This window comes from Rattus norvegicus, chromosome 4 (assembly GCF_021556685.1).
Source record: "Rattus norvegicus strain SHRSP/BbbUtx chromosome 4, alternate assembly SHRSP_T2T, whole genome shotgun sequence".
Taxonomy (NCBI): Eukaryota; Metazoa; Chordata; class Mammalia; order Rodentia; family Muridae; genus Rattus; species Rattus norvegicus.
The window spans coordinates 54,100,891-54,170,000 of NC_141537.1; the positions used below are offsets into that span (position 1 = coordinate 54,100,891).

The 69,110-nt window shown below is 38.8% G+C and overlaps 2 protein-coding genes across 2 annotated transcripts in view; both read left to right on the top strand.

The window, feature by feature from the left end:
• Window positions 1-15,437: 15,437 nt before the first annotated feature.
• Window positions 15,438-25,598, top strand: Spam1 (sperm adhesion molecule 1). Its single transcript, NM_053967.2, has 4 exons — window positions 15,438-15,572; window positions 20,716-21,857; window positions 22,680-22,769; window positions 24,864-25,598. Exons 2-4 carry the CDS (start codon window positions 20,904-20,906, stop codon window positions 25,356-25,358), a joined length of 1,539 nt encoding a protein of 512 aa, NP_446419.1. The 5' UTR covers window positions 15,438-15,572; window positions 20,716-20,903; the 3' UTR covers window positions 25,359-25,598.
• Window positions 25,599-53,824: 28,226 nt separating this feature from the next.
• Window positions 53,825-69,110, top strand: part of Hyal5 (hyaluronoglucosaminidase 5) — a 29,639-nt gene continuing 14,353 nt past the window's right edge. The window contains exons 1-2 of the mRNA NM_001024321.1: window positions 53,825-53,935; window positions 67,449-68,602. Coding sequence (NP_001019492.1) covers window positions 67,649-68,602 — 954 coding nt within the window. The 5' untranslated portion in view covers window positions 53,825-53,935; window positions 67,449-67,648. The remainder of the gene's footprint in view (window positions 53,936-67,448; window positions 68,603-69,110) is intronic.

The window sequence follows — 69,110 nt, forward strand, 5'->3', positions numbered from 1 at the left end:
ACTTGACCTAGCTGTTCCCTTTCTCGCGCTGGGTAAGAACTGATGCTTCTTCCTTAATACCTCTGGGGTGGTGGGAGAAAACATGAGTAAGAACAAGACCAGTGTATCTTCACTGGATGGTTCCACAGAAGAGGAGGATCAGGGATGGTTCCAAATCAATATCAAGATTCACCAATACCTTTTGACTGATAGTCTCATGGCTTGTCCTCCTCTACCACTGAAAAGGCTTTTTTTTTTTTTTTTTTGATTTTGTATTTCTGGCCCCTGTGCATACCTTTTAACAAAACTTATTGATTCTCGCTTCCAAATTATGAAATGGGCACCTTTGTGAGTGTGTGTGTGTGTGTGTGTGTGTGTGTGTGTGTGTGTTTAATTTCTGAAACAAAACACTGCCAAAATATAATTGAAGGAGAGGAGATTGGGGCAGGGAGTCTATTACAGTTTGGAAGACTTTGTTAGTTTTATCCATAGCAATGAAAGCTCGGCTTGAAAATCTCTACATTTTGACATATAAAGGGGTTTGCAACCCCATATGAAGAATAACAATATCAGCAAACCAGACCCCCCAGAACTCCCATGGATCAAGCCATCATCCCAAGAGAATACAGGGATGGACCTATGACTCCATCCACATATGTAACAGAGGATGGCCTTGTGGGACATCAATGGGAGGAGAGGCCCTTGGTCCTGTGAAGGCTTGATGCCCCAGTGCAGGGAAATGCCGGGGCGGGGAGGTGGGTGTGGGTGGGTGGAAGGGGGAGCACCCCCACAGAAACAGGGGGAGGAGGGCTGGGATGGGGGATTTTGGAGGAGAAGTCAGAAAAGGGGATAACATTTAAAATGTAAATTAAAAACGCAATTAAAAACCCAAACAAACAGAAAAAAACAGACGCTCAAACCCCACATTCAAAAATGACCCAGACGCTCAGACCCCACCCTGCTTGAGGTGGTTTACGTCTTCAAAAGAAGCCAGTTTCAACCATTTTTAAACCTCCCAACACTACAACCAGCTGGGGACCAAGTATCCAGACACATGAGCCCGAGAAGAAAGATTTCACATTTCCTCTGTAAGAGCTATTATACACCAACTGCTCTTATTAATGATGTACTTATCAGTTTCCCCTGGCTAATCTACTGCTTTGTTATACTTAGCATCAGATGGAGCCTGATAAGCGTTCCGAGGTTTTCACACCTGGCCCATGGGCAGTAGTGATCCGAGAGGGCAAGGTTTCTTGGTCCTGCTTCCTGACAGGTGGCAGAGCCCTGGACATTGGAGCAAAGGCATCTCATTCAGCAAGAACTATTGATTTATAGAACCAAGCCATCATGTTGCCTTGTGACTGTTTCAAAGTCCTGAGTTTTAGAGAAGAAAGGTTAGAGTATGTAGGTAGAAAGGCAGAAGTCAGCAGGAGGCTGTCCAGGCCGATCTGTTCTCTTTATGGTTTTCGATATCCCGATGAGTTAGTTATGGAGTTCCATATGAGTGTGATTACGTCTTCTGGTGACTAAAATGCCTCTTTGTAGTTAGACGTCCTTGAAGCTGCAGTTAGAATGTTCCCACTGTATCAGAAATTAGGCTATAGGACTCTCCCATCGACTATTCATGCATTATCAATGAGTATCCTGAGAAGCAGGTGAAGGATTTTAGTGCACGAGAAAAATCAGAAAAAAGGGGATGCCAAGGTGGGGGACGTAACGATGATACCTGAATGGGAAGGGGACTGTGAGAGACTTCTGAGCCTCCTCTAATGCTCTTCTCTGCCTTTAATCAGTCTCTTCAAGAGCCTGGGGGACACTGTCAGGTTGTGTTGCTAAGTAAATTTCTGCCCAAACTGTCTGTATCTTGCTCAATTTTTTTCTTTTGGACTCCTTTTCAGTAGCAACATGACACACAAATGGAAAATTACATACCGGGCCTCATGTATTTAGTCAAATAAATATTGTGTACAGTTATCTTCAACCTATGACTGTCAGGTATACAGGAAAAAATAAATTTAACGTTTTGGTTTGGGTTTCATCCAAGAAATCTCACTGTATGCATACAAATAACAAAACACCTTGCAATATAAAGTAAAATCTAGGAACCAAAACACTTGAGATATAAAAATATATGATATAAATTATAATGTTATAAAAATCTATCAAAGAAGATCAAGAGTTGGAAAAATGGAAAAATAATTGTAATAAATCAGAAATATCAGACTCAGAAAGCAGGATTTAATGAACTGGGATCTAATGGTTATTAGGCCTTGTCTTTGATGTTAGTAGTCCAAATGTAGTAATATAGATTATGTTCAAAGGAATCCTTAAGGCAGACTGTAGACGGGGAAAACAGAATCTAAGTCACCTCAGGAAGGGTAGTCATAGTGTATCAGAACACTTGACACTGAGAAGTAAAAACCAGGCCACAGAAAGGAACTGACATCAGGGTGGGCAGAAGTGTGAGAAGTCATGGGTGGACAGGAACCTAGAAAGAGCAGCACATAAGCTGCGGCTGTCAAAGATTTATGGGAAAGCCACAACATCATTTCTAGGTGAGAAAGTAAGGCACTTGAGGAACTCGCTACTATAAATAGGCCTTTGGAAAGTTTTCTATCATTCCCTAAATTTTTCTAGTGCCAGAATATGGAGGCAGGGGACCTGAGAGGGGGAGCGATCTCTGCTTCGTCTGTAAATATATTCTGTTGAGTCCCAATGGTCATTAGAGTTACAATGGACTGCAAACATTGATGGTATCAGACACCAACATTTCTTGTGGACAGCCTGGCTTTGGTCAAAGATTTTGGTTTTGTTCTTTGTTTGCAGGCTCCCTTTGTCCATTCGATTCCATTCTATCTTTTACTTTGTGCCTTCTGGATTCCTCTTTCCTAGAGCTTTAAACTTTAAAACCCAGTGCTAGCTGAAAACAGTTCTTGTATCATTCAAGACAGCTCATTTGTTTAGATTTTAATAGAGTCCTGTCCTGTGGCCCTACCTGTATTGGAACTCACTATGTACAACAGACTCACTTTTGATTTTCACCCACCCCACTTTCTTTGCTTCCTCAGTACTGGGGTTATAGGTGTGTACCAATTGATTCAAGATGAGCTTTAAGATAGAGCAGATTACTTGAGGGCCCACCTGGCTTGACCCCAATTGGCTTATCTTCCTCACCTGAGATACTGAACTAAGCCCTTTAGAAATGAATTAGTGGAAGAGAAGTCCTTCTGATGTTTGGGGCCAAAGGATGAGACAGATTTGCTTACCCCAAGGTAAAAAGAAGTAAAATGTTTTCTGCAAAATGTAATAACCCTTGTGTCTATTTCATGAGGTATTAGGGTGTACATAACAGTGTATTTTCTGCGATTCATAGGCATTTATTAAGTATAAAACTGCTATTAGATACGACCTTCAGGACACTAGCTGCCCGGCAACTGTATTTACAATTAAGCTTGTGCCTTTTGAAAGTTTTTGTTTGTTTGTTTGTTTGTTTTATACTCTGTGAAACTTCCTCCATACCTCTTTTTATTTTTTTAATGTATTTTATTTTGCTGTGCTTATTTGAAAGCAAAGGACTAGATATTATAAAGCTCTTGTCTCTATTTGATGTTCTTCCAACAGCCTAAACATACCAACATCCCAATAAAATCCCTGGATATTTTCCCAGCCATCTTCCCCAGTCTGTTCAAAGTTTCTTTCTTTCTTCTTTTTTTTTCATCTTTATTAACTTGAATATTTCTTATTTACATTTCAATTGTTATTCCCTTTCCCGGTTTCTGGGCCAACATCCCCCAACCCCTTTCCCTCCCCTTCTCTATGGGTGTTCCCCTCCCCATCTTCCCCCCATTACTACCCTCCCCCGAACAATCACGTTCACTGGGGGTTCAGTCTTAGCAGGACCCAGGGCTTCCCCTTCCACTGGTGCTCTTACTAGGCTATTCATTGCTACCTATGAGGTCAGACCAGAGTCCAGGGTTAGTCCATGTCTAGTCTCACAGTTTCCTTCTTTTCTGTCTTCTGCTTGGTGAGTTTCAGGGACTCTTCTCTGTCATTACCTAGTCAGATTCTCGCCTGTTGATCCCAAGCTTCTTCCTTAGTTCTTCCTTAGTTGATCCCAAGTTCTTTCCTTAGCTTCTGTCTCAGGTGAGAATACCTGGAGGAGGCTCCTGCACTGTCCTCTTCCTGCTGAGAAAGAAACAAAAACCAAAAATAAAGTCTTACCTTGATTTCTCTCTCCTAAGAAACAGGGTCATTCAATTTTTATGCAGTCATGGGCAGAGAGGCAGAGAGAAGTATGGATTTTAAAACATCCTTAGAATGGCATTGTGAGATTGAAGTTGTGCTTCATCTTCCTTTTGGTATAGTACCTGCTGTAAACTTATTCTAGAATGAGTGTGCTGCTTACTGATGATAGCTTATATCTTATACATGTAAAAGATACGTTAATAGACAAAGCACATTCGTTTGGCTTTTTTCTGAAGAGCAATGCTAATGATTGCTTTTATAAATTTTGTTCACTGGTCTCTCTTTCCTTTTGTGAAACACAAGCACAATCAAATGGTAATAATTATGTTTGTCTGTCAGCCTGTCTGTCAATCTGTCTGTCTTTTGACCAAATACTCTACAAGAAAAAAAAATTAGGGATGAAGCACTTATTTTATTTACAATTTGAGATATACTCTATTATGGTAGGGAGGCCTTGTGACTGTTACAATCACATTGTATTCAGAGTCAGGAGAATGTGAAGAATGCTGGCCTAAGCTGATTTTCTCTCTTTCTCTTTATAAATTCAATCAAGTATCACAACATATAGAATGGTACTGCCCAACTTCAGGATGAGTCTTTCCATTGCAATCAACCCAATCTAGGAACTACCTCATCACATGACTAGAGCTTTATCCCCCAGATGTTTCTAGAAACTGTCATGGTTACAATAACTGTTAGCCATCACAAACCTACCCTTTATCAACTTGACACTTTTAAATCATAACCTTCCCCCTCTTGTCTCCATAAGGACTTCACTATCAACCAATGCAAAATACATTCAATATAACAGTTGAAGACCACCCCTCTCCCCAACTTTTAACAATGCTGTACAAAAGCTCATAGTTTTAAACAAAACTCAAAATTCAAAGTCTCTTATGCAGGTCAAGCAATCTTTTTGCTGTAAGCCCAATTATTTCAGCTAATACACTACAACACAGAGTTAAATATTCCCATCCCAAAAGGAAGGAATATGCACATAGCAAGAGAATATTGGATCAAAACAAGACCAAAATACAGTAGAAAAATACCAAATTTCACAACTCTGTCTAGGAGCTTATGATAGAATCATCTGGACTCTAATGGCTTAGATCAGTCCATTTTCCTAGATATGCCCTTGCTTTACCTATAGCCTTTCTCTGTATGGTTTAATCCAATGCCCTTATGTTTACTCTATGATAATCCCATAGTCTTTGAGTCTTTGATATTCCAGCATGTCCATTCTATCTAACACAGACTTTGTCTACATAGCTACATACAGTGCAATCTCAGGTCAACTTTGTAGTGATTCTATTTTGGCATACACTCCTTGGTCTTAGTGGCCTTTAGGAACCTTGGCACAAACTTCCACATTGCATCTTTCATGCTTGTAAAACCAAGTTCTACTGACTGCTTGATATAAGTAGCCTCGAAACATAATCACAACTGTACCAGTCTTTGGTAGTGATCCTAGGAACATACTTCCCTAGGGGGTTATTTTTGAGCATCCAATCACATAGGCATAATTTTCAAATTATTTGTTTGCTTGTAAATGCTTTCTGTTTTTTCGAAATAGAGCTTTTAAAGGGTATGGATCCTTCAAAGCATCTTTTCTATTTTTTTCAATGCAGAACAAGGTGATTTTTTTTATCAGTTTTTTTTAAATTTAAATTTCAAATGTTATTCCCTTTCCTGGTTTCCCATCCATAAACCTCCTATCCCATCTCCCCTTCCCCTTCTTCTATGAGGATTTTACCCCATCCAACCACCTACCCCTTCTTGCATCTCCTGACATTCCCCTACACTGGGGCATTGAGCCTTGGCAGGACTAAAGGCTTCTCCTTCCATCGGTGTCCAACAAGGCCATCCTCTGCTACATATGCAGCTGGAGCCATGGATCTTTGGATAGTGGTTTAGTCTCCGGGAGCTCTGGTTGGTTGGTATTGCTCTTATGGGGTGGCAAACACTTTTAGTTCCTTCAGTCCTTTCTCTAACACCTCTGATGGGGACCCTGTTCTCAGTTCAATGGTTGACTGTGAGCATTTGCCTCTGTATTTGTCACGCTCTGACAGCCTCTCAGGAGACAGCTATATCAGGCTCCTGTCAGCATGTACCTCTTGGCATCAGCAATATCATCTGCGTTTAGTGGCTGTATGTATAGGTAGGGGCTGGATCCCCAGGTGGGGCAAGCTCTGAATGGTCTTTCCTTCAGTCTCTGCTCCAAACTTTGTCTCTGTATCTCCTATGAATATGTTTATTCCTCCTTCTATGAAGGAGTGAAGCATCTACACTTTGGTCATCCTTCTTCTTGAGCTTCATGTGGTCTGTGGATTGAATATTGGGTAACCTGAGCTTTTGGGCTAATAATCACTTATCAGTGAGTGCATACCATGTGTGTTTTCTTTTTGTGACAGGGTTACCTCACTCAGGATGACATTTTCTAGTTCCATCCATTTCCCTATGAATTTTATGAAGTCATTGTTTTTAATAGCTGAGTAACATGTATAACATGTGTAACACATTTTATGTGTCCATTCCTCTGTTGAAGGACATCTGGGTTCTTTCCAGCTCCTGGCTACTATAAATAAGGCTGCTATGAACATGGTAGAGTATGTGTCCTTGTTATATGTTGGAGCATCTGTTGGGCATATGCCCAGGAGTGGTATAGTTGGGTCCTCAGTTAGTACTACGTCCAATTTTCTGAGGAACTTCAGACTGATTTCCAGAGTGGTTGTACCAGCTTGCAATCCCACCAACAATGGAGGAGTGTTCCTCTTTCTCCCCATGTTTGCCAGCATCTGTTGTCATGTGAATTTCTGAACTTTTCCATCTTGACTGGTGTGAGGTTGAATTTCAGGGTTGTTTTGATTTGCATTTCTCTGATAACTAAGGATGTTGAACATTTCTTGAGGTATTTCTCAGCCATTAAATATTCCTCAGCTAAGAATTCTTTGTTTAGTTCTGTATCCTGCTTTTTAATAGGGTTATTTGATTCTCTGGAGTCTAACTTCTTCAGTTCTTTGTATATATTGGATATTAGCCCTCTATCAGATGTAAGATTGGTGAAGATCTTTTCCCAATCTGTCGGTTGCTGTTTTGTTCTAATGACAGTGTACTTTGCCTTACAGAAGCTTTGAAGTTTTATGAGGTCCCATTTGTCGATTCTTGATCTTAGAGCATAAGCCATTGGTGTTCTATTCAAAAAAATTTCCCCAGTGCCCGTGTATTCCAGGGTCTTCCCCAACTTTTCTTCTATTAGTTTAAGTGTATCTGGTCTTATGTGGAGGTCCATGGTCCAATTACATTTGAGTTTTGTACATGGTGATGAGAATGGATCAAGTTGCATTTGTCTACATGCTGACTGCCAGTTGAACCAGCATAATTTGTTGAAAATGCTATCTTTTTCACTCTGGATGGTTTAGGCACCTTTGTCATAGATCAAGTGACCATAGGTATGTGGGTTCATTTCTGGGTCTTCAATTCTATTCCATTGATCTACCTGCCTGTCTATGTACTGATACCATACAATTTTATCACTATTGCTTTGTAATACTGCTTGAAGTCAGGGATTGTGTTTCCCCCACTTCTTTTATTGTTGAGGATAGTTTTTGCTATCCTGGGTTTTTTATTATTCCAAATGAATTTGCAAATTGTTCTTTCTAACTCTATGAAGAATTGGATTGGAATTTTGATGGGGATTGCATTGAATCAGTAGATTGCTTTTGGCAAAATGGCCATTTTTACTATAATATTCCTGTCAATCCATGAGCATGAGAGGTCTTTTCATCTTCTGAGATCTTTTTCGATTCTTTCTTCAGAGACTTGAAGTTCTTGTCATACAGATCTTTCACTTGCTTGGTTAGAGTCACACTGAGGTATTTGATGTTACTTGCGACTATTGTCAGAAGTGTTACTTCCATAATTTCTTTCTCAGCCTATTTTTCCTTTGAGTAGAGAAAGGCTACTGATTTGTTTGAGTTAATTTTATACACAACCACTTTGCTGAGGTTGTTTATCAGGTTAAGTAGTTTTCAGGCGGAACTTTTGGGGTAACTTAAGTAGACTATCCTATCATCCGTAAATAATGATATTTTGACTTCTTCCTTTCCAGTTTGTATTCCTTTGAGATCATTTTGTTGTCTGATTGCTCTGACTAAGACCTTGAGTACTATATTGAATAGGTAAAGAGAGTGGGCAGCCTTGTCCAGTCCCTGGTTTTAGTGGGATTGCTTCAAGTTACTCTCCATTAGCTTGATGTTGGCTACTGGTTTGCTGTATATTGCTTTTGTATAGTTCTTTTTGTTTCTACTTGGTTGATTTCAGCCCTGAGTTTGATTCTTTCCTGCCTTCTACTCCTCCAGGGTGTATTTTCTTCTTTTTGTTCTAGAGCTTTTAGGTGTGCTGTCAAGCTGCTGACATATGCTCTTTCCTGTTTCTTTCTGCAGGCACTCAGCGCTATGAGTTTTCCTCTTAGCACAGCTTTCATTGTGTCCCATAAGTTTGCGTATGTTGTGCCTTCATTTTCATTAAATTTTAAAAAGTCTTTAATTTCTTTCTTTCTTTATTCTTTGACCAAGTTATCATTGAGTAGAGTTTCCAAGTGCTTGTGGGCTTACTGTCACTTTTGCTGTTATTGAAGACCAGCCTTGTTCCCTGGTGATCTGATAAAATGGTTGGTATTATTTCAATTTTTTTGTATCTGTTTAGGCCTGTTTTGTGACCAATTATGTGGTCAGTTTTGGAGAAGGTACCATGAGAAGGCGCTGAGAAGAGGGTATATCTTTTGTTTCAGGATGAAATATTCTGTAGATATCTGTTATATCCATTTGGTTCATAACTTCTGTTAGTTTCTCTGTTTTGTTTCTATTTCTATGATCTGTCCATTGATGAGTGTGGGGTATTGAAGTCTCCCACTATTATTGTGAGAAGTGTAATGTGTGCTTTGAGCTTTAGCAAGGTTTCTTTTATGAATGTATGTGCCCATGGATTAGGAGCATAGATATTCTGCATTGAGAGTTCATCTTGGTGGATTTTTCCTTTGATGAATATGAAGTGTCCTGCCTTATGTTTTTTTGGTAACTTTTGGTTGAAAGTTGATTTTATTCACTATTAGAATGGCTACTCCAGTTTTTTCTTGGGACCATTTCCTTGGAAAATTGTTTTCCAGCCTTTTACTCTGAGGTAGTGTCTGTCTTTGTCACTGAGGTGTGTTTCTTCTATGCAGTAAAATGCTGGGTCCTCTTTACATATCTAGTCTGTTAGTCTATGTCTTTTTCTTGGGGAATTGAGTCCATTGATGTTAAGAAATATTAAGGAATATTGATTGTTGTTTTCTTTTATTTTTGTTGTTAGAGCCGTGGAATTATGTTTTTTGCGGCTCTTTTCTTTTTTTTTTACATTTTATTATTTTTTTTATTAACTTGAGTAGTTCTTATATACATTTCGAGTGTTATTCCCTTTCCCGGTATCCGGGCAAACATCCCCCTCCCCCCTCCCCTTCCTTATGGGTGTTCCCCTCCCAACCCTCCCTCCATTGCCGCCCTCCCCCCACCAGTCTAGTTCACTGGGGGTTCAGTCTTAGCAGGACCCAGGGCTTCCCCTTCCACTGGTGCTCTTACTAGGATATTCATTGCTACCTATGAGGTCAGAGTCCAGGGTCAGTCCATGTATAGTCTTTAGGTAGTGGCTTAGTCCCTGGAAGCTCTGGTTGCTTGGCATTGTTGTACATATGGGGTCTCGAGCCCCTTCAAGCTCTTCCAGTTCTTTCTCTGATTCCTTCAACGGGGGTCCTATTCTCAGTTCAGTGGTTTGCTGCTGGCATTCGCCTCTGTATTTGCTGTATTCTGGCTGTGTCTCTCAGGAGCGATCTACATCCGGCTCCTGTCGGTCTGCACTTCTTTGCTTCATCCATCTTGTCTAATTGGGTGACTGTATATGTATGGGCCACATGTGGGGCAGGCTCTGAATGGGTGTTCCTTCAGTCTCTGTTTTAATCTTTGTTTGCGGCTCTTTTCTTTTGGGTTTGTTGCAAGATTACTTTCTTGATTTTTCTAGGGTGTAGTTTCCCTCCTTGTGTTGGAGTTTTCCATGTATTATCATTTGTAGGGCTGGATTTGCGGAAAGATATTGTGTAAATTTGGTTTTGTCCTGGAATATTTTGGTTTCTCCATCTATGTTAATTGAGAGTTTTACTGGTTATAGTAGCCTGGGCTGGCATTTGCATTCTGTTAGTGTCTGTATAACATCTGTCCAGGATTTTTTGGCTTTCACAGTCTCTGGCGAGAAGACTGGTGTAATTCTGATAGATCTGCCTTTATATGTTACTTGACCTTTTTCCCTTGCTGCTTTTAATATTCTTTCTTTGTTTTGTGCATTTGTTTTTTTGACTATTATGTGATAGGAGGAATTTCTTTTCTTGTCCAATATATTTGGAATTCTGTAGGCTTCTTGAATGTTTATGGACATCTCTTCCCATAGGTTAGGGAAGTTTTCTTCTATGAGTTTATTGAAGATATTACTGGTCCTTTAAGTTGGGAATCTTCATTCTCTTCTATACCCATTATCCTTATATTTGATTTTCTCATTGTGTCATGGATTTCCTGGATGTTTTGGGTTAGGAGTTTTTTATGTTTTACATTATCTTTGACTGTTGTGTTGATATTTTCTATGGTATGTTCTGCCCCTGAGATTCTCTCTTCTATCTCTTGTATTCTGTTGATGATGCCACATCTATGGCTCCTTATCTCTTTCCTAGATTTTCTATCTCCAGGATTATCTCCCTTTTTGATTTCTTTATTGTTTCTATTTCCACTTTTTAGGTCCTCAACGGTTTTGTTCAATTCCTTCACCTGTTTGGTTATGTTTTCCTATAAGTTTTTTTTTTTTAACGGATTTTTGTGTTTCCTCTTTAAGGGCTTCTACCTGTTTATCTGTGGTATCCTGTATTTCTTTAAGGGAGTTATTTATGTCCTTCTTAAAGCCCTTTATTATAATCATGAGATGTGATTTTTAAATCCAAATCTTGCTTTTTTTGGTGTGCTACGATATCCAGTATTTGTTTTGGTGGGAGAACTGGGCTCTGATGATGCCAAGTAGTCTTGGTTTCTGTTGTTTAGTTTCCTGAACTTGCCTCTAGCCAACTGGTTATCTCTGGTGCTAGCTGTTCTTGCTCTCACTGATAGTTGCTTGACCACCTGTATGCCTATGTGTCAGCACTCCTGGAGACTGGTTTTCTCCCAGTGGTATCTGGGTATAGAGAACTGTGGACTGGGTCAATTCTGGTTGCAGGCAGAAACTGGTAGAATCCTGTCCCAGTCTACCCCTAGACTGTGTCCTGAAGGCTCCTAGGGGATTTTCTTGGGCCAGGAATGTGAGCAGTAGTGGTGGTCTCCCTGGTGTTTCAGGATTGTCTATAATTCTGAGATTCCAGCTTTCTCCCCAGTAGGATCTGCGTACAGAGAGCTGTGGAATCAGGTCAGCTCCAGGAGCAGGTGGAAACTAGAAGGATCCTGTTCCATACTGCTCCTGGGTTCTTGTGTCCTGAGGTTTCCAGGTGGGTCCCTGGGAGCAGAAGTGGTTGTCTTACCTCTGCTCTCAGGTGTGTTAGTGCTCTTGGACTTTCTGCTCCGGGCACAGGTGGAGACAGGAAGGATCCTGTCCCTGACTGTTCCTAAGTTCCTGTGTCCAGAGGGCTCCAGGCAGGTTCCTCTTGGCCAGAAATGTGGGCAAAAGTGGTTTCTCTCCTATGCTCTCAGAATTGTCTGCACTTTTCAAAGTCCAGCTCTCTCTCTCACAGGAACTGGGTACAGAGAGCTGTAGGACTGGGTTAAACTCCTGGTAATTCTTTTAATAGTAGTAATCTATTCAAAACCTACTACTATTTTTTTCAATATTCACTTTGTAACTTTAAACTCTTAGCTTGTTCCATTCAACTGAGATGTTTATTAATTTTTCTGGTCTACTTTTTTCTCTTCTCTCTGTAGGCTCATAGATACATAAGCACTAGCTATGACAGATCCTGGATATACTTTGTTTTGAGATTTCAAAGCAAACAAGATAATCCTTTGTTTTTTTTTTAACTCAGTCACACTCAAATTCTCAGGCCATCTCCAGAATACTGTCACAGTCTCAACCAGAATTCAGGAAGAAGACTTCTAGTCAAGTCCCTGATTGAGTGTTGTTTATTTTCTGAAACCCTCTGACCTATAGCTTTCTTACTATACCTGTCTTCTAGGATCTGACTAGAATGGACCACTAAGCTCTGCTACATTATATTAGGATGTCACTAGCCAGTACCATGTAACAAAGCAACAGTGATCCAATTCTTGGTACTAATTTTATGTATTTGTTACTTTAATTATTTCTGTGATAAAACCTCTGACATGTGCAACTTAAGAAGAATTCTGTTCGCTTTACAGTTTGAGGGTAGAGTCCTTTGTGGGGGAAGGCATGGCAGTGGGAGCATGAGACTCCTGAAGTACTGGGTCTGCATGAGGAAATCAGAGCAATGGAAGCTGCTGTACAGGCTGTTCTCTACCCAGTCTCCAACTCTGCCCCACCAATTGGTGCCACTCAAATCTGTTGTGGGTCTTTCCACCTCTGTTAGTTCACTCTAGAACCTCCCTCACAAACAAGCCCAGAGACTTCTCTACTAAGTGACTCCAGATATTGTAATTTGGATAGTTCATATTATATCATGCCCGTGTTTGGTAAGGCTAATATAAAAACACCCAATATTATAAAACAAAAACCTTTGGATTCTACATCCAAAATACTTTGCTACTATTTGCCTTAAATGTTATTTATTTGAATTTACGTATTCTATCAATCCACTTAGAAGAACAGATTTTTTTAAAAAGAAGTTACATCTTAAAGAACAGAAGGCCATTGAGGGAAGACTACCTAAAGCCCAACCTTGAAGAGGTTCCCTCTTATGTTCCCTCTCAAAGTTGCCGAGTAGCCAAATGAATGCAATCCATACAAAGGTTGAGTCAGTCTGATGTGTTGAACAAGTCCTGATCCATTATATCTTCCTCATAAGGTTGCCTCTGAGGACCACAAAGTATGGTTCTCAGAACCATGATTAGGGCTCAACCTCATCAGATCTCAGAACCATGAGTAGGGCCTAGCCTCATCAGATCTGTTCTCCTGTGGCATACATTTCCTGAAATGTTAATTTCTAGCAAAACAAACTCTTAATGGATTAAGTTCAAAGATTAACTTATAAAACATTCCTGAGTAGGCTTTACTTTTTTAAAATTAATTTATTATTTAACTATATTTATTTATTTTTATTAAAAAATAGTTCTTTTTACATAGTGTATTCTGCTGTCACTTCCCCCTCCAACTCCTCCCAGATCTTTCTCACATACCTAACTTCATACTGTCTCTTTTTCTTCCTCTCTTTAAAAAACAGAAGAGTGAAAAACCTTCAAACTAACAACAACAACAACAACAACAACAACAACAACACACACACATAAAGAAGAAACAAAACAAAAAAACCCGGAGCCCACTAAAACCAAAATCAAAATATATAAGCAAAAGATCAATAATATAAAAAAATGTCCAAATAAAGGAATTTGAGACTCAAAGTCTACAAAAATTGTTTGAAATTTGTTTAGTGTTGGGTATCTATTGCTGGTCATGGGGCCTACCTTGAAGTGGGTTGGATATACCTAGTGAGACTGCATTGGCGAAAACTAAGCCTTCCTCATGTTAATTGGAGATAGCTTCTCAGTTAGGGGTGGGAGCCCATTTCTACTCCTCTTTCTTAGTACTTGGACCCTATCTGGCTTGAACATGTACAAGCCCTATGCGATGCTCCCATAGTCTTTATGGATTCCTATATTTGTCTGTCCTGTTGTATCTGGAAGACACTATTTCCTTGGAGTCATCTCATCCCCTCTGGCTCTTATAATCTTTCCATCGCTTCTTACACGCAGCTCTTTTACCCTTGAGGGGAAGGATTTTTGATGGAGACGTCCCATTAAGACTGAGTGTTCCATAAATCTCTATGGGTCTTCCTGTCTACTACAAGAAGAACCTTCTCTGATGAGCAAGGCAGAGATCCTCCACTGGATGTGCAATGGGTAAAGATCTTTTCCCATTCTGTGTCCTGCCACTTTGTGATAATGTCCTTTGTTATACAGAAGAGGAAGTTTTATTTTTCATTCATGGTACTGTCTTATATATAGAAGATGGTAGGGGCAAGGGACACTCTTACTAACAATATAATGATTTATTGTTTTATTAGATTTATTATTGTTTATTAGATTTATTCAGCACTTTCTATGTGTCAGTTATAAGAGAGGAGAAATAAGTATAATTTTATACCTGTTTAAGGTTCTACATCTAGGAATTGAATGGAAAGAAGGCAGATTAATAGAAGAAAAATAGGTAAGGCAAGTTACCTCTCTGGCCAACTCCAGAACTTTGATCTTTTAATGTATGTATTTTAGTATTAGGCAGCCTAGTCAGTAGGATAGCTAAATTATTTCGTGTTATATGAGTTGCATGATGTATCTGTATGTTTAGTCAAGACATACTAAGTACACTTTAGAAGAACTTGGGTCTTAATCAAGAATTTGAAGTGTAGCCCGTGAAACAATCATAGGGTTTTAATTGCATTAGTGTCCTGCTTTGTGAACTAGAAAAGTCAAGTCTACATTCCATAAAAGCAAAACATAATCTTCCACTGTCATCTTATGAACAGGAAACAGATATGTTTCACTGGAGATTTTTCTAGGCATGAAGGTTTCAACAGGAGGAAAGGTAGCAGAATGCTACTCTCTGATCACAAATGCTATCCAGTTTCAACCAACCCTTTAACAGTAGTTCTACTAGATGCTCGCTGTATCTAGTACGAATTGTAGGGATGAAAGCTAATTACATAATGCTTCATGCTACCTACATGCTGCAATTTCTATCAGAGGGATTAGTTTATATGACATGGGCTTGGGTTGTGTGGTTTTTGTGATTGATTCAGAGAACAATACAGTTAGAAGGAGAGTCATATGTTTGAAAGCTGACTAAATTGAGAAAAGTAGTTATCAGTCAGACTTCATAGGAAAGGAGAGAACCTTAAAACTTTTGTTAGGAAGGGATAATTGAAGGAAGTGGGGAAAGGGGTGGTCTGTGAACTTGGGAGAATCAATTCACTTTGTGATGTCATCTGCTTCTAGAACCTTGGAATTTGCATGACATCCAACCTATAAAGTCCTCTGTAGACCTTGCCTTGGTCTAGGTCGCTTGAGTAGATTTAGGTTGACCATGACTCACATGAATTAAGATTTTCTTTTGTTATGATGGAGATGCAGATGGTAGGCAAGTGATTCTAAGTTTCCAGCAAGGTAATAGTATACGTGCTTTATTATAAATTTCTTGATATTCATTTTTTTAGGTGAAAGTGATGAAAATTGTCACTTAATGGAAGGTATATTTTTCTAACTGATGATATTACCCTACTGTGTTTCAGTTCTCATAATTTGCAAGTGGTAGTGTCAAATTATCCATTTAAATCCCTTAAAAATTCGTTTAACTCAGGAACTCAAAATTCAAAGATGCTGTTAATTAAAAGATTTCTTTAAATCTATTCTAGAAAATTTTTATTTATGCCTCATAATTGAAATTCAGAGTTTTATAAGGATCAATGTAATCAATCCCCTAGATCATCTAAGTACAACTAACTGAGTTTTTAATATAAGCTTATTTCTATATTTAAGATATTATGTTCTATTTGTCACAATTCTTGACATTGTTATAGGACAGAAAACTAATATGAATATCACAGATGATTTTGGTACAAGTGTTTTATACATGGCAAAAGTGAGTTCTTTAGACAAATTCAATCCATAAACAATGTCAAAGTAAGGAATGATATCAATTTCTAAAATATTTCACTGACATAATGGAAGCATGGTTATCTGAATTTATATTTATTCCATCTATCAAACATCCAGACAGCAAACAAAGAGTAGGAATTGCCAAGGATAGAAGATAAGTCTATAAAATCAAGTAGTGTGTCTTTACAGCACTGGGAGAATTGGGGATTCTCTCAGGTGCGTTGATTACAAGAAATGTAGTGATATTCATAAATGATGAATAGTGAAGAAATTTGGTCCCAGTGTGAATGCTAGGGTAGAATCAATTGCCTTTTATACCTTAGCCTACCATGGTTTGAAACATCATAGCAATTTAATGTCCATGTGTGATTGGAATGTCAGAAGAGATTAGAAATTCATAGGTTTCTAGGTGCTAATACCAACATGACAGACTCTAAAAGTGCAGATGAGATAGAACAAGGGGAGAGGGTTCCTCTTCAGCAAGTAAGCCCCCTCCAGTAACAACTTTGCTTTAGTTGTCCATACTCTACAGGCAGAGCTCTGGGAGGCTGATGTAGTAATAGCATCTTGCCTTTTGCTGACTCTGTGTCTCCAAGTGTTACCTGTAACTTGTGGAGTAAGCAGTCTGTCTTAGGCAGTGGTAACTCATTTTGTTAGACCCAAAGCAAAAGAAAGAAGCTTTATCTTGTCTCTGAAATTCTGTATATGTGGGTCATGATAACTTGATTTACTGACAGGTAAATAGGAGGAAGTCTAAACATTCCTCAGTATTTTTCACATACATAGGAAACTCTATAAAAAAAAACCCTGTAAAGCAGTGGTTCTCATCTTTCTTAATGCTACAGCCCTTCAATTCAGTTTCTCATGTTATGGGGACTTGCAACCCTAAAAAATATTTTTGTTGCTATTTAATAACTATAAGTTTGCTACTATTATGAACGATAATGGTTTATTTTTTTGAGATAAAGGTTTGCTAAAATACTTGAGAGACTCTGCTCTAATATCTAATATCTAATATCTAATGGGGGGAGGATGGGGAGGGGATCACCCATAGAGAAGGGGAGGGGGAGGGGTTAGGGGGATGTTGGCCCAGAAACCAGGAAAGAGAATAACAATGGAAATGTAAAGAAGAAATACCCAAGTTAATAAAGATGAAAAAAAAAAGAAATATCTACAACCAAGATCCTAATAGGTTTTTAAAGAAAGATTCATTATGAAGAACAAATGAAACCAGTGAAAATTTCTAAAGGAAGGAATGTGTGGCATATGACCAGAAGGCATATGTAGAAACTATTTGACAATAAAGGACATGAAGTATGTTTGTTAGTACTGGTTCACTTTAACAGTCACCCAGTCTCAACTTATGAGACATATTCTTAGTACAAAGAAGATAGCCTCATTATGATAGATATTTTGTTTTGGGATAGATCAGAAAGCTCTTTTCACATGCATTCAATCAATTTTCATTAGCTTAAAATGCCATATCATTATGTTTTAGGGTGTTGTATTATGAATTTCTTTAAAACTATTACCCCAAGAGGTTTATATATATTCTTATAATATCATAAGGGACCTTATATATAGTTTTTTGTAATCCATATATATATTTATATATAGATTATATGTAATCCATATATATAGTTCTTTATAATTCATATATTATATATACATATAATATATGAATATATATTATATGGATAATCCATGTATAGTAGATTATAAAAACTATAGGTTTATAGATATATTATATATGGATTATATATATAATGTGGTTTTTATGTATTTTATGTACTTATATATTTTATATATTATTTAGTTTTTATATATTTTACATATAATATATAGTATATGTAAAGTATGGTTTTTCAAGATAGGGTTTCTCTGTGTAGCCCTAGTTGTCTTGGAACATGCTCTGTGAAGCTGGCCTTGAACTCACAGAGATCTGCTGGCCTCTGGCTCCCAAGTGCTGAGCTTAAAGGTGTGTGCCACCACTGCTCACCTGTATAAGCTATATATTGTAGTTAAATATGTAAAGGAAAACATGTAAAATGCAGCAAGGTTGCAAATTTTGAGTAAGCTGACTGAGAATTGAGTCTAACTGTATGCCTCTTGGTTCTACCTAGAAAATTCAATTGCTTTGTGCAGTATGGGTATTACAGATATTAGTTAAAGAATACTCAGATAAGAGTTTCTGGTTGCTAAAGAGATTAAGTTGAAGACAATAAATAACCTGCCTGTGCACAATTAATTAGAGTGGCTTTTTATTTTAGGATGCACATTAAAATGTTTCAAGTTCCAAAAATATTGTCTATCGAACTGGTTTATACTGTACATACATATACATTCACTTGTAGTCAGTATAAACAAAATAATATATAACTATGACATTGTTGTATATAAATTGTGTCATATATTCCAAGAATTCCCCTTCTTTGATAGAGAAAGATAAGACTTTTTTCCAAAGCTGTTGTTCCATACCAACTATGATGAGATTGAGTTCCACCAAGAGATAAAGGAGAGTATCAGTTTATAGGCAATTATTAGCTCTTTTTTTGGTCTAATCTCATTTTAAATAGATATCAATGCTTCCACCATGCCTATGCCATAAAGTCACTATCAAACTTTGATAGAATTTGGGGATTCTCAGGTCATAGAGGACCTTGTGAAGATTCTTGAATGGAGGTTCACTTGGGAAAGTATGAAGCTTTGACCAGCTTCTCTTACCGATTGATCCTATGTATCTCCCTACTCTTGTACTTTGAAGCATCACTTATGACAATCTGCTAAATCTGTTCCCTGAAGTTCTGTGTTTAAGGAAAGTAAGAAAGCCCAGAGAGAGAGCTGTGGGAAACTTAATGTTTTACCGAGTTGGTCAAAATCACCTGCATTCTGTGGCTGCCTCTTGATGGGGAAAAGAAATTCTGTACTGAGCTATTAGCACAGAAGCTCTGCGTCTGAGGATCTACAGGGTCAGAGTTACATTGGGTTTGAGAATACCTAATTGTTGTCTGTCTTAGAACTCATTGTTTGTAGGTAAAGAGAGACCTTCACACTTTTTAAGGTCACAGAAGTCTTCTGTGTTGGATGTGACATGAGAGTGGGAGTTAATGGATTCTTTGTTTTCCTAACACAGGATCACTGAAAGTGCCCATATGATTACAGCCTCATTATTTATCCACCGCACTGGTGCTTGGCACTCTATCCCATTCTGTCCTAACTTATCCTCACTCTACTTAAATCTACTTCTGTTATTCATTTTTCCTCATGTGCTCATTAAGAGCTATGAAAATGAATTTTGGTAGGAACATGACATATAGTTGTGACTTTCAATTTTGAAAAAGTACAAAGGGTGGGACTTACTATTACTTTCGTATGTATGTATGTATGTATGTATGTATGTATGTATGTATGTATGTAATGGTTTTCTAGTTAGATTCATCCAGAAGGGTTCTCAGGTTCAGGAGCTGATTAAGCACTCCTGCCAAAGAGGTTACTTCATTGTTCCATTCTTTGTCCACATGAAACATATGATCTTTGTTGAGGTTAAGACAAAACAAAGTAATAGTCTCTTGTGGGCAAGATTAAGGGATAATTTAACTAATGTAGAACCTCCCTCTGTTTTAATCTCTGATTCTTACCTCAGACCATTTCATTGCTGTCACACTTCAGTGTCATCCATCAGAATGACAACACAGTCTTGCTTTCTGAAACAGTATTTAAAGATCAGAATTCCTCTCATATTTTTATTTAACAAGTTTAGAGTCAATCAAGAGTCATTTGTTAATTTTAACAGCGAGAGGACATCTTTGTAAGATTTGATTTGGCAGTATCCTAAGGGGATAATAAACTTATATTCAATTATTATATTACTTGTGGGGAAAAATGACTTTTCCTCTCTCTTGTACTGTCCCCGACAGAAGAGTAATAATAAAGTGGGAAGAAAGAACAAGCATTAGAAACAGTGATGGTTGAGGTCCACATCATAAAAAAAAATAAAAGAAAGAAAAAAAGAAAAAAAGAAACAGGGATGGTGGTAGACAAATAATCCCAGGGATTTGAGAGGCTGAGGTACAAGGATTATGAGTTCCAGGATATCCAGGGAACTTAACAATACCATGACCTAATAAATGAGTCAATGGATGATCAAACAAACAAATTACTGGAAATCTAACTCATTTGAATGTTTTCCTAGCATATGCAAGGACTTAGGCTCATTTCCCAATACCACCCTCACATTTACATACACAGTCATAAAAGAACTATAAAAAAGTATTTTTCTTCAAATTCTGTGAAAGGTTGTTTTAAAAAATTGGCAGATCACGACAGAGTGGTTTTTCACAAACAGTAAATACAAATTTACATCCCTTTAACTGGTATTTTCTAAAATATTGATAGATAACATACCCTATATATCTGGAAATGAAGTAAGAAAAATAAATACATTCAGTTTTCTGTGGGATCAGGAATGATTTTGGCAGATAAGTGTTGACTATTACAGTTTATCATTACAAGGGAAAAAACTTATTGCTTTAAATACTTCAAATAAAGTCTTCTACCTTTTGAAATTAATTTAAACTCCTTGCATAAATTGGAATTGCTAAAGCTCTCACGTGACTACAGAGAATTTCATATTTGTCTTTTTTTTTTTCAGTTCTGGATGTTTTAACTTGCCGCAAGATATTCCTGAAACGTAACACAAGAAGAAGAATCTTCTGTGTAAATTAGTCACATACTTTATTCTCCCACATGTCACAATCCTTCTAATCTATTGCATCAAATTCTGGACAGACTGAAGTATATAAGAAGAAATAAGTGCTTACATAGTAATTATTCTCCGTAATGGGAGAGTTGCAATTTAAGTGGCTCTTTTGGAGGAGCTTTGCTGAGTCTGGGGGCACATTCCAAACAGTGTTAATCTTTCTTTTCATTCCATATTCCTTGACTGTGGATTATAGGGCAACACCAGTTCTGTCAGATACAACTTTCGTTTGGGTCTGGAATGTTCCAACTGAAGCTTGTGTAGAAAACGTTACTGAACCAATAGATCTGAGCTTCTTCTCTTTAATTGGAAGCCCCCGGAAAACTGCCATAGGGCAGCCTGTCACATTATTTTATGTTGATCGACTTGGTAACTATCCTCACATAGATGCACAGCAAACAGAACATCATGGAGGAATACCTCAGAAGGGGGATTTGACAACTCATTTGGTGAAAGCTAAGGAAGACGTAGAGCGTTACATACCAACAGACAAACTGGGTTTAGCTATCATTGACTGGGAAGAATGGAGGCCTACCTGGATGAGAAACTGGACACCTAAGGATATTTACAGGAATAAGTCTATTGAATTGGTCCAGGCAGCTGATCCAGCAATTAATATCACAGAAGCTACTGTGAGAGCCAAAGCACAATTTGAAGGGGCAGCTAAAGAGTTTATGGAAGGGACTTTAAAATTGGGGAAACATATTCGACCAAAGCACTTATGGGGTTTTTATCTATTTCCTGATTGTTATAACAATAAATTTCAAGTCGATAACTATGATGGCCAATGCCCTGATGTGGAAAAGAAACGAAACGATGATCTTGACTGGCTATGGAAAGAAAGCACGGGCCTTTACCCATCTGTCTATTTGAAGAAAGATTTGAAGTCGAGTCGAAAAGCAACCCTTTATGTCCGCTACCGAGTTTTAGAATCTATCAGAGTGTCCAAAGTTTCAGATGAATCGAATCCAGTTCCAATTTTTGTCTATATCCGTCTTGTTTTCACTGATCATGTCTCTGAATACCTTCTAGAGGTAAACAAATGATTCTTGATGTATTTATACATGATGTTTACTGGAAATTAATGTTTTTAAAGGACATATAGTTCAGAATGTAATCAGTATGGTCTCCAAAAGAGGTAGAATTACTACATTTTTAGTGCTTATTGTAATTATATGACCTGTTAGAGACCATGGAGAATCATAAAATATAGACATTTTAACTTTTGTTTTTATTTCATGGATATTGCCAGTAGAAGTAATTATGATAATAGCCTTTTTTTCCCTTTAAAATAGTAAAGAAAGCCCAAAGAGTCAGATCCACCAACTCAAGAACATATAGGGCTGGACCTAGGTCTCTCCATATATATATATATATATATATATATATATATATATATATATATATATATATATATATATATATATATAGCAGATGTGCAGCTTGGTCTTCATGTAGGTCCCAAACAACTGGAACAGGAGCTATCCTAAAAGGTGTTGCCTGTACGTGGGATATGTTCTTCTAGCTGGGCTGCCTTGTCTGATCTCAGTGGGAGAGGAAGAACCTAGCCTGGCAGAGACTTGAAGTACTATGGTGTGTGGAGGGCCACACCTGCTCAGAATATAAGGAGAAGAGGGAATGGGGGAAGGGTAGGAGGAGGTGACCAGGAGGTGGTGACCAGGAGGGAACAGTCAGCGGGATGTAAAGTGAATAAGTTAAAAAATATTAAAAACAGATTTAAAGGGTGCAAAAATATTTAAAGTATTATTGTTGGATTAACATGCTTGCTTTGTTGATGTTGTCCTGTGTAAATGATTCCATTGTTACTTCCTGCTAACTCTTATAACCTTTGCCAGGATGATCTTGTGAATACAATTGGTGAAATTGTTGCTCAGGGTACCTCTGGAATTATAATATGGGATGCTATGTCTTTAGCACAACGTTCGGTAAGTTGAATTGGTTGGAAGTAGATGAAATAATTTTATCCTTTGGAGATGGTGTTAAGAGAAGTATTCTGTTAAGTACTGTCTATGTTAAGTACTCTCGTGGGCAAACAGTAGATGCTCAGAATTTGCCAAATCGAGTTGTGCTGCATCTCTTATTATGAAGTAGAAAATGTATTTGTCTTCCAGTGGTGAGAAATAGCCAGCCTTATCTTATATAAAACTTGAATATTTAATATTCAGGAATTTTTGTGAGTCATCATTATTAAAATTAATGAATAAAAAGTCACAATAAGGGGTTGGGGATTTAGCTCAGTGATAGAGCGCTTGCCTAGCAAGCGCAAGGCCCTGGGTTCGGTCCCCAGCTCTGGAAAAAAAAAAAAGAAAAAAAAGAATGAAAAAAAAGTCACAATAAGATACATTGTGTTAAAACCCAAAATAACTAATGCTCAAAATATGCCAGCTGTTTTACTTCATGTGTACCTTAATGCCTGAGGTTGTATATATCTGTTGTATCTGCACGGGTTGAACACTCTAGAATAGATGCTACTCACTTTATATGCTTATGCTATAAAGCAGGAGTGTTCTCAGTTCCTAACTCTGCATTTAGTATAATTGCTTGGTAACGTTGTAGGTATAATTATATAGTAGTTTTTAGATTGAAAGTGTATATCTTTCCATAATGTACATATAAAACTATCATCAAATCATCTTTCTCTAGTATGCCTTTTGTTTAACTCTTGTCTTTTTGTTTGCCTGACTGATGATGGTTGACTGAGGGTCATTTCTGTCTTCTAGAGGTCTTGGGCTTTTTAAGGTTCTGGATCTTCTGTTATAGAGTTAGTAGTAGTGATTCATTTTTTATTTACTTATATATTTTAGATTATATATATACACAAAATCTATATAGATATAGAAAAGTATATAGATTTCTTAGATTGTTATAATTCTATTTCAACCTTCCCTTTTCTCCCTGCAAAACTTCCCAAATACCCTTTCCCATTCATTAATATTAATCTATTTTTCCAATTAATTGTTGACACACACATATTTCTAAATATAACCCACTTAGTCTACATAATGTTCCTTCTATGTATGTTTTCATAGTTTTATGTAGCATATGTTGGTTGGCCATTATTTGCTATGTTGCTGAGGTTGATCTTGAACTCCTGATAGAAGGTTCTCTAGGGACTAGAGGGCAGATATATTTGCCAGGAAAATACTGACTAACAATAGAATGTCAGATCAAGGAAAATAGCAAATGTAGATTCAAATCAGAGCTGCCAGGATTCTCTATCAGTTTTTTGGCAATGTGCTACCACAGTCAGCCCATTTAGTAGAACTTTTCATTGTGAGAGACTAGGACTGTCTTCTATTTATTTTAAAGGCTAATATTCAAGTTTTAGAACACAGTACTGTTAAGATGGATTACTTCTGCTTCTTATCACTGTAATCTACAGTTTGTCAAAGAATTGTCTTTATACATGCTTGACTCTATATCATTTTAGTCATCAGTCTTGGAGCTATATATAATGATATATAAATTCATCTGACAAGAGTTTTTGTTTCAACTCTCTATGACTGAGAGTTAACTGAGGATGTGGTAGATACTATACCTATTTATAATTTATCTTCACAATAACTCTGTGAGGCAGGTTTCAAAATCATCACTAATTTACAAGTGATGGAACCAAATAACTAGTTTTTCTGAAGTGATCCAGAGAACAAACTAAGATTTAGAAAGGTTGTGAGATACCCTAGGTTGGCAGATATGGTCATTAATGAAGGTGGTACTATTATCGGACAAGTTAACCTCAAAGCCCATAGTCTTAACAGCTATAACACTCTATTCCTTTGATTAATTTATGAATTATTGGGGAAAATGAAGGCTAGGATAACTTAAACCTCAACTAATCAATTCTTCAGTAGCCCAATAAACTTACACATTACAAACTAGTTGCTTGTTAAAGAGAAGAAGTATGTCCTATCACTTGGTAAGTCAAATGTTTCATTCGTCCTTAAGAGTTACTTACTATATTATATCTGTTCATAGAAGAACTTGTGCCTTATTATGCTGACTGTCTTATTATTTTACAGGCAGGTTGCCCAATCCTACGTCAATACATGAAGACAACCCTGAATCCATACATAGTCAATGTCACCCTAGCAGCCAAAATGTGCAGTCAAACACTTTGTAAGGAGAAAGGCATGTGTTCGAGAAAAACAGAAAGTTCAGATGCATATCTTCACTTGGATCCAAGTAGTTTTTCTATTAATGTAACAGAAGCTGGAAAGTATGAAGTTCTTGGCAAGCCCGAGGTTAAAGACTTGGAATACTTTTCTGAACATTTTAAATGCAGCTGTTTTAGCAAAATGACATGTGAGGAGACATCTGATATGCGAAGTATACAAGATGTGAATGTGTGCATGGGTGACAATGTTTGTATAAAAGCCACGCTAGGACCCAACTCAGCATTCCACCTCCTACCTGGCAAAGGCCTCCTCCTTATGACAACACTTGCTCACATCTTGCACCATCTACCACATGATATTTTTGTTTTTCCGTGGAAGATGCTAGTCAGTACTCCTTAGTTTTCTCTATCCAGAGCATTTGCTATATTATTTTTTTGCAGGCCTCGGTAATTTGGGATTATGAATGTGATTCTATTTTGCAAAAGCAATTCAATTTTAATAATCAAGATTCTATTTTTGAGTTTCAAAGACAAATTATATACTCTTCCACCAAAGACTGATTGCAAGCAAGGCTACTGAACTTAGAGATTATTTTTTGTTTAAAGAGAATGAAAACTGAATAAAATAACTAACTATAAATTGGTGTACTCTCAATAGTCTGTCATTGCTTTAAATATAACTAAATAAATATGAAGATAAAAAAACTTCTGTGCTTTTTTAAGAAATGGAATGCCTCAAGTCTATTCGTTTACTTATAGTACTATGGTTTTCAGTTACTTCATTTTGAAAATTTTTTATAACTGTTTTACAGATAGCTCAGTCCAAAATGATAATTCTATTTTTGTATATGATTTAATATTTTCAGTATTTAGCTTTATAAAGTACTCTAATTTTCTTGTCATTCTTGTCAAGTTTAATTTCTGTGTCTGAAAATGCTTATTACATCAATCCTTTGCCTGTCTTATAATATTTAAGGAACATTATCATCCAGGTGTGCTGGGAAGATCAGTGAATTAACTCTGAAACATTTTGTTCCAATTAATGATTGCAATGGTAGTGAATGGGAAGTGTTCCCTTACCACCTGGGCTTTCTCAAACTCTGCAGTCTCTGTCATCTGGGAGCAGAAATCTAATAGCTGGAATGGCACCTCATGTCTTATCATCTCCTTCCTCAAACACAAATTCAGTTTTCATATTCAGTATTACTGAGTCCAGGTGATGTAGTGTATTCTTAACTATCAGTGAGTTTGCTATACATCTGAAGATGAAAGAAATAAACGTTGGAAAGATGACATAATGTGTTTTCTATGCTATGACAAAGGGCTCCAATGTGCAAAGAAGAATTTGGTGTTGTCAGAGATTCCTGAAGGACATGATGTCAAAGTTATTTTAAAAGATTAGTAGTTACTAGGCCATAGAAAAAGAGTACATGGAATATACTAATAAATGTAGTGTTAAGCAAATATCTGAACAACGTAACTTTTGTGACCCACACTGAAAATTTGGGACTTTATGGTGAAGATAATTCTACTTCTTTGGGTGTTCTCCATTTCCTGAACTCACACACAACATTATGTATCTATTTCTCCCCACCCCACTACTGTCCATGAGGACATGGATATTATCTAATTATTACACTTATATTTATATTGTGATAAGCAGTACCTGATACTTCACACTAGTCTGTTGAATGTTTATTGACTGAATAAAAGCTAATGGGAACTTAGCACAAGACTATGAATTTGGGAATGATTGGGGCCAACTTACATGACTGGAAGCTTAGCTTCCACTGCTCTTACAATTCTATTTTTAAACCAATGAATACATCAGTTAAACAGTTTTTGGTAATGACTGGGAGAGGACAGGATATATAGATTGGTTTATCAGAATGTGAGGTAGAATGGAGCTAGAAAAGCAAAATGTATGATCCAAATTTTATATTCTTAAGCTTTTTTTATTATTACAAATAGTTTCTCTCATAAAATACATCCCAACTACAGTTTCTCTTCCCTCTGCTGTAGAAGTCTGGTCTGGTTGTACCTCCCAGACTCATGCTCCTAAAACTAAGGCTCAAAATATATTTACAAATACATTGGCCATATAGCTAGTCTCTTCTCTGACTAGATCATAACTTTTAAAATAACCCATTTATTTTAATCTACACTTTGCTGTGTGCTTGGTTACCTGTGGCTAGGCAACATGCATCTGTCTCATCACATCTTCTAGGGTGAATCTCCCACCTGGCACTATCCCAGAATCCTTTCTGCCTTCCAGATGTTCCACCCCCTATTTCCTGCCTAAGTCATAGGCCATCAGTTTCATTATTTACAGGTACCATATCCATATAGACATAAGAGATTCTCCCTACAGATATATGGACAGGTTTATCGAAATGTAAAGTAGGATGGAGTTGCAATATGAATGATCCAAATTATGTTCTTAAGCTTTTTATTATTAAAAACAGAACCTCTCACAATATACATCCCAGCTGTAGTTACTACTCCTTCTATTCCTCTTCACTTCCCTCCCTATGCCCTCCCCACTAGATCCAACATCCTTCCATTTACTCTCCAGAAAAGAGTAGGCCTCCAAGAGAAGAGATAAAAAGGACAAAACAAGATACAATAAGACAAGGCAGAAGCTGTCATATAGAGGCTGGACAAGGCAAACCAATAGGAGGGAAAGAGTCTCAAGAGCAGGTAAAGGAGTTACAGATACATGAGTTACCACTGTTAGGAGTCTCACAGAAACATCAAGCTAACAGTTATAACATATATGCATCAAGCAGACTCCATGCTTGCCATTCAGTCTCTGTGAGTCCATGTGAGCCCTGCTTAGCTGATTCAATGGGTCATGTCTCCATCCCTTATGACTCCTACAGACATTCCTCTCTTCTCCAATAGGGTTTCCCCAGTTTCTGAGGGAAGGGACCTGGTGGAGACTTTCAATTAAGACTTTCTCTTCACATAATGTCTGATAGTCTTCCTGTCTCTGTACTTCCTTCCATCTGTTGTCTGAGGAAGCCGCTCTGGCGATGATTGGAAAAGTAACTGATCTATGAGTATAGCAGAATATTATTAAGAATCTGTTCATTAAAATTTTTTCTAGCTGTGTTTGATTCTACCATATTTCTCCAGGGTATCCAGCTGTCAGGGTGGCCAGCCAGCCAGTGTCGGGTGGTGGGCTCCTTCTCATAGTGTGGGCCTCTAGTTTGATCAAATATTGGTTGGCCACTCCCACAGGTTCTGTGCCACTAATGCCCCAGTATATCTTGCAGGCAGAAAAGATTGTAGACAGAGGGTTATGGGACTTCGTTGGTTTCCAGGTTTCTCTTTCCATAGCCTTCAGAGTAACATTTCACACCAAAGAGACTAGAATGTCGGGGTGAAGGCTCCGTGTACACATCCAATGGACCACTCTACATTCAGTGAGCTGAGCACAATGGAGCCCCACTGATAGTTTTCAGGGAGCAAACTTCCAACCTAGCATCTGCCTAGATTGTTTATGGATCTTCATGGGACTTCCTTGGTTAAGAACTGAACCAAATCTAACCCAATCTCACTACTGGAAGCCTTGCCTCGCTACAAAAGATGGCCAGTTCAGACTTTGTACTCTCCACCACTAGGAATTCTCACTAGGATCCACTGTACTAGGTTCCCATCCCCAATGCCCCCCAATTCCAGCTGTCTCCTCCTATACACTCTCCTCTATTCCCTTCACATGATCCCTTCTGTTCTTGTCTCAACATAAGATTTATTTTCTAATTCCAACCAAATTTTCAAATTTCATGAGGTGATTTTATTTGGTAATCAGGCCAGTTTCACTACGTTAATTTTATTGATCAATGAGCAGGGGAGATCTTCTCCAATTTGTTTCTTCAAAGACTTGAAGTTCTTGTCATAGAGGTCTTCCATTTGCTTTATTAGAGTTACTCCAAGATATTTTATATTGCTTGTGGCTACGTGAAAGGTGGTGTTTCCCTGATTTCTTTCTCAGAAATTTATCATTTGTATGTAGGGGGGGATACCGATCCTTTTTCAGGTAATTTTGTACCCAGTCACTTTGCTGAAGCAACTACTCAGTAGGGGTTGCTTATGTATACTATCAAATCATCTGCAAATAATGATACTTTGATTTCTTCCTTTCCAATTTATATCCCCGTTATATCATTCAGTTGTCTTTTTCTTCCTACTAGAACTTCAAGTACAAACCTGAATAGATATGGAGAAAGTGGAACAGTTTGTCTTGTTCTTAATTTTAGTGGAAATGCTTTTAGTTTCTTGTCATTTAATTTGATTTCATCATAGGCTTGCTATAAATTACCCTAATTATGTTTAGGTGGGTCTCTTGAATCCTTAATCTCTCCAATTATTTATCATTAAGGGACACTGGAATTTGTTCTTAAGCTTTTAAGCATCAACATCCTTTCATAATTTATATGTCCAAAATAATTTTAATCTGTATAAATAAATCGATGCTCTTTATAATATAATACAATACAGAGTAGAAGCCAATGTCTCCTTCCCTCCATATACCAGTGATAATTCCAGGTTGGTTTTATATGCATACTTTGAGATATTTTTAAGAATATAGATGCATATATTTATAATATATTGAGCTATTCTGTGTACAACTTTCTAGATCCCCCTTTCCAATCTAAGTGTATATCTGAATGCCCATTATGGTACATCTTATAATGACCACATCATCCTCTAGTATAGTACTATATGACAATTAAAAAAAATCCTGTTGACAAAAATGCTCTTTCCTGGGTATTTTTTTCTTTTATGGGAGTAAAAATCTTGTAGTTAGTACTGTAGACACCGATATCTTCACATGCTGTATGATGAAATAGAAGTACTGATGTAGGTGGTATATGACTATGGGTAGATACCAGTGAATTTACATCCAAACATTCTGTTCCATTTAATAATTGCAATACTAGTGTTCCTGTGCTTACTGGACATTCTCAACTTCTGCAGTGGCTATTTCTTTTTTTGATAGCAGAAATGCCACTGTTAATATGATAGCTGAAATGAAAATAAAGACCTCTCCTGACACATTGACTTTCCCTCAATATTAATTAACTGCAGCATTTGCTACAGAAATAATCCATTAATAAAAGCCTTAAAATAAGACACAAATGGGAAGTCCCACACCGGCGGATCCCGGACCGCAGCAGCTCTCTGCTCCCAAACCCCGTGGGAGAGAGACCTCACCGCCTGATCAGGTGGGCACTCCTGAGGCTGCAGAGCGGAGGAGACCACCAACACTGCCCACCCCTGCCCACATCCCTGGCCCAAGAGGCAACTGTATAAGGCCTCTGGGTTCCCGTAGGGGAGGGCCCGGGAGCGGCAGGACCCCTGCGCCTGAGACACTGCTGGAACCTGAAGGAAACAGACCGGATAAACAGTTCTCTGCACCCAAATCCCGAGGGAGGGAGAGCTGAACCTTCAGAGAGGCGGACACGCCTGGGAAACCAGAAGAGACTGCACTCTGTGCACATCCAGGCGCCAGAGGAAAACACCAAACGTCATCTGAAACCCTGGTGCACGGAGGCTCCCGGAAGGAGCGGCACAGATTTTCCCGGTTGCTGCCACAGCAGAGAGGACTCAGGCAGTACCCCACGAGCAAACTTGAGCCTTGGAACCACAGGTAGGACCAATTTTTCCCCTGCAAGAAACCTGCCTGGTGAACTCAAGACACAGGCCCACAGGAACAGCTGAAGACCTGTAGAGAGGAAAAACTACACGCCCGAAAGCAGAACACTCTGTCCCCATAACTGGCTGAAAGAAAACAGGAAAACAGGTCTACAGCACTCCTGACACACAGGTTATAGGACAGTCTAGCCACAGTCAGAAATAGCAGAACAAAGTAACACTAGAGATAATCTGATGGCGAGAGGCAAGCACAGGAACCCAAGCAACAGAAACCAAGACTACATGGCATCATCGGAGCCCAATTCTCCCACCAAAGCAAACATGGAATATCCAAACACACCAGAAAAGCAAGACCTAGTTTCAAAATCATATTTGATCATGATGCTGGAGGACTTCAAGAAAGACATAAAGAACTCCCTTAGAGAACAAGTAGAAGCCTACAGAGAGGAATCACAAAAATCCCTGAAAGAATTCCAGGAAAACACAATCAAACAGTTGAAGGAATTAAAAATGGAAATAGAAGCAATCAAGAAAGAACACATGGAAACAACCCTGGACATAGAAAATCAAAAGAAAAGACAAGGAGCTGTAGATACAAGCTTCACCAACAGAATTCAAGAGATGGAAGAGAGAATCTCGGGAGCAGAAGATTCCATAGAAATCATTGACTCAACTGTCAAAGATAATGTAAAGCGGAAAAAGCTACTGGTCCAAAACATACAGGAAATCCAGGACTCAATGAGAAGATCAAACCTAAGGATAATAGGTATAGAAGAGAGTGAAGACTCCCAGCTCAAAGGACCAGTAAATATCTTCAACAAAATCATAGAAGAAAACTTCCCTAACCTAAAAAAAGAGATACCCATAGGCATACAAGAAGCCTACAGAACTCCAAATAGATTGGACCAGAAAAGAAACACCTCCCGTCACATAATTGTCAAAACACCAAACGCACAAAATAAAGAAAGAATATTAAAAGCAGTAAGGGAAAAAGGTCAAGTAACATATAAAGGGAGACCTATCAGAATCACACCAGACTTTTCGCCAGAAACTATGAAGGCCAGAAGATCCTGGACAGATGTCATACAGACCCTAAGAGAACACAAATGCCAGCCCAGGTTACTGTATCCTGCAAAACTCTCAATTAACATAGATGGAGAAACCAAGATATTCCATGACAAAACCAAATTTACACAATATGTTTCTACAAATCCAGCACTACAAAGGATAATAAAGGGTAAAGCCCAACATAAGGAGGCAAGCTATACCCTAGAAGCAAGAAACTAATCATCTTGGCAACAAAACAAAGAGAATGAAAGCACACAATCATAACCTCACTTCCAAATATGAATATAACGGGAAGCAATAATCACTATTCCTTAATATCTCTCAATATCAATGGCCTCAACTCCCCAATAAAAAGACATAGATTAACAAACTGGATACGCAACGAGGACCCTGCATTCTGCTGCCTACAGGAAACACACCTCAGAGACAAAGACAGACATTACCTCAGAGTGAAAGGCTGGAAAACAATTTTCCAAGCAAATGGTCTGAAGAAGAAAGCTGGAGTAGCCATTCTAATATCAAATAAAATCAATTTTCAACTAAAAGTCATCAAAAAAGATAAGGAAGGACACTTCATATTCATCAAAGAAAAAATCCACCAAGATGAAGTCTCAATCCTAAATATATATGCCCCAAATACAAGGGCACCTACATATGTAAAAGAAACCTTACTAAAGCTCAAAACACACATTGCACCTCACACAATAATAGTGGGAGATTTCAACACCCCACTCTCATCAATGGGCAGATCATGGAAACAGAAATTAAACAGAGATGTAGACAGACTAAGAGAAGTCATGAGCCAAATGGACTTAACAGATATTTATAGAACATTCTATCCTAAAGCAAAAGGATATACCTTCTTCTCAGCTCCTCATGGTACTTTCTCCAAAATTGACCATATAATTGGTCAAAAAACGGGCCTCAACAGGTACAGAAAGATAGAAATAATCCCATGCATGCTATCGGACCACCACGGCCTAAAACTGGTCTTCAATAACAATAAGGGAAGAATGCCCACATATACGTGGAAATTGAACAATGCTCTACTCAATGATAACCTGGTCAAGGAAGAAATAAAGAAAGAAATTAAAAACTTTTTAGAATTTAATGAAAATGAAGGTACAACATACCCAAACTTATGGGACACAATGAAAGCTGTGCTAAGAGGAAAACTCATAGCGCTGAGTGCCTGCAGAAAGAAACAGGAAAGAGCATATGTCAGCAGCTTGACAGCACACCTAAAAGCTCTAGAACAAAAAGAAGCAAATACACCCAGGAGGAGTAGAAGGCAGGAAATAATCAAACTCAGAGCTGAAATCAACCAAGTAGAAACAAAAAGGACCATAGAAAGAATCAACAGAACCAAAAGTTGGTTCTTTGAGAAAATCAACAAGATAGATAAACCCTTAGCCAGACTAACGAGAGGACACAGAGAGTGTGTCCAAATTAACAAAATCAGAAATGAAAAGGGAGACATAACTACAGATTCAGAGGAAATTCAAAAAATCATCAGATCTTACTATAAAAACCTATATTCAACAAAACTTGAAAATCTTCAGGAAATGGACAATTTCCTAGACAGATACCAGGTATCGAAGTTAAATCAGGAACAGATAAACCAGTTAAACAACCCCATAACTCCTAAGGAAATAGAAGCAGTCATTAAAGGTCTCCCAACCAAAAAGAGCCCAGGTCCAGACGGGTTTAGTGCAGAATTCTATCAAACCTTCATAGAAGACCTTATACCAATATTATCCAAACTATTCCACAAAATTGAAACAGATGGAGCCCTACCGAATTCCTTCTATGAAGCCACAATTACTCTTATACCTAAACCACACAAAGACCCAACAAAGAAAGAGAACTTCAGACCAATTTCCCTTATGAATATCGACGCAAAAATACTCAATAAAATTCTGGCAAACCGAATTCAAGAGCACATCAAAACAATCATCCACCATGATCAAGTAGGCTTCATCCCAGGCATGCAGGGATGGTTTAATATAAGGAAAACCATCAACGTGATCCATCATATAAACAAACTGAAAGAACAGAACCACATGATCATTTCATTAGATGCTGAGAAAGCATTTGACAAAATTCAACACCCCTTCATGATAAAAGTCCTGGAAAGAATAGGTATTCAAGGCCCATACCTAAACATAGTAAAAGCCATATACAGCAAACCAGTTGCTAACATTAAACTAAATGGAGAGAAACTTGAAGCAATCCCACTAAAATCAGGGACTAGACAAGGCTGCCCACTCTCTCCCTAATATTCAATATAGTTCTTGAAGTTCTAGCCAGAGCAATCAGACAACAAAAGGAGATCAAGGGGATACAGATCGGAAAAGAAGAGGTCAAAATATCACTATTTGCAGACGACATGATAGTATATTTAAGTGATCCCAAAAGTTCCACCAGAGAACTACTAAAGCTGATAAACAACTTCAGCAAAGTGGCTGGGTATAAAATTAACTCAAATAAATCAGTTGCCTTCCTCTATACAAAAGAGAAACAAGCCGAGAAAGAAATTAGGGAAACGACACCCTTCATAATAGACCCAAATAATATAAAGTACCTCGGTGTGACTTTAACCAAGCAAGTAAAAGATCTGTACAATAAGAACTTCAAGACACTGAGGAAAGAAATTGAAGAAGACCTCAGAAGATGGAAAGATCTCCCATGCTCATGGATTGGCAGGATTAATATAGTAAAAATGGCCATTTTACCAAAAGCAATCTACCGATTCAATGCAATCCCCATCAAAATACCAATCCAATTCTTCAAAGAGTTAGACAGAACAATTTGCAAATTCATCTGGAATAACAAAAAACCCAGGATAGCTAAAGCTATCCTCAACAATAAGAGGACTTCAGGGGGAATCACTATCCCTGAACTCAAGCAGTATTACAGAGCAATAGTGATAAAAACTGCATGGTATTGGTACAGAGACAGACAGATAGACCAATGGAATAGAATTGAAGACCCAGAAATGAACCCACACACCTATGGTCACTTGATTTTTGACAAAGGAGCCAAAACCATCCAATGGAAAAAAGATAGCATTTTCAGCAAATGGTGCTGGTTCAACTGGAGGGCAACATGTAGAAGAATGCAGATTGATCCATGCTTATCACCCTGTACAAAGCTTAAGTCCAAGTGGATCAAGGACCTCCACATCAAACCAGACACACTCAAACTAATAGAAGAAAAACTAGGGAAGCATCTGGAACACATGGGCACTGGAAAAAATTTCCTGAACAAAACACCAATGGCTTATGCTCTAAGATCAAGAATCGACAAATGGGATCTCATAAAACTGCAAAGCTTCTGTAAGGCAAAGGACACTGTGGTTAGGACAAAACGGCAACCAACAGATTGGGAAAAGATCTTTACCAATCCTATAACAGATAGAGGCCTTATATCCAAAATATACAAAGAACTCAAGAAGTTAGACCGCAGGGAAACAAATAACCCTATTAAAAAATGGGGTTCAGAGCTAAACAAAGAATTCACAGCTGAGGAATGCCGAATGGCTGAGAAACACCTAAAGAAATGTTCAACATCTTTAGTCATAAGGGAAATGCAAATCAAAACAACCCTGAGATTTCACCTCACACCAGTGAGAATGGCTAAGATCAAAAACTCAGGTGACAGCAGATGCTGGCGAGGATGTGGAGAAAGAGGAACACTCCTCCATTGTTGGTGGGATTGCAGACTGGTAAAACCATTCTGGAAATCAGTCTGGAGGTTCCTCAGAAAATTAGACATTGAACTGCCTGAGGATCCAGCCATACGTCTCTTGGGCATATACCCAAAAGATGCCTCAACATATAAAAGAGACACGTGCTCCACTATGTTCATCGCAGCCTTATTTATAATAGCCAGAAACTGGAAAGAACCCAGATGCCCTTCAACAGAGGAATGGATACAGAAAATGTGGTACATCTACACAATGGAATATTACTCAGCTATCAAAAACAACGAGTTTATGAAATTCGTAGGCAAATGGTTGGAACTGGATAATATCATCCTGAGTGAGCTAACCCACTCACAGAAAGACATACATGGTATGCACTCATTGATAAGTGGCTATTAGCCCAAATGCTTGAATTACCCTAGATCCCTAGAACAAAGGAAACTCAAGACGGATGATCAAAATGTGAATGCTTCACTCCTTCTTTAAATGAGGAAAAAGAATACCCTTGGCAGGGAAGGGAGAGGCAAAGATTAAAACAGAGACTGAAGGAACACCCATTCAGAGCCTGCCCCACAGGTGGCCCATACATATACAGCCACCCAATTAGACAAGATGGATGAAGCAAAGAAGTGCAGACCGACAGGAGCCGGATGTAGATCGCTCCTGAGAGACACAGCCAGAATACAGCAAACACAGAGGCGAATGCCAGCAGCAAACCACTGAACTGAGAATAGGTCCCCCGTTGAAGGAATCAGAGAAAGAACTGGAAGAGCTTGAAGGTGCTCGAGACCCCAAAAGTACAACAATGTCAAGCAACCAGAGCTTCCAGGGACTAAGCCACTACCTAAAGACTATACATGGACTGACCCTGGACTCTGTCCCCATAGGTAGCAATGAATATCCTAGTAAGAGCACCAGTGGAAGGGGATGCCCTGGGTCCTGCTAAGACTGAACCCCCAGTGAACTAGACTATGCGGGGAGGGTGGCAATGGGGGGAGGTTTGGGAGGGGAACACCCATAAGGAAGGGGAGGGGGGAGGGTGATGTTTGTCCGGAAACCGGGAAAGGGAATAACACTTGAAATGTATATAAGAAATACTCAAGTTAATAAAAAAAATATGATCATCTAAAAAAAAATATAAGACACAAATGTAAATATTGATCGGAATTCCTGTTACCAGTAGCAGGAGTCAAGGAGAAAGCCAATTTAATCTTAGTCCAACCGTTGGTAAACTGTTGACTTGGGATAAGTTATTCTGCTCCTTTAAGTGTTTAATCAACTACAAAAGATCAGGTGTTGACTAGATAAGAGAAGATCAGCCAAAGTCAGCTGGCACATTAGGCACTCAGGAGTCAACCAAGAAGCATTAGCAGTATAGAAAGCCTGATCTGCTTCCTCATATTTTTCTTATAGATGAGCTGAGGTTTGCACTGTATAATGACTATTACTGGTTGTCAACTTGACTATATCAGGAATGAACACAATCCAGAATTGGAGGGTTCACCTGTGATGCAGATCTTGAGTCTGATAGATACAAATTTCTGACCTGGATCTTGGCATGGAGATATTGGGGCATAGTAGCTATGAAAAGCTTAGGTCCAGGCAAGGTAGTGCATGCTTTTAATCCGAGGAAACTGAGGCAAGATGATCTCTGAATTCAAGGTTAGCCTGGAACAAAGCAAGGCCCAGATCCAGGTATAGTGGTATGCACCTTTAATCTGGGTCACACCTTCTGCTGGAGACCTACATAAGGACATTGGAAGAAGGAAGATAAACTCTTCTTCGCTTGCTTGCATTTACTTTGCCAGCACATCTGTTGGAACCTATCTATACAGAAGAGCAGCTGAAACCACTAGTCCCATGGGACTGAGCAACTACTAGACTCTTGGACTTCCCATCCCCAGCTGCCCATTGTTGGGTTAGTTAGACTATAGACCATACATCATCACAATAAATTTCCTCAATTTAGACATTCCATATGTTCTGTGACTCTAGAGAACTCTGACTAATACATGCTGGAAATACAAAATTCACTTCATTATTTCATTTAGAGGGGTAGGATACTTAGTGAAACATGCATTTATATTGTGCTTACTTTGACTAAAGTGATAAATTAACATTAGCAGTGTGCTATTATATTGATATATCACATGTCTGTATTAGTTATCTGCAAAAAGTTAGCTGCTTGCAGAAGCCTAATGACTGATGTGCACATTTGGGATCGAACTGTATAGGAGTTAAATATCATGGCCAATTTGATTATTTATTTGATCTATGATCACTTCAATATTATATGTAATAACAAAGTAGAACATAAACATGTTATAAATGAATTATTCTATCCCAATAATGAAATACAAGTTACTAGAGTCACATAACACGTATAGGGACAAGATAGGGCTTGGACCAATATACACAAGTGGTTTTTAAGGTGTAAAACTTTGCAAAGAATTTTACTTTTTTCACTAGGTTTTGGTTAAGTATGGAAAGAAAAAAAAAGACTTCTGGGTTTAAATTTATGCTCTGAGGAACCCTGGTCTAATAATTTTACTAGCACTGTCAAAACATCTGACAGAAATTAAGGGAGGGACATATTCTATCTCAGGATTTCAGTGGATGCTGTCATCACGAGTGGCAACTACAAAGAGTTTGTTATGTGAGGTGAGCATGTGGCTGATGTGTGCTCACATAGGCCAGGCAGGATAATAAACTTTGAAAGGTTCACTCCAAGTTATCTCTCTTTTCTAAGTTGCCTCTAACAATCAGGTATCAAAAATGATGGGGAGACAAGGTCTTGGGAGATGCCAGTGGATTCTCTCCTGAGTTTCCAAGAGCCACTGTTTTAACATCTATAATATAATTTAATTGAAGAGTAATCTGAAGCCCTATATGTTTTATGAACAAGGTCAGCAATAGGATATGAGAAATGTGGAGAAATACCTATTTCATTTATGCTTCCGGTAGGACCTTTCTCCAAGGATCTCCAGGGCTGTTGGAACACCAGCCAGCTCTATACACAATGCTTCTGTTCACGCCTGTTCACTTGGATTGTTCAGTTCTCTTCCCATTGTGGCTTCCCCGCCACTCCCCCTTTCCCTTCCTTCTCTTATTGCTACTCGCAGGGTAATTTTGTTCTGCCAAATCCATTTATTTACATTAGTGGCTTGAGCCTTGTGTTTTAAGAATCTGGATGACCAAGATGATATGCTGAAAAATAGAATTTTTTATTGTTGCAACATAATGATTCAACTTTTTCTATGTTACAAAATTCAACAAATGCATCAGCACACCAAGAAGTCTCAACAGCCTGCCCTACTTTTTGTCAAAGGGTCATTAAATGCACATCCAGATGCTAAGCGCAAAGAATGAAAGTCTAATAGAGAAAAAAATGTTCTTCCCATTGAGAGATTAAGTTCAAATGGGTCTCCCCAGAGTATGACATGCAACTCAGGGATATCAAACAAAAGTTTTTATAGATTATTTGGCAAGGCAAATGGGAGGGCATAGATGGTATTTGAGCCTACAGTGGGCTCAAATCTAATACGAAGATACCAATATCACCAGAGGTTGAATTCTCTGCATAGCTTCCAGCTAAGCTCAAAGGGAAATTAGAGGACCATGGTACATATTTAAAACATAGTGGCTCAGTGGGGTAGAACAATTGCCTCACATGCACCAGACTCTGGGTCCATCCCCACACTACAAAAAAAAAAGTATTGGTGATTTCTGTGGGCTTGTTCTAGAAAATGAAAGTTGTTCTAACAAAGTGGCTTGTGCTCCCTAGTGTTATGAATAAAGTGCTCATTTCCTCTTAGACTGAGCCGATTATCTTAGGGTACAGTTTACGTCACTGCATACCTTTTCCAAAGGCAGTATAGGTCATTGCCCAGTTTTTTCACCATCAACTACTAGAGATCAGCATTGCCTGAACAGTTCTTCTGCTACTATACCTCTTAAAGCCTGTTGCGGTTGTGGTGTCATGGGTGTGTCATCAGGCCTCTTATTGTGTTCCTAAACACATGTAAATGAGTTGGGAATATGATCTTAGCAGAAATACGGCTTCAATCAAGCTTATACAGAAACACCGAACATCAGATACGATGAACAAGCTTGCAAGCCTGTGTTGGCTTGGCAGCCATCTTCCAGCTCACTCTTTCTCTCCCAAAACCCTCTCTGTTGCTCTAGTTGAAGTGACAGCTTTCAAATTCAACTGCTACAAATATCTGTGAAGTCTTGAGCAGCATTTAGAGTCAGAAGACCAGATTCAAACCCAGAGTCTGATGGTCTGACAACCTTTAAAATGCTGCCACCTGCTGGGAATCAAATGCTAAGACCTATGAGTCTGTGGGGCTATTTTACATTCAAACCCAAACACCCATCCGGAGTCTAATATGCCATACATAGAATTGTATGAAAACTGAGCAACAAAAGGTGTCCTTTTTGTACCCCTTAGACAGCTTGAGTCTGAAATAGCCAAAATAAACTTCAGTGTGCAGTAATATTAATGAGGTATTGCTCCTGTGAGATTCTGGAATCAGCTGGGCTGAAATTAAAAACACACTTTATTGTTTCTCAAAAATTATTTTTTGTCTTATTCAACACTTGCAATGTTTTACATGCAAATTCTCATTAAACATGTTTTTCCTAATAAAGAACTGTAGCCTTAAACTAAGTGATTTGCTTCTGATCACACAGCGAATACATCCAAAATCCACAAAGATCTGGATAAGTGAGTTTGACTCCAAAGTCCATACATTTCACCAGTACAAAAATACTGCCCCCATTAGCTTTAGCAAAATACAATCATGGTTCAATCAAGTGTTACCCCCTTTTTTTCTCCAGACATATCTAAGGTCTGTCTACCAAGAAACTTTCCAAGTACTAGACCATCGGAGGTACAGTTGTTTGTGGGGAAACTATGTCTACATATACGTTCAATGAGAGCATGCACATGCACGCGCGTGCGCGCGTACGCACACACACACATACACAAATAAACGAATGCACAAACACACAGACACACACACACACAGAGCAGGGAGGCTCTGCATACAATGATTTTTGAATTGCAAGCAAAAGTTGGATTTCCAAGACAAGAATTTGTTCTAAAAAGAGTTGTCCATTCTATCGAGTAATGCAAATAAACTTGTAATTACTTCTTAATCAGGATTAAAATTGTAAGGTTTATATTTTAAGTCTATAGGGAGATAAGGTTGCAAGAAGAAATTGGATGTTTAAGGCTGGAGGTAGAAGCCAGGTGCTTTGAGGTTGGTCATTAGGCAGTCTTGAACTACAGAAGTACTGGGGGTGGAAACAAAGGACAGACTTAGGAGTGTGGGCTCAAGGAAGAGCAAGGCTTGTGATCTCAGACAAGTGTGATATCTATTATGAGAAAGGAACATGTGTTGGGGGGCAGATTAGGAAAGATCTGTGTTCAAGTGCCTAATGAGTATTGTATTGGGCAGTTTCCTTAAAAGCCATAGGATTATTCTTCATGAGTCCCCCAATTAGCTCAGGTTAGTAGATTCTCTGGGTTTTCTTGTGTTGTCCTTGACTCCTCTAGCTGCTTTAATCATTTCTCCACCTTTTCAACAGGATTCCAAGTTCCACTTAATTTTTGGCTGTTGGTCTTTGCATCAGTTTCCATAGTTTCTGAGTGAAGCCTCTCTGATGACAGCTATGCTAGACTCCTGTCTGTAAATATAGCGAAGTATCATTAGTGTCCAGGGTGGACTCCCTCTCACGGCATGGATCTCCAGGTGGGTCAACCATTGGTCTGCCTTTCCCTCGTATTCTGCCCCATCTTTTACCCCCTGCACTTCTTGTAGGCAGGATAAATTGGGAGTCTGAGGTATGGCAGCCGGGTTGGTGAAGAACAGGATAGAGTTTGAACTAGGCTGTTTTGAGACTACCTTTGTCAACACTATTAATCTACATCTCTTTAACTTTGGCAGCCAGGAGGAGGCTCTCTTCTCCATTGGGCACAGCTTAAGCGTTAGGAGATCTTAACCCCCCCCCCGCCCCTCCCACCAGTGACACTCAAACAAGGCCATACCTCATAATAACACCACTGTCTATGGGCCAAGCATATTCAAACCACCTGAGTTCTATGAAACACCTAGCTAAACAGTCATAATATATAGACAAAGACCTGGGGCAGACCCATGAAGGCCCTGTGCTTGTCATTTCAGTTTCTGTGAGCCCATGTGAGCCCTGCTTAGTTGATGTGGTAGGCCATGTTCTCTGATGTCCTCCATCCCCTTTGAGCCCTACAGACTTTCCTCTCCCTATTCCATAGGGCTTCTTGATCTCCTACAAGAGGGACCTGATGGAGATCTTCAATATAGACTTTCCTCATAATGTCTGGCTACTCCTATCTGATGCTGGAGGAAGTCTCTCTGATGATGACTGGACAAGTACCAATCTAGGAGTGTATATATATATATATATATATATATATATATATATATATATATATATATATATATATATATATGTGTGTGTGTGTGTGTGTGTGTGTGTGTGTGTGTGTGTGTGTGTGTGTAGAACACTTAAGTTCTATCTATCCTGTTGGTAAATCTCAAGCATTTGATAAATTTTGTTACACTCACAGTGCTTAGATTTCTTGGTTTAACTCACCTTCCACGACTGAAACTTTGTACCGTTTAACCAATATCTTTCCATTTTTCTTACCACTCAGCCACAGGTCTCAGCAACTGTCTTTTTCCTCCTGATGTCAATGGACTTTACTGTTTCAAATATTATTCATAATGGAGATCAGGCAGCATGTATGTTTATGGGTCAGACTTACTGCACATAGCAGCTTGTCCTTCAGGTTCTTCTCATGCTGCTAAAGAAGGCAGGATTTCTCTCCTTTTCTCTCCATCCCTTTGCCACTGCTCACTTAGCTGTTTTCATAATTGGCTGTTGTGAATAATTAATGATCTGCACATGGGAGGAAGGGTTTCTGATACTGATTTCGTACCATGTTCTAAATCCGGAGGCTCCATTCTACCAGAAAATGGGTTGTTTATTGAATAATGGTTTAAGAGGTCTCCTGTCTCTTTTTCTTCTTAACTTTCTGATAAACTAAAATAGAACATTGCACTGTTTAGTCTGTTTTGAACTACTATAACAAAATGCTATCACTGGGTACCTGTTAAACAATAGAAAAGCATTTCTCCATATCTCTGGAGAGTGGAAACTCTAAGATCAGTGGAACAGCAGATTCACTCTCTGGGTCCACTTTCTGCTCACAGAAACATCTGTGTTTTAACATGTTAAGACAGACCGTCCTCATAACACTAATGCCAATCTTGAAGATTCAGCCCTCACGACCTAATCATATAAAAGCTTTTGATTGTACAATTCTCTGGATTAGGATCATAGATAGGAAATGTATGGAAGCATAAAAACTCAGATATTCCATAGGAAAAATGAGACATTTAGAAGTTCCACAGTCTGTTAGATATCTGACCTACTGTGCATTTTTATGACTGGTGCAAACTACATAGTATAACGTCCAGTGAAATCTTTAATATAGGAAATCAGGAAAACCAAAAAAAAAAAAAAAAAAAAAAACAGAATAAGAACTCCAGAGGGAAAGTTGCACTCAGCTTGGGATTAGTTTTTCTTGAGACAAGTTTAATGAAAGAGAAGCAGTAAGACAGACCAGGCACAAAGTGCAGCTGCCCAGCAGGAGGGAGAGCACCAAAGGACTCTAGTGTACTGAAGTGACCAGCTGGAACCAGTCTCCCTGTTCAGCCACATGAGGAAACAGCTGTGCTTTTACCAGGTCCAGTCTGACTGGCTGGGTAACGCCAAGTTTGAGATCTAGAAGGATGGACCTCTTCAGCATCATTACAAACTTCTTATAAAGCTGCTCCTGCTGTGTTACTTGCAGGCTGGGATGAGACGAACACTGCCTGGGGACAAAGGACTCTGCTTTCCACTCTGTCAGTGCAGTGGGACTGCAGCTTCCAGGGACGGACTTGTCACTTGCAGAAATCACTCTTACCTGGAGTCCCTGACAGGTGACAGTGGCAAGAGCCCATTATTCTTTGACAAGAGGCAATGTTTTCACCATGAGATGGTGACCTTCTGGAACTGTTTGAAGTTCTATCTGGAACAAGCAGTTCAAGATAGAGAAATGAGGAATGTCTTTGTGTGTCTTACCAGTAGACATGGGTTCAGTTCATTTCTAGCTCTGTCAGAAGATGCTGCAAGCCATGTGCAATCCTATTCTCTCAGGGCCCATTTAGAAACACTGCACAGCAACGGAAAAACGTTCTAGACCATATTGTCAACTTGAAGTGCAACCTTGATGAGGCCTTTCCTTAAGGCAGCAAGAGAATTTACATCTTCCTTTTTTGAACTATTGTGAAAAATTGTTAGATTGTTAAAGTAAAGAACACATGGCTGTCTTTATGACCAAAGGCATGACGGTTAACCACGTGGAGTGGTATGGGCTATAAGTCAGCACTTGGGAGGCCGAATAGGGAGATTTCAATAAGGTTGACACCACACTAGGTTACCTAAGGAGTATCAGGCCAGTCAGATCTATGTGGCATCTCCCGCCCCCACCCGCACAGGCACACCCATATGAGGAAGTTGGCTGAGCTTCAGCAGTCATTGGTCGTTGCTTCCTGAGTATGGTTGCACTATAACTAGCTGCCTTGCATGCCTTCCCCATCCTAGTGGTATTTCCTTTAACTTCGAGCCAAAGTAAACCCTTCACTAAGACTTGGATACAAGGAAACTCATTTAGATTTGCCTCCCTTCAATCCGGTCTGCATATGAAAATTAGGTGCATTTTTTTCTCTTGTCTTTTTCCTCCCCTCTCTCCTGACTTGAGTTACATAAGCTAGCCCTACCATTTCAACAAACAAGCTATCCTCTGGCACAGTCTCCCGGGTCTTTTATACCTGCTTTACTCACTGCTTTCTGAGACCCTACGGTCCAGCAGCTCTGCATGGCAGAACTGCACAATGGCTGATGGTAGCGAGGGATCCACAGGGAATTTGATTGAGGTCTTTCTCGATAGCAAAGGTGGATGAGGTCTGCTTCCACAAGAGAAAGGTCACCATGTTGTTAACAAAACCTACTCTCAGTTTTCTGAATGGAATGCAGATTTTTATCTCCTTCATTGAGGACACACCCCTGATGAATGTTCCCGGTTCTCTTAGTTCTCAGCTCTGTGTATGAGGACCTCTGTGCCCCCAACAGGTTTTGTCCAGAAGTGAGGATGACATCTATGCTTCATGGCTTAGTCTGCTCCTATATGCACACTTGGGTCACCATTTCAATTCAGTTTATCCAGTTCATTTCTAGTTTTACTTCCTACTGACACCTTCCCAAAGGCAAGGAAATAAAATGTCATTGTGTAGGAATAAGCTTTCCTTTGAATTCATTGAAAGAATTCCCAGATTATTATAGTAACCCCTCTGTCATGACCACATTGAGCAGAGAATGTAGCAAATCCTTTATTTACAGTCGTTTTATCTAAATGTCTATCACCAAAACATCTCAGTTTCTGTGGAGCTTCCACGAAAAATAGTGATAATGTTTGATTCTCCCTGCAGTCTGGAGGAGAGGTGCAGCTCTACATATATGCTCTTAGTTGATTCTTCCTTATGACTAGAGCTTCTATTTATTTGCCATTTTTTTTTTTTTGGTTCTTTTTTTCGGAGCTGGGGACCGAACCCAGGGCCTTGCGCTTCCTAGGTAAGCGCTCTACCACTGAGCTAAATCCCCAGCCCCTTTTCTTAAAAATTAAAGAAAAGGTTGTGACTGTAAAGCACAGGTAAATTTTTCTGCAACCCATACCAACCGAATTTCTATGAATCTAGTGAGGTATAAGTCTAAGAAGCACCATTGTTTTAAATAACATATGAAGAACACCAACGACAAATGCTCTCACCTAAACTATATGTAAGATACATAATAAAAAACCACTGGGCAATAGTGAAAATGATGCAGCCAAACTTACTTTGAATATATATACTCACTCAAGAACTATATTCCTTATGTAATATGAAGCTTGGAGACTGGAGTGCTGTATAATTTAAACAATCTTATTTCTTGGTCTCAACCAATTTACTGCCTAGGTTTCCTATGCAAACATCCTCCAAACCTCTAACTTATCTGCAAATTTTAGATTTTAGTTACTCTTCTATATGATGATTATTATTGTTTTGATACACACACATCCCTCGGGAACCCCTAAGATGCTAAATTTCAATGGTAGCACCAATAATGCTTGACTACTGGGACCTCCAGCAAATATCTTCCTCCAGAGATTTGATGTTTCCTGGATGGAAGCTAGTATTGCCAAAGCTTTGACTTTCATGGAAGGGAATCTACACAGTCACTGTTTTCCTTGATATTTTTACTATTTATTTCACTGCTCTTTCCTCCTCAGGAAATATCCTTAATCTAGGTTCTTTCCTCAGTTTGGCTCCAAGGAATAAAAAAAGTGATTATTCTACCTATAATTACAAATGTTTTAATTTTGGCTATAAATTACAAATAGATCACCATAGATCCTGACACAGCATTTACAGCATTTTCTCTCTCTCTTTCCTTCCCCCTTCTTTATTTCTTTTTCCCTTTTTATTTGGAGGAGCTCCATTACAAAAGCATACCATTGAATACCTGTTTTTGAGAGGTTGGATATAAAGAATGAGAACTGTAAAACTAGCACCCAGAATGTTGAGGCAGGAGGATTTTTATATAACTCTGTCCCTGAAAGATTTTGGAATTGAATTTTTTTGAGGAAAAAGAGTTATAGTAGGTGTATAGGCAGACAAAATCAGGGGGTATTGTATGAATCTACCCTCTTTACACATAGGAACACCCTGAAGGGTAGTTGGGGAGTTATGCATGAGGCAACCAGGGAAATAGCTGTTTTATAGCAGCTGTGTGTCTAGATCAGTGTTTCTCAATGCGTTGAGTTCCTGACCCTCTTTGGATGTCACATCTTATATCTGCATATCAGATACTTCAATTTTGATTCATAACAGTAGCAAAATTATAGTTATGAAGTAGCAACAAATAATTCTATGGCTAAAGGGTCACAAAAGTATGAGGAACTGTATGAAAATGCCACCACATTAGGAAGGTTGACAACTATTGTTCTATTTGGTATAAATGCCTTTTGTAGTTAGATGTCCTTGAAGGAACCGTTCGATTGTTCATACTACATTAGAAACTTAGAATCCGATTTCTCTGATCCTGGCCCACAGCTCCCTGCTCCCAAATCCAATGGGAGAGAGAGCTGAACACCCAGGAGTGAGGGCACTCCTGAGACTGCAGGGTAGGACAGGCTGCCACTTCTGCCCACCTTTGCCCACATCCCTGGCCCAAGAGGAAACTGTATAGTGCCTCTGGACATAGGAATATAGGTGCAGTCATCTGCAGGAGCTCCGTGGTCCAGATCTGTGCCCAGATCTGTACTGAACCAGTTAAACAGCTCCCTGCAACCAAATCCCATAGGGGGGCTAGAACCTCAGAGGTGCAGACACTCCTGTGAAACCAGAGGAGACTACTCTCTGCCCACATTCATCACTCAAGAGGAAAACGCTTAGTGCCATCTGTGCCCCCAGTGTAGAGGGACCTATGAGCAGTAGGGGCAGGACCCTTCCTGTTGCTGCCCTCACAGAGAGCTGAAAGCCAGCTGCCAGGAGCAACTACATGCCTGAGAACAGAACACTCTCTTCCCATAACTTGCTGAAAGAAAACAGGAAAACAGGTCTACAGGAGTGCTGACACACATGCCCAAAGGAGGGTCAAGCCACCATCAGAAACAGCAAGATAAGCTAACACTAGAGATAACCTGATGGTGAGAGGCAAGCGCAGGAACCCAAGCAACAGAAACCAGATAAGAGTGATGAAGCTAAGAAGTGCCTGCTGATAGGGAACTAGCTTTGGATCTCTCCTGAGAGACATGTTAAATACAGAGGGGAATACTAGCAGCAAACCACTGAACTGAGAGCAGGTCCCGTCCTGTTGGAGGAATTAAAGAAAGGATTGAAAGAGCTGAAGGACCTTGCAACCCTCTAAGAACAACAATGCCAACCAACCAGAGCTTCCAGGGACTAAACCACTACCCAAAGACTATACATGGGCTGACCCATGGCTCCAACTGCATATGTCCTTGTTGGGCACCAATAGAAGGAGAAGCCCTTGGTTCTGCCAAGGTTGGACCTCCAGTGTAAGGGAATGTCGGGTGGGGAGTGTTAAGGGTGGTGGGTGGGGAGGGGAACACCTTTATGTAAGAAGTGGGAGGGGAGGGGATAGGGGACTTATGGACAGGAAACTGGGAAAGCGAATAACATTTGAAATGCAAATAAAGAAATATCCAATAAAAATAAAGCATTTTGATATTCATAAAAATGTGGAAGGAGCATAACCTGGGGAGAAAGGGAAAGAAGGGAAAGGAAGAGGAGAAAGAGGAGCAAAGAGGAAATGTTGAAACTTAGTGATTATCCAACAGATTTTAGAATGACTACTGATGCCATTTGCACTGTTTCCTCATTGTATTTTATAAGACAAAATGTATAAAGTATTTTAGTTTTTTGTTAGTCTCCTTTTTTTTGAAACAAAGTTTTTCTGTGTATCCCTGCCTGTCCAGAATCTTTTACTATAGACCAGGCTGGCTTTGAACTCAGAGATCTGCTTCCTCTGCCTCCTGAGTGCTGGGATTAAGGCATGCAACACCATCTAGTGCAGTATTTTAATTATTCATCATCAATTTCTCTGATAAATTATAGAACAAGTGTGACCTACTATACTTTATCCATCAGTCCATTGGCTACAATAACTAGATAACCAGGAAATAAGATATCACTGTTAATAAATAAAATTTACCTTTTCTTTGTCTCTCTCTACCTCCCCGTGTAGGTGTGTGTGTGTGTGTGTGTGTGTGTGTGTGTGTGTGTGTGTGTGTGTGTGTTTTCATGTGTCTAAGTGTGGGTGTCTGGGTACACAGGCGTGGTTAGGAGGCATATATAGGGGACACAGATTGGCATCCAGTTATCTTATTCTATATCTCAGTGTTTAAGGGAACATCTCCCTTGAACCCTGAACACTCCATTTTATCTAGACTCCCAGGATTTTCTTGTCTCCATCTCCCAGTTCTGGAATTAGAAGTGTGCACTATTAAACCTGTCCTTTAAGCTAGTGTTTGTGGTCGATACTCAAGTCTTCACATTCATGTACCAAACAGTTTTTTACCCACTGACCCATTTACCCAACCTTGAAATTTACATTTGATTATATAAAATATTGGTCTCAATATAAAGGTCTTGTTCTGATTTTTGAGCCCAACTGAAGGAAAGGTTTGTGTGCATGAATGTAGACTTCTATTTTTCTGATCATAAGTGGGTGACTTAAACCACAAAATATTATGTGATTGTCTCACTCAGACCTCTTATTATATAGCTAGTAGAAACATATTGTTGAATAGAAATTGAAAGAGCTCCACATTGAAGTCTAACTAAATTGATATCTTTGTAGATATCTAGACTATGGGCTTAAGTCTTCTCCCCTGTCCCCTGCCCAAGCAAGTGAGACGCTAACCCCAAAGTTTTTTGATTATTTGTACCAGTGACAAGATTTCCGTTATCTACATTTTGTACAAGACAAACCATTTAGTCTGAAACATCTTATGTTGGTTTCAATTTGTTATGTTTGTAACTACATTAACTCAAAGAGGTGGCCAGACCTGGATTTCCTAGTTGGATTGGGAGGAAAAATACTGAAGTTTTATCTAATGTTTATTTTCTCACTTGGAAAAATGATTTCAATAATCATTTTAGCCTACTTTTGCTGAAAATTCTTAGATGGTTTTATAGCACATATAGAAAATCTGTTTTTAGAGATTCGATAGAATTACACTTTTGTTAGTAATATTTCAATAAAATAGTATTGAAAGAATTCCTGTATTAATATTTACAACTAAATAACAATATCTGTTCTGTCAACCATAACATTAATCAAATAGCCAAAGTACTAACTAGAGGCAACTTCCAGGGAATTGCCTGCCTTATAATTCTGTTTACTATGGAGTCTGTTCCCTTTGAAGTTTCTTTTTAAACCTTTAGAGTTATCAATCTCTCTGCTTTGCGATATTTTTCCATATTTTATAACTTCACTATATTTGTTTTTTTGAGCAAAGAGTAGGTCTTATGAAGGCCTTTTCTCCAGCCCCCAATCTCATTCTTGGTGTAAACTCATCAAACATTCAAAAGCAGAACAATGCTCAATCCCAGAAATATTCACAGGTTGTTTTGCAGCTGTTTTCTCAGATTCAATGTTCTCCCGCCCCACCCCCCCCTGTGCTTGAGACTCCTCTGATCATTCCTTACCCAGATTCTTGTTTCCTTTTGCTCTAGCAACAAGTCTCTGCTTTGTCTCAGGTGAGACTCCTGACAGTGTTCTACTTTTCCTTGGCTTTGGTGATGAGACAAACTCTGCTGCCTGGACTCCCCATCCATAAATGTTTGCAGAGAGAATCTGCTGTTACGTATTTCTAGTGGCATTGTGGGTGGAAGTTTTAGTGCATTTTCCTTTTGTAGAGTATCTGCCACACATTTCCACTCTATCCTGCAATAGTATGTATTGACGATTGCTCATATCTTATAGATACAAGAAACACACCAATAGCCCAAAGAGATGGCCTGCAGTTAGCACTGATGAGTAATCCTATATCATTGCTTTGATTTTTGACAACTACACTTCCGATTTTGTGAAAAAGAAGCACAATCATCTTGTTTGGCTAAAGTATGTGGATTATATATATATATATATATATATATATATATTTTTATTAACTTGAGTATTTCTTATTTACATTTCGAGTGTTATTCCCTTTCCCGGTTTCCGGGCAAACATCCCCCTAACCCCCCCCTTCTTTATGGGTGTTCCCCTCCCCATCCTCCCCCCATTGCCGCCCTCCCCCCAACAATCTAGTTCACTGGGGGTTCAGTCTTAGCAGGACCCAGGGCTTCCCCTTCCACTGGTGCTCTTACTAGGCTATTCATTGCTACCTATGAGGTCAGAGTCCAGGGTCAGTCCATGTATACTCTTGAAAGACCCCCGGAGTGGGGAGACCCTCACTCAAGTCTCGGGATGACGTGACCCCCCAAGAACTCACACAAGATCGTCCTTGTTGTAATCACATGAGGTTTATCAATAGTAACCAGTGCACTGGTGTCGAGACTCGTATCCCACGCAGGGACAGTGGAGTTCGACCCCGAGAGGCTGGGAGAAGAGGTATTTAAAGGGAGAAACCACAACCCGAGGGGGCAGGGATGGCGTCATAGAATAACAGTGAAAAATCACAAGGAAGGACTCTCTGTCTCCCAAGATTGCTTTCTAGGAGAAGCTGTCTCCTACTTCTCAGATTGTTTAACTTCATGGTCCGCTAGTTCCTAGGAGAAGTTGTTTCCTGCTTCTCAAGATTGTTCTCTAAGATTTATGGTCAGCTAGTTAGTTTCTGGGAGAAAGCTGTTGAGCTGGCCAATGTAATTATCCATTCTATAGCCCTAGGAGAGGCTTTTTGGAACATACAATTCTGGGGCCTAACCTATTTTTTTTTCTGCTCTAAACTTTGTGTCTAGAGGGGCAACTTTAAAACTTTTATCTTTCAGTCTTTAGGTAGTGGCTTAGTCCCTGGAAGCTCTGGTTGCTTGGCATTGTTGTTCATAAGGGGTCTCGAGCCCCTTCAAGCTCTTCCAGTTCTTTCTCTGATTCCTTCAACGGGGGTCCTATTCTCAGTTCAGTGGTTTACTGCTGGCATTTGCCTCTGTATTTGCTGTATTCTGGCTGTGTCTCTCAGGAGCGATCTACATCCGGCTCCTGTCGGTCTGCACTTCTTTGCTTCATCCATCTTGTCTAACTGGGTGGCTGTATATGTATGGGCCACATGTGGGGCAGGCTCTGAATGGGTGTTCCTTCAGTCTCTGTTTTAATCTTTGCCTCTCTCTTCCCTGCCAAGGGTATTCTTGTTCCCCTTTTAGAGAAGGAGTGAAGCATTCACATTTTGATCATCCGTCTTGAGTTTCATTTGTTCTAGGCATCTAGGGTAATTCAAGCATTTGGGCTAATAGCCACTTATCAATGAGTGCATACCATGTGTGTTTTTCTGTGATTGGGTTACCTCACTCAGGATGATATTTTCCAGTTCCAACCATTTGCCTACGAATTTCATAAAGTCATTGTTTTTGATAGCTGAGTAATATTCCATTGTGTAGATGTACCACATTTTCTGTATCCATGTGGATTCTATATTAATCATATGTTTTGTTACTATTTCATTTAAATGCTACTTACTTGCATATAACTTATTCTAGTAACCTAATTCAAAGGATTGTTTGATAGATTGCATTTCTCTGGTCAGAATACTATTATTATTGGAGAGCAGGATTCTGATTGATAATATTGGATTAAAGGGAGGCAACTTAAAGGCTGATCTTAAATAGGATGTTTTCTTTCCTGCTCTCTCTTAGTAGTTAAGTGGAAGCAAAAGAATGCAGTTCACAGAGAGGCTGAGTCAGCCTGATGTACCTTTTTTGCAGGTCATCTTTCTGGATCACAAAGTTTGGTTCCTGCGACTCTTCTTTAAAGTAGAAAGCATCATCAGACTTGTTCTCTTGTATCATGAATTTCCCAGAGAGTTCCACAGTTTAGAACTGAAAATACAAAGGGAAATGGGAGTTTTAGCTTGTAGAATATAGGACTTTTTGAGAAAGTAAAATGTATAGTGGAAATGAAAGAAAGCATGAGAGTCAGATTGCTAGGCTTGTTTAACTGATCCATTTTAGTCAATGCTTCAAGTGTCAAGTCTCTTCTCTGTCTCTCAGGAATGTTCTTCCATATGGGAGGAATTTGGTTTGTCGGGGAGTCCTTCCCACATTTATTGTTCCTTTGTCATCACATCATTAGCTCAAAATACCTGTGATGGCTGTTCTGGCCTATCATTTTGACTAGATCTGGAATGAACTACAATCTAGATATGGAACACACATCTGTGATTCAGATCTTGAGGCATAGTGGCCATGAAGAACATAGACCCAGGCAAGGATATTACATGCCTTTATTCCCGGAGACAGAGGCAAGCAGATCTATGAGTTCAAGTGGTGCAAGTTCCTAACCCAGGTGTGGTGGTACACACCTTTAATCTGGTTCATATCTTCTGTTGGAGGCCTCCAAATGGACAATGGGAAAAGGAAGTGTTTGATCCTCTTAGCCTGCTTGCACTTACTTGCCAGCACATCTGTTAGAACCTACTTCAGAATTCTGGCTTATGCTACTGAGGACCAGCTGAAACATCCAGCCTCATGGGACTGAGCATGATTCTTGGACTTTCCAATCACCGTTGCCCAGTGTTAGGTTAGTTAGATGACAGATTATAAGTCATTCTAATAATTTCCCTTAATATATATATAGACATTCCATAAGTTCTGTGACTCTAGAGAATCCTGACTCATACAATGCCTAATACACCGAAACGGCATAATCTGTGGTGAAGTGTTCTAAAGCCCTTCATTTCCTCTAAAACTTTAGTGTAAGTTCTCTTAAAGGTAAAGCCGAATTAATGCCAGGCAAAAAGAATCTGTTTACAGTAGTAAGAGCTATGCAAAGGGAAGGGTGGACATTAGGAGAAAGTGCACTGAAAAAAGGCAAATGTAAGCACACTGGCCAAATTCAATAAATTTATCTTCCAACCTTTTGAGTATGTCAGCCCAATAAAATGTTTGTATCTCAATTGTCAGATGGATAGTGCTAGCGTCTTCCATTCACATGTATAAAATAGATACTTCATGTCCTATATTCCAGAGTAAAACAGTGTTTTGATACAGTGACTTGTACATGTTCTTCTGTGTTAAGTAGTTATATCTGCCAGGTGACAAATTTGGACCATAAGCAAGAAACATTCTATAAGATCTTCCTGTCTGGTCATAGATACCATCCCTTCATCCATCTGCTTCCATGAGTTCACTTGGTGATCATATTGGTAGGGACTACTGTAGTTCAGCTTTTTGATACCAGCTAGATTGGACTGATCATGTAACATAACAAAAGTCTAGACGACTGTTGTATGGCAGAATAAAAATTGTGCTTCCCTTAAGACAACTGTCAGGCTGATGGGAAAACTAAGTTTGAAACAAAGCCGATCCAAGATCAGAAGTTGAGCAGAATAGATTAAGGGGAGAGGAAGAAAGGAGATGATTTGTCTTAGAAAAACATTTTCTTTCTCAAGGAAGGCCGAGTCTAAAAGAGACAAAATAGAGAAGGAAGTAGTTTCTTGATGTGTTGTCTTAGAAAAATCTGTCTACTTTGTGATGTCATATGCTTCCAGGACCTTGAGCTGATTCTGAAATCCTTTCTATGAGGTCACCTGTGGAGATGGCATTCCATCTGGTCTGGGTATGCCGGAGACTCTAGCTAGGCCATGGTTCACATGAACGTAGGAGGAGTATCTTTTACTATAATGAAAGGGCAGGTGGTGAGGAGTTCTGCATAAGGTCCTTTCCAGCAAGGTAACAGTGCACGGTATTTCCTAAGCTCCTTCATATCTGCTTGACTTCTTGGTTGAAAGTGATGGAAAGTATATACTTTATTCACATATCATATGCCCCAAATACACTAACTAGTTCCTATATAGCGCAAATCTTGGCATCTAATTGTTCACTCAAATGCCTGGGAAGTCTGTTCAATCTGGGATGGAAGATTTGGAGATGCTGCTAAGTGTAAAGTCCCCCAGACTATTTCTGCTTCGTAACAGAAGTTTTCATTTTCATAAAGGCCCATTTTGGTTAAGTCCACTTCATGACTGGAATTCTTCCCCATAAGCATTCTTAAATTTTTATGTTTATGATTATTAAGGATGTTATCAGTTGTTGAAAATTTTAATCCAGAACTGAGGTTTCTACCTTTCCTTTGACCATTTAGTTTCTGGATAAAAAGCATACACAGCCCTTATATTTACAATAAACCTTAAAGAGCACAAGCACTGGCCAGATATCTACCCTCTATGCTATTGGATTCTACTTTCCTATTGATAACCTCAAGTTATTTCATACTATGTTTCTTCTGGGCTGCTTTTAACTCCAACTGGCAGCCCCCAGGGCCACATTTTAATGACTCACCTAACCTATGGCAACTTCTTCTTCCTTCTCCACCTCCTTCTTCTCATGGTCCTAACCTCAAGCCCAGGATAAGTAAACCCCACACGTGTCCGTTCTGCCCACCTGTTGACTGTGGGCATCTTTATTTATCAATCAGAAATAACTTGGGGGCAGAGTCACTTGAGTTTATGTGCAGAATCTAGGTCTTGGGGGCTCAAACTCAGCATTACAATACACAGCAAGACCAAACCTCAACCATCAGTTATATTATTTTGAGTATAACTGTTTTGTACAAAATAGTGTAACACTTCAAGTATAACTATTTAGTAACAGAATAGTCTGTTACTAACATCTTTGTCACTATCACAGTGTGAGCATGAATACTTGGGTTATATTCAGCCCATCCACTGCTCATGCAGGGAATAACTTAACGGTGTCAGTATCCCAATGCAGGAGGTAGATGCGTATATGATCATATGGAATGTCAGGGTACTCTGACATCTCATAGGAGCAGGATGGTTTCCTTCTGAAAGTTTATTATACTTAGTGAAACAGCAAAGAATTTGGCCAAAAAGTGAATACTGGAGCAGAATCAATTACGTTTTAGTTCCTTAACCATCATTTGCTTGTATGTGTATCTTATCCAGTGAGACATAATGCAGACCCATGAGTCAAACCAAATAGATAACAAGTTGATTTTCTGGCACAGGGTATAAACTGTCTGCCAACTGTTTGACCATCTTATGTATTTTTTCCCCAGATATCCCCAAATGTAAATAATATTAATCAGGAAAAGTAAGCTTGCAAACTGGGCGGAGGAAGGAAACAAGGGGTCAACTGCTAGCTACATACAACAATGACTTTTTGTCAGTTCTTTTATTTAAAGACTTTTCATTTTCCCAGGTACAAGCTTGATGGTGGATAAATTGTGACCTTAGGAAAGAGAAGGGATAATTTGAAATATTTATATTTATAGTATAATAATAATAGTAGTACATGCCCATTGCCAATAGGGCTATCAGAAAAATTAAAACCCCCTAGGTTTCAAATACTATTATGAGCACGGCAGACTCCAAAATCCTATATGGAGTAGTGAATTGGTGCAGTCTCCTTGTTTGCCAGTGGGCACGTTCTAAGCGATAGCTTAAATTTAATTGTCTACACGTCATAGGTGGATATTTGGGAGGCTTACATAAAAATTTCTTGCCATTGGCTGACACCGACATCTTCAAGATGTCAGCTGTACCTTTAGGAGTAAGTAGACTACTCTGACCAATGATGCTTCATCCTGGTGAAATCACTTACCTCTGAAGTTCTGTGACTTGGGCCAAGACATTGATCTCATAGGTAGATAAGTGAAAAACAAACAAACTTTATTTAGAATTTTTATGTGCCCAGGAGAAATTCAAAGAAAAAAAAACTGTAGCCAAGATCTCAACATACATTTTAAACAAAAATGTTTATGAAAAATTAACAAGGCAGAGGAAAAGTTTCTTGAGGAAGTGACTTACAGAAAAGCCCTGGGATATATGTGGGTAAAGCTATCTGACAAGAACCTGACGAAGGTTTGATTGCACAAATTCATTTTAGCTTCTGCTTGCAGTCAACAGTTATAGGATTTTCTTCTCTTTCATGTACAGGGGAGGGTACTCATCACATGAGAAGTATTATCTCCTGGGGGGCAGCCAGAGAGCCCGTCCCTCAGCACACCAGAGCATCATCTCCTGTGGGAGGTCAGAGAATCTGTCTGTCAGCCCATAAGAAGCATCAACTCCAGGGGGAGGTCAGAGAGTCTGTTCCTTGTCTGCTTTTGCTCAGTCCTTTAAAAGAGACTTTAGTTCCTCTAAAGTAGCAAGCATTGTTTTAAGGTATGTTTTGAACGCCTCCAGAAGTGTGATGCCTAAGTATTTTGTGTATACTATTTTCCTGCACTGTCACAAAGAAACCTTTGTGCTAGTTATCAATCACTCATGTCTTACAATTAAACAAAGAAAAGCTCCAAAGTATAATGAAGTTGAATATCTGGGCAAGGCGGCATTAACATTTGGTCTCAGTTACCTGTCAGTCCTAACCTAGAACATTTGGTTGGTAGTTAAATCTGTAGTTTTTACAGATATTATTCAGGTACTAAGCATTAAGGCAGGTAAGAGTTTTATTCTGGTTATTGAAAGAACAAGTTAAAGAGAAGAAGTAATTTGCCTTTGGCCAACTAATTAGAACATGGCCACTTTTATAACTCAAAAATGTGTGTTGGACCATGAAGACTTTGTCTATCAAAGTGTTTTGAATCCATTCTACATTCTACACTAACAGTATGTCTTTTGCACTTAATACACAAACATTATTATTCAACTAATATTTTATAATATATAAATTGGGTTCTCATCTATAGGTCCGGATTCACAGTTTCCTCCTTGATTTGAGAATTTTTCTCTTCTCCAAGGCATGCCATAGAAACTTTAACTGCCCTGAACTTTGTCCTTGAAATTGTCCATAAATTCTTTGACTTCCTATGTCTGATAAGAGGTCATAAGACTCGTTTTTTCCAGACATTGCTTGCGTGGCGCAGTGCATGTTGGAACTGTGTACAATGAGGCCAAAGAACAACAGACTTGGCTTGGAATTTCTCTCTTGGATCACAGGTATCAGGATGTACTCTGCTTGTATAATTTTATTTTGACATATTAGTCAATGGTTCTATGAAGCCAATGCAATGGAGTCCCCCCCTGAAATCAGAAAGGACAAACTTTTGGAGGTTTCATGCAGAAAGTTTTGGATGAAGATTTACACAGAGAGGGTGAAGCTCTGATTGCCCCACCCACCCCTCACTCCATATTGTCTTCTGTCCTCTGTAGCATTTATATGGCTGACTGTTAAGCTTATTTCTTCGAGTCCTGGAAATTGTTTATGAAAATGAACAAAACCCAAGGAAAAGGCTGTGGGAAACTTGGTGGACAGCCAGTTAGTTGGTCAAAAGCACAGACAAAGCTACCTGCAGTTTTCGAATTCCATCTGAATTGATGGGTCTGGACCCAGCTGTCAGTCAAGAGCCCTAGCTCTTTCAAAGTGGGGTTTTTAAATTTTTTTAATTTTAATTTTTTAGATAACACGCTGTGTCTTCTCTCTTTTCTCACTGCCCCTCGCTCTTGCTTTGGATTGTGCTGCTGTCAACTTTAACAGCTCTGCAGTCTCTAAAGTAGAAGTTCTCAACCTGTGTGTTGCAACACACACCTCTGAGGTCGCCTAGCAGATGGTGCAGCGTATGGGAGATTCACATTACGATTCACAACAGTAGCAAAATTAAGGTTATGAAGTAGCAATGAAGTCATTGTACAGTTGTGGGGAACAACACAAGGAACTGTATTAAAGGGTCACAGCATTAGTGAGGCTGAGAATCACTGCTCTAAATTCAGATTTGTGGCAAACATGCTTTTGTGTCTTGACCTAGGAATTCACAAACCTCACATTTTCCTAGAGATAAAGCCTAATCTAACCACATACATTCGTGTTTATAATTCCAAATGTTAAATAGCATTTGTTCTATTTTTTTTTTTGCTACAGTCTCATCTACACTGGCATCACCAGTAAGTATTTCTCATTCCATTTTATGACACGAGCATTCTAATATTGTCTCACAGCATACCATTAGTGATGGGAAAAGGTTGGCGGCTGGGACAGTTATTAAAATATAGGATTAGGTTAGTATACATTTTCTTTAAGATCTCTTCTAAGGTTGTAGCTTCTAAGAAGCACGTTTATGTCTAAGACCAAAAACAATTGTTAAGGATATAATATTGCTTATGTAAATTTAAATCTATTAATATTTAAGATGTTGGTATAAAAGCTTATATCCCACCCCCATGTATACATATAAATGTATGTACATATGTATGTATGTATGTATGTATGTATGTATGTATGTATGTATGTATCTGCTGAAACTTAACCCTCAAGGAGATGTTTAGGTATGGTTGCAATTGGTTAAGTGATAACTATGAACCCAGAACTCTTATAGATGGGCTGAGTAACACCGTATAAGCCAGGTCACAGAGAGCTTGCTTGCTCCTACTGTCATGTGAGAGTGGCTTGCACCTTAATCTTGGTGCAAGATAAAAGTTCTCTTGTTCTTCTCACTTGAGTCTATAATTTTTAAGATTTATTTGCATGTATATATGTGTGTTTGTGAATGTATACAACACATGTGCTGGTGCCTGTGGAGTCCAGAAAGGGTGTAGGAGCCTGTGGACTGCTGGTCATGAGATCACAAGGTGCCCAGAACTGAAATCAGGTGTTTCAGAGGTGTAGGACGTGCTTTAACTGTTGAAATATCTCTCTAGGTTCCAAGCTGTCATACTTCATTGTAATACCCCCCCCCATAGACTAATTTCGACATAATGATTAAGATTTCAAGCAAGAAATGTGCATGTTCTTTGATGTGAGGTAAAAACCATTGAGATGAGAGAAAAGGAAGAGTTATTTGGTGCAAGTGAAAGACAGGAAATATTCTGCAGACACGGGAAGGGAAGGTTTCCTCTCTCCTCAGAGGCTATTTGAAGCATCTCATCAGGTGAAAAGAGAGAATTTGAGCAGAACACTTATTGTGAGGGCTGATGGTATAAAGACAGTGTTTCTCTGTGTAACAGTATTTTGTGCTGGAACTCTCAACACATATCTCTGGCCACTGCTATGGACCTACGGCACCACCTCAATGAAAGGGGGAAGGATCCAAAATATGGTTCTTTTCCAATAATGACAAGCCAAGCAATACTTTCCTTGACATTTTGAAAACACCCATTCTAATATTGTAAAACAGAAATTACATTTGCTTACACAGTAAATGCTGATTGTTTTTTTAAGGCCTACTGTAATAAAATGCAGACATTTATCTGTCAGTAACTTAAAACGCTTAGCAGTCAAAAAGGCAGCCAATGGGAGCTGCCTTTACCATTGGACCCTGGAACTCATTTCAAACATTAATAAAAAAAAATTTACAACATTCTTTTGTTAATGTCTCATTCTTGCTAATCTTCCCTGCCACCAAACACAAACAGCGACTCACATGCCACGCACAGCAATACTGGTCTTTCTGCCCTATCGTAAAGAAACATTGCAAAACATTCTTTCTTTGGTCAAAGGGCTGCCTTATCCTTAGGACATAACCAATAGACTGGAAGCACTTTTGACCTACAGAGACACTAGAGGAAAACTTACTTATTTCGGTAGTAAGTTGCCTACTTTTCTTTCTCTACTGTGATCTAATAGAGAAAAAACAGCTGTGGTTGGGGACAATGATTATCAAGCTCTGTGTCTGTAATTGCCGCATCTTCTTTTCCTGTGATACCTTTGGTTGTGTGAGTAGCGCTTCTGCCATCTAGTTGTCTGTGGTAGATGGAGAACTACATCTTGGGCTTTGAGGACATTTAGGCTTTCCAAACACACTTGGGACAACATTCAGAAAGTTAAGTCAAAGGTACAAGGTGCCACCGATGAGGAAGAAGGATTAGAAGTCAACTAGAGAAGACAGTAGAAATGTAGCATTATACTAACTTTTCTTGTTGAGTCAAGTTTGTGAATTCTTGCCAAATTATCTAAAAAAAGATGTTTCAAGAAAAAAATTGTTAAGAAATATCCTTGTTTTCAAAACAACTTGCACTTTTCCTGCTTATCTTTAAGAAATGATTTATTTTGAATTTATTATGAATGTACAAGCACGTGTTTGTGTGTGTGTGTGTGTGTGTGTGTGTGTGTGTGTGTGTGTGTGTATGAGAGTGCAGCCCATGGAGGTCAGAAGAGAGTGTTTGATCCCCTGAACCTGAAGTGGCAGGCAGTTGTGAGCCACACATTAGTTCTGGGAACTGAACTCAGGTCTTCTGTAAGAGCCATTTTTCTTGTCCTTTTAATCTTGTTTCTCTACAAGCTGGTCTGAAACTGTAATGCTTAACTGGAGGAACATATCTATCTTTGTGTTGAAATAAAGGAGGCTTTAGAACTCTGTGCCCAGTGTCATTATAGTCTAAGGACAAAATACTGGAGTCTACTCTCACGTGGATTTTTATTTTTGCTTTTTTTCATTTTAAGGAATGAGTCGATGTTTGTGGGTATGAGTCAGATGCAGTAAAAATTCCCTGTGACGCTGTGACGCTTCCAAGGTCTAGGTGCTATTTTGTCAGACCTGTGATTATGCCTTTATCATGTACAGGTGTTCTTTTTTTTTTTTTTTATTAACTTGAGTATTTCTTACTTACATTTCGAATGTTATTCCCTTTCCCGGTTTCCGGGCCAACATCCCCCTAGCCCCTCCCACTCCCCTTCTATATGGGTGTTCCCCTCCCCATCCTCCCCCCATTACCGCCCTCCCCGCAACAATCACGTTCACTGGGGGTTCAGTCTTAGCAGGACCCAGGGCTTCCCCTTCCACTGGTGCTCTTACTAGGATATTCATTGCTTCCTATGAGGTCAGAGCCCAGGGTCAGTCCATGTACAGTCTTTAGGTAGTGGCTTAGTCCCTGGAAGCTCTGGTTGCTTGGCATTGTTGTTCATATGGGGTCTCAAGCCCCTTCAAGCTCTTCCAGTTCTTTCTCTGATTCCTTCAACGGGGGCCCCGTTCTCAGTTCAGTGGTTTGCTGCCTGCATTCGCCTCTGTATTTGCTGTATTCTGGCGGTGTACAGGTGTTCTTGAAACTGTACGGCCCTGGAGAGTGTGGTCAGGCCTTGTGAGTGGCCTCAGCTCAGCATTCGTGTTCTTTTCTATGCCCGCAAACCCTAGACTCTTTTTGTCACTAAAAATGTCCTCTTGTGTATCTCGGCACTTACTAATATTTCTGAAACGTTTCTTTAACGTTTCTGTTTATCATTTCAATGGCAAGTGACGAAGGCAGCCTGCAGTTCCTAACGGCATCAAGATGGTGGTTTCATGGATGAAGAACATCACCACACAGTACTGTGATGGTTTCTATTTCTTCATTTTGTCTGTATTTCCTGTATTTCTAACGGTGTATTACAACAGAGCACTCATTATGAAAGAAAGGATTTGTTGTGAAAACAGCGGAAACCAATGCAAGGCATCGCTCCCTCTTGTTTGGTCTCCTCTGCCACAGCTCCCTTCTTCTGATCTATCTCTACGGTGTGCACTTTCTCTTAAAATCTTGTACATTTCTCATGTGTATACAATACAACTTATAAAATCAAACCGACAAACAAGCCAAAACCGAAAAGCAATAACCAATCCCTCTGCCAGAAAATAAAACAGAAGCCCTGATCAGCATCCCGGTGACAGAGCGGGAAGCTTTGCGATAATTTTTCCTACCCTAGTGAAGGCAAGGAACTCTTTCAAATTGGCCCTGGAAGATTCAGTTTTACCGTTACATCTTATTTTACTTTCACTCTTTATTTGAAAAAAAATATGATAGTTGGATCCGAGATTAGCTCAATAATATTTAGATGGTCAGAAAAAAATGAACGTTTATAGGTCTGATATTTAATTGCTTAATCATGTTCTTAACACGCCGTTGTGTAGCAAACCTTGCAGTTGTATATTTTACTTTAATAAGCATTTAGGCAGTAGTTCTGAACCTTTGTAATGCTGTGTGTGACACTTTAATACCGGTCTCATGGTTTGGTGACTCCCAACAATGAAAATTGTCCTTGCTACTTCATAACTGTAATTTTGTTACTGGTATGAATTGTAATGTAAATGTTTGTATTATACAATGTTCTTAGGTGACCCCCGTGAAAGGATCATTTAACCCCCAAAAGGCTTGAGCCCCACAGGGTGAGAACCACTGATTTAAGGCAGCATCGTTATCTGTTGCTTCACTATATGTGTAACTGGTTCTCATTATCTGCATAAATTCCATCAAGATACAACGTGGTTTTAAACTGTCACAGTTAACTTGAAGTGACTGTATATAGTTGCTCACTTTAGAGATTTTTGAATACATAATGGTAACTATTATATTGGTAAGTGAGTATACATTGCTTTACAATTTTATTACAAAATAATTTTGGGATTTCTCAGACAAGTGATGCCTGATTCAAAGAATTTAATAAACAAGTACGTATTCAACTGACTTCTTCACAGAAAGAATGAGAGTTATCTAACAAGGTTTTCAAGTGTGTTCCCTTCTTATGCTTCTAAATTATTTTGAAAGAAAATAATTTGTAAGGGATGCAATCAACCTGTCATTACTTGAGAAGACACTAAGACCAGCCCATTTCTCACCATGAGTGGTGGAGTGGATGGTTGTAGAGAAGAAGGTGACTGTCCCACTGGGGGTTGGGGAGTATCAGGACCTAACTGGTGCGTATTGAGAAATTTACTCATTGGATGAACAAGAAGAAAACTTAGAAGCCAACAATAGTAGAACACAGGTGACACATCCCTACTTGAAATGTATGAAACTGGAAGGTCTTCAGATCTCGTTTTATAGTTTAAGACTATTTGAATATACATAGGAATATATCTTAGGAAAGGGGCCAAAGAAATAGGAAATTTTGTTATTTTATATATACGAAGTTGAATGTAAATTTTGTACAGAACTTAAAAATGTTTTAATTCATGGAATACATTTTCATGGTATAAAATTTCCCACTGTGGATTCATGTTGGTGCTGAAAATGTTTTATTATTTGGGAGTATTTTGAATTTTGTTTCTTTTTTTCCCTAAGTAGGCATGTTGTACCTAGTTGATAGGGAGCATAAGGCCATTTGTTACCTGGGATTAATTAGTTAAGTTTTTAAATTTTAGTTTTATTTTTAAAATAAATTTCTAATTGAAATAGAATTACTTTATCTGTTCCCTTTTCTTCCTGCAGTCATTTTACCTACTTTCCCTCAAAGTCCTCCCATAAACCCTACTCTCAAATTGGTGGTAGCTTCTTTTTATATATGGTAGTCTCTCTCTCTCTCTCTCTCTCTCTCTCTCCACATATATATATATACACACACACACATATATATACACATATATACACATATATATACACATATATATACATATATATGCTACTCTCTCTATATATATGCTTTATATGTGTATGTGTATATAATTATAAATAATTATTTAATACATATTTGTGTATATATTTAATATGCTATATATTCTTTAATATATGAAGAATTAAAACATTTAGAAGTCTATGTTATTTAATATATATTTTAAATGTATTTCTTTAATGTGTATCATATATACACACACACACATATATATATATGTGTGTGTGTGTATATGTGTATGCACATATATATGAATCCAACCTAGTGAGTCAGTTTTTTGTTTGGTGAATTCTTTGTATGTGTGCATATGGTTTCAAGGTTGATCACTTTGTATTGAATAACTAATAAGGGAACTAATCCTTGGGAAAGAGAAATTTTCCTTCTCTTAGCAGTTAAAGTCCTGTAGTTCTTTGTGTGACCCTGTGAAATTTTTCTCTTCTTCATTAACACATCCATTGATATTGCCAGTGTTCCAGTCTAGTTTATTCAGACATTTTTGGGAAAGACATTTTACACAAGACTTTCTGGTATCCAAGAGCCATGTATTTGCTGTTGTGATCTTCATGGCCCCTCTTCCATGATGACCCTTGAGCAGAAGAGATACAAATGTATTTACTGGGGCTGAACTGTCCACATCTGTTGATCTCTGTGAATTGACTCCAGATGTGCTTGTCTGTGACAATCTCCGTTTACTGTGAAGAGAGGCTTCTTTGCTGAGGTGTGACAGCTACCCTTAAATGTGGCTATAGGGATTAGATATAGTAATTATCTTGGTCTAGAAAGTAGCAGGAGCAGGTTTTTCTAAGGTCCTCACAGGCCCTGGGAAAGCTGAGTCAGTTTCCCATACCTGTCCTGGTTTCCCTCTTATTGAGTACATCTTAAATCCAATGAGACAGCTGTTGGTTGGTTCTCACATGTGAGTGTCACAAATTGTACATATCTTACCATGCTCAAAATTGTCGTAATTCATAAGTATGCAGGTGGATATGACACACTCTCTTGGCAGCTTGCAGAATATTTTTCTGGAACCAGGAAAGATAGACCATATGAAAGAGGCTTTAGGTCAGACCCAGCTCAAATCATTTGAGTTCTGTGCCCTACATGCACAGTGTCTTCAGCACTAGGGACCAATCTCAAGCCATGAGCAGCAACAAAGAGCTACATCTATAACACACACACACACACACACACACATACACACACACACACCTACACACACACATACACACACACACACACACACACACACACACACACACACACATATATATTTCAGTCACTTGGATTAACTTGACCAAACATTCAAAAGGATATTTCTCATATCTGGTACTGGAGATTTTGTTTCTGAAGAACATTATTAACCCAATGGCTTAACTTCCTACACACCTACACACACGCACACACCACACACACACACAACATGCTTCACTGTATGAGAGAGAATATAATTTTAGGTAGATAGGAAATAATGCGATTCCTTGAGGCTTTATCAAAAAATCTTAGTGTTATTATTTGCCCTCCCCCCTCAATTGCATTGATCATCTTCCTTACTCACCAGTTGGACTTCTGTCTCTGTTATTCAGTTTCCCACTTCCTGTCACTTGCATTCTGCTATTCCCTTCCCAAGCACCCTCTCTACTTTGGCCCCTTTATAGTTTCTTAGTTATTTTCTGGTTATCTCATGTGATATACTCACTTCTGAGAATTTGGAGCTTGGAACTGCATGTGACCCATGTCAATCTCCCTGCACAAAAATTAGTTTCAAGTGGATCAAAGACCTCACTTTTAATTGAGGTCTAAACCTGCTATAAGAAAACATAGACAATACACTACCAGATACAGGATTAGAGAAGGACTTTCTGTGAAGGATTCCATTTGCCAAAGAATTAGAGCAAACATTTGACAACTCGGAGCTCATAAAACTGAAAAGCTTCTATAAGGCTAAGGAAACAATAAACTCCCAGAGAGTTTTTAATAGCTATACATCTGACCGAGAATTAATACCAAAAATATCCAAAAACAATAGGTCAAGGAAACAAATGACTCAACTTAAAATGTGGGCTAGAGAGTTCTTGATAGAAGAAATAAAAATGGCTGAAAAATACCTCAAAAAGTGCTCATTATTCCAGGAAAATACGAACTTAAATGTCTATGATTTTACATCACCTCAGTCAGAATAGCTATGGTCAATAATAGTAAATGCAGGGTTGGAGACTGATGAAAAAGAGGACCTCTCCTTCCCTCTTGTTAAAGATGCAATTTGTCCATCTACTCTGAAAATCAGTATAAAGAATCTTCAAAAATATCAGTGTAGAGAATCTTACAAAAAACCTAAAACTATATCTACCATATGACTCAGCTATGCCAGTCTTTGGGATGTGACCAAGGGGTTTGACAGCCTATTTCACAGATATTTGCTCAACAGTCACACAAGCCACCCTCTTAATAACAGGCGGGAAATGGAAGCAACCTAAATGTCTTTCAGTGGATAATGCCCGTGTCTGTCTCATTTTGGTGTTCCTAAGTTTTTATTCAATTTCTTTCTCCCACCTACTGTCATTCAGTCATTGATGTCGACACTTGCTATGAATTACTTTGTTCTTTTACTTTACATTAAGATTTTCTACGTTTTACATAGGGAGGTCTGACAGAGTTTAATGGACTCCTTAGAGACTTCACACGCTCTAAACATGAGGGCATAATTCCTTATGTTTAAAACATGAGAGTAATGAAGGGCAAGATTTCCTTTCATTTGATTATTTTTGAGGTTTTTTTTTTAACAATGAGGATGAGTAGATGATTTGCCATGATAAGTACAGCATTTTACCAAGAAGGATATAATGTTCATTCTGTGACCCATAGAAGTATACTAGCAATGTAACAATAGGGAGAGCCACATTTTCCTCCTAAAATAAAAAAGTTAAATGTGTGATAGAAGTGGTGAGTTTTATAAATGCTAAATGCTGGAGTACATGCAACTCAGTCTCTTGATTCTTGGCTCAGACTTGTCTGTTATATGACAAATTACTAATAATTCGTCAGTTGACCTAGGAATAAAATGCAAATTTGGTTATCAAACCTTATTTAGTGTTCAAAATTTATTTCTTGTTTTTACGAATGTAGGTTAGAGTCAGTTCCTTTTATGAAGACAGAAAGCAGCTTGTTATTTTAACAAGCGGGCAATGCTGTAAGATTTGGTCTGGCAGCGTTCTATGGTGTTCTTAAAGTTGTCTAATTTGTTGCCTACATAAAAAGCAACTTTTGCTTTCTCCCTTGCTGCTGTTAAGAAAACAAGTGCAGGTGAATAAAACGAAAAGAACGGTGAGCCAGAACGGTGGCACACAGCCCAAATGCCAAATGCTTGGAGGTTAAGAAAGAATGAGCCCCAGTTCCAGGTCAGCCAGAGGAACTTAATAAAGCCTTGCTCAAGCAGGCATTGACTGGGAATGGCATTAACTTAGCAGTAACAGTATTTGCTTAGCATATGCAAGACCTTGGGTTTAGTTCCCAGTATCATTCTCACAGTTACATATGCAAATGAATCACAAGGCAAACATTTTCAATTGCATGAGAAGTTGTCTTCGAAATTTGGCATAGATGACATAGAGTGGGCTTTCAACACGGATAACCAAGAACTTATTCTTTTTAAATTTGTCCTTGCTAAGGCATATAATTGACAAAAAAGGGAAAACCAAAACAGTTACATTTAGTTCTCTACGGGATCAGATGTGATTTAACTGTTACCGAATTTGTATCATATTTAAGAGAAAAAAAAGCTTACTGATTTAAACACACTAGGAAGTTCTGTCCTTTAAATTGAGTTAAAGTGCCTCTAAACAATGTTGAAGACTTAGTAGAGTTTCCAACTTGGCTGTAATAAATTATTTATTTATTTATTTATTTATTTATTTATTTATTTATTTATTTTTAGTTATAGATTATACAACTTGTCACAAAGCATCCCTGAAAAATGAAGCAAGACGAATAATAGTTCAATGAAGAGCAGCCATCCCACTTTCATCTCCCACAGTGACCTCATATCAGTATCTTTCTCATCTTTTGCACTAGATATTTGAGAGATCAAAGTGAATAAGAAGTAATAAGTGCTTGGATACTAATTAATTCTCTGCAATGCGAGTGTTGTGTTTTAAACACTCCTTCTTTGGGAGCCTTCTTGAGTCCAGTGGACTACCCCAGACTCTATTAGTCTTCCTTTTGATTCGATGTTGCTTGACTGTGGATTTTAGGGCACCCCCACTTATCCCTAATGTGCCTTTCCTCTGTGCCTGGAATGCCCCAACTGAGTCTTGTGCCACGAGGTTTAATCAGCCACTAGATCTTAGTCTGTTCTCTTTAGTAGGAAGCCCCAGAAAAACTGCCATAGGTCATCCTGTCACAATATTTTATTCTGATCGTCTGGGTCTCTATCCTCACATAGATGAAATGCACACAGCTTTTCATGGAGGTATACCCCAGCTGGGGTCTCTAAAATCTCATTTGGAAATAGCTAAGGGTGACATCCATCATTACATGCCAATAGACAATGTGGGCTTGGCTGTCATTGACTGGGAAGACTGGCGGCCTACCTGGTCAAGAAACTGGAAATTCAAGGATATTTACAGGAATAAGTCTATTGAGTTCGTCCAGCAACAAAACACACAACTTAATTTGACAGAAGCTGTCAAGAGGGCTAAACAAGAATTTGAAGAGGCAGCAAGGAATTTTATGGAACAGACTTTAAAATTGGGAAAATTACTTCGTCCAAATCACTTATGGGGTTTTTATCTTTTTCCTGATTGTTATAACAACAATTTTCAAGATGCCAATTACAAAGGAGATTGCCCTGATATAGAAAAGCAAAGGAATGATGCTCTCTTCTGGATATGGAAGGAAAGCACAGCCCTGTACCCATCCATCTATTTGAAGAGCAGCTTAAAGTCATCCCCACTGGCAGCACTCTACGTCAGAAATCGCGTACAAGAAGCCATTCGCATGTCTAAAGTAAAAGACCCTCATAATCCACTTCCTATTTTTGTATATTTCCGCCCTGTCTTTACTGACCTAACTTTCCAGTATCTGGAACAGGTAAGCAAATCAAGGTGTGGCAGAGATCATCTTTACAGACTGCGTTGGGTGGAATTTTATTGTTTTAAAGGATGAGATTTAGTATTTATTATTTTTCAATATATACATGAAGGAAGTGTTCGTTTTAATGTAGGCAAAAATGAGAGTACTTGAAATCTTTTAAAATTAAAAGTAGAAGTTTTGGTGTGGGTAAGTGTTCACTCACCTCAGGTGTCATTCCTTATGAGATAACTAGATAAGCTTTTATTTTTTTGTTTTGTTTTTGTTTTGTTTTGTTTTGTTTTAATTCAGACCCTCTTACTAAGACCTGAAGTTTGCCCATGAGGTTAGTATTTCTGGCCAGTGAGCCTGGGGGTGGGGGTGGGGATCCGCCTGCCTACCTCCCCTGCACTGTTTGCAAGCTTGCATGTATGCAGCACCATGCCCAGTTCCATTTCTATAGCATGGGTCCTAGGGGTGGAACTTGGATCTCCATGTTAGCACAACGTCCATCTTCCCAGCTCTGCAC

Coding starts and splice junctions, on each gene's coding strand:
- Spam1 (NM_053967.2), top strand. CDS start 20,904: ATGGGAGAGTTGCAATTTAAGTGGCTCTTTTGGAGGAGCTTTGCTGAG. Junction 21,858..22,679: donor TCTCTGAATACCTTCTAGAG/GTAAACAAATGA, acceptor AACCTTTGCCAG/GATGATCTTGTGAATACAAT. Junction 22,770..24,863: donor TGTCTTTAGCACAACGTTCG/GTAAGTTGAATT, acceptor ATTATTTTACAG/GCAGGTTGCCCAATCCTACG.